Source organism: Zingiber officinale, chromosome 5A (assembly GCF_018446385.1).
Source record: "Zingiber officinale cultivar Zhangliang chromosome 5A, Zo_v1.1, whole genome shotgun sequence".
NCBI lineage: Eukaryota > Viridiplantae > Streptophyta > Magnoliopsida > Zingiberales > Zingiberaceae > Zingiber > Zingiber officinale.
In genome coordinates, this window is record NC_055994.1 from 75,925,715 (window position 1) to 75,997,803 (window position 72,089).

The following is a 72,089-nucleotide window of genomic DNA, read 5'->3' on the forward strand; positions in this document are numbered from 1 at the left end:
TTCTTCCACTGACAAGTCACCTTGTTTGAACTCTATAAACTCCTCGTAGTGCTTGTTGGTAATCTGCAGGTGGAAGAACTCTTCATAGAACTCTGACTGGAAATCTGCCCAGGTCATCTGATCGGCTGCTCTCTTGGTCTTTATCCTCTCCCACTACATACGAGCATCTGCAGACAGGCAGAAAGAAGCGCACTTGACCTTCTCGACTTCTGGCCAGTCAAGAAGCTCCATAGTGCTCTCTAGTGTTTAAACCAAGCCTAGGCATCCCAGGGCTCAGTCGTGCCTGAGAAGCTCTCTGGTTTCAGCTTCAGCCATTGTATAAGGTATGCTTCTGGTCTTCTAGGTGTTGTGGCGACTGCCAGGGCAACCGATAAGACTTCAGTCACCACTGGGGTTTCCACATTAATGGTTGGGGGAGTGGGAGGAATGGTTGCTGATTGACCATTAGATTGGCAATCACTTGCTCTTGTTCTGCTACTTGTCTCTGGAGTTAGGCAACAACTTCAGAGAGATTGGGCTCAGTTGATCTAAGCTCTTCGTTCTCCTGATCTTGGTTCTCAGTACCAGCGGTACGAGGACATCCTCTTCTTGACATCAAGTCAGGCAGAGGAAAAGAAAACTTACAATTATCACTATACTTTCTAGATATATCTTACTTATACATGATTCTTGACTTTCAACACCTATGAGTAGGTACTTCTAAACATTTCTCTATCCTTTCTAAACATACATAAATATGAATAAAGAAAAGGGAAACTAAATCTTCTATCTTACTTTAGTATTCAAAAAAAAGTACTCTATACTGCAGTTAATAATAAGGAAAGCAGAATAAAGAAAGGATTTAAATACTTTCTTACTAGGAGACGGCGAGGATGATGTTGATGTGTGTGAGATGCTGGAGAATGGAACACTGCTCTGATACCAACTGTAACGACCACCCTTCTTACTACTACTCTCTAAGGGCGACCGTTACCTAACTCCTACTCTACTTACTAGTGTCACTTATGCTATTATTAGCGACACTTAGATTTATCACGGTTCAGAGAAATTCCTACCGAAAAATTTCGGCAGAGTCTCCCCTGTACCGGTGACCAAATCTATAATACACAAGATATATACACAGCCACATGCGGCTAGATCACAATTTATTCACAACCACGCAGTAATAAATCATATCATAATCAAAAACTAATCTAGCAACATGAACTAAACTCAAGCTCCCAGAATGAAGCATAATAAGCTACAATGCACATCAAACTCAATCATAAACTCATAATTTCATAACAGAAATAAGGAAAATAAATTAGACATAAACTCTAAATAAATGAGTCTTGCTAGTCCCCTCTGGACCTCTCCATAGTTCAGTCACCACACACATCCATCATCACCACCACCCTGTCGCCTCCCTTCATATCTTAGCTTTTCCTTTATCTGCAGTAGGAGGAAAGAAAACAAGATCTATAAGCGAAAACGCTTACTAAGTACTAATCTATCTCACAAAACTCGAAATGCATAAATGAAATGCATAAGTGCTGAAACTGAAATAATAAAGCTATCTGCATGTGCTCATGGTATACAGAAAATGAACGGAATACAAATCATACTCAGTATCAAGCAGGATAACAAGAAACTAACAATGTAAACTTAGAATCAAAGAAACTAACCATTCTTATTTATTCTAAGCTTGGAACTTATTTCATTTCTTGTATCCTTGCGTTAGAAATTAATCTTTTAATTTCTATCTTTTACTTTCTTCTTCTTTCTTTCTTAGGTTTTCTTTTCTTGGGCCCAGGCCTAGTACCAACTCATGCGCGTTCCCTAATAGGTTGGGGTTGCGAGCCACCAATCCTAAAAGAGAAGACCTCGGTCTACCAGGGCCAAGACCTCGGAAATGGTCACCTGGATTTGTTTAACGACAAGCTCTTGGATGTCGGGTACTAGCCTCTTACTTTAATTTACTTGTTATCTCTTTTTAATTAGACCTTGGTCTTTTTCTTTACTCATACTTCTCATAATCCTTTATTAGTGCTTATTAGAATCTTTTAGATATATATCTAACAAGTATAGGATTACAACTAACCAAGCATGCTATATAAAGAAAATAACACAAAGGAAAATAAATCTGAACTCCCTAAGCCTGTTATAAAATAGAGCAAAGGAAAGCAAATCTGGACTTTCTAAACATGCTGTAAAATAGGGCAAAAATGCTACTTTAGGGATTCTAATCATGTTTAAAACATAGACAAAGAATACTACTTTAGGGCTTCTTAAGCATGCTGTAAAATAGACAAAGGATGCTACCTTTAGTGATTCTAATCATGCTGTAAAAACAAACAGACATAGAATGCTACTCAACTTCTTAAGCATGCTGTAAAAACAATCTCTAATCAACTTTAACTATGTACAACATGACCTTAAAGCAAGGAAATTCATGTACAACATACAACTCAAAGCATTCAACAGCAAGCCAAAAGAATGTATCCTTAGATGAACTCACGGCAGCAACATGCGGTAACCATAGCAATCTGTACGGTATGATCCAAAACAGGGCAGCAAAGAACCAATCAGAAACTCAACTGTGCATGGCAAAATCCCTAGCAAAAATTAAGGATAGAATGCATAACACAACAACCCTAGCATACAATTCTACCTGGCACCAAAATTAAGGTATCAGAACCATGCCTCATGCTCAATTAGCCTAAACGAATTTTTTTTTTTATTCCTTTGTGAAGCTCACGGCAGAACCTCAAAAGAAAACCAAAGTCCCCCAATTCTTTCCACATAGAACTCACGGCAGATTCAAACACAAGGAGAACCAAGACCTCAAACAAGGGATGTTCGGTCTGCTACAATTGGAGCATGTCCATTCCAAAACTCAAAACTCTAATGCAATTAGGTATAACCGTTCGGCTTGACAAACAGAGCAAGGAAGGAAAACCCTAGCATAAAGTTCTACTCGGCACTATGAAAACCGGAAGCAAAGAAATCAAATCAAAGCCCGGAGCAACTCCTACCGCAGGTGAGTAGTACTTACTGCCGGTTCTTGGACTTACAACCGAGGAGGAGGAGGTCTAGGGTTCGAGCGAAACTCCAAATCTCGGCCTCTTCTCTTGCCCGAGCGTTTGCCTTGCCGAGGGAAGCTTGGTTTGTGAAGAACCCTTGAAGAAGAACGCTCACCAGCCGCCGGAATGCAGCCCTAATTTCGGCTTCGTCTTCGCCCAAGCAACGGCGCCGCTGTCGCACGCGAGAACGAGAGGAAGAAAGGATTTCGGGAGAAAAAGAAGAATAAAAATAATCCCCTTTCCCTTAACCTTTTTATAGCTAGGTCTAATTTTGGGTTCCCATTATACTATACCTTAAACTTATTTCTCCTCATATTTGGTTAGCAAAGCGTGCGCAGCCCAGTTGGTTGGCTGTATCCGGTTAGGTCAAGTTCGGCCGGAGGTCTTGGGTTCGAGTCTCACCTTCAACGGTTTTTGTCAAAACTTCTTTCTTTTTGTAAACTTACTAAACGACCTCCAAAAATTACGTAAAAATACTCTAAAAATTCCTAAAAATCTCTAGAATATTTTAAAAGCATTTCCGAATATTTTTATGGACTTTTAGGATTTAAAATAGGGAAAATTGGGTCGTTACAATCAGAATGTTCATCAACATTTTCGTTGTTCACATTAGGTATATCATCTATTATTGAACCCCTCACATCAGTTCTAATTAAATCAACATCAACTCTATTTACATCACCTAACAGTGATTGCATATTAGAAAAGTTGTTAGGAGTAAATTGCATTGTATCAAAATCATCTTCTTCACCCATGTTGTATGTGTCTCTTGGTGTGCGACGAATGACACAATACCACTCATCTTCTTTGGAATCACGAACATAATAAACCATTTGAGCTTGTGAAGCCAAAACAAAAGGTTCATGTTCTTCACGTTCTCCTGTATGTATCAAACATGAAAAGTTCACCATTGTAAATCCTAATGGATCAACTTTCATTCCAGTAGTAATATTAACCCAATCACAGTGAAAAAGAAAAATTCTTCCAAGACCTCCATATTCAAGTGAGATAACATCAGTTAATCATCCATAATAATTTGACTCATGATCAACATTATCATGTATTGACTACACCATGACACCACTGATTTTCACTTTTTTATTGCTTTCAGATTCCACTGTACGAAATGCAAAACCATTTATATTGAACCCATGGTAACTAAATGCTACAGGATTTGGGTCGCAAGAAAGCACCCTTAGATCTAGGTCATCAATTCGATCATTTGTTCGATCAACCTGTAATGTATTAAAGTTGCAACTTGGTTAAGATATAAACATTTTAAAGGATAACATATCTAACATCTATCATCATGCCATTTAATAATTATTTACAATGTGAAACGTACCCGTCTGACAAACCATTCTGCAAATTGCATTCTAACCATATCATCCAACTCATTATTATTTGGATGACGGCTATATCGAAGTCTTCTCTTCAATTCAGTTTTTAGTTCTCTGTTTAGTGATAACATTAATAATTAATAAATGTCATTATTCAAGAAATAATAAAATGAAATTAAAATTCTAAAAAGAATACTTACTCACGATATGGTTGTAGTGCTGCACAATTAGAAAGGATATATCTATGAGCTTGATTCAGAGTTTTATGGTCCAATGTAATTACTTGGCACCCTTTCGTAGGTCGTCCCATATGTGGAAACATTGGCAATGAAGGAAATTCAACACTTGGTGCCTCTTTATGTCATGTTCCATGATTGCATAGCGAGTTCATACCCTCTAAATAACGAGAACAAAATACAATACATTCATCTGCCAAATATGCTTCTGCAATGTTAGCTTCTGGACGAGCTTTATTTCTGACAAAATTTTTAAGCTTCCCTAAATATCTTTCTATTGGATACATCCACCGATAGTGTACATGCCCAGCTACTCTTGCCTCATATGCTAAATGTACCACTAAGTGCACCATAACTGTAAAAAAAGATGGTGGAAAAATTATTTCCAACTGACACAACGCCAACACAACCCCTTTTTCAGCCTTTTGTAATTCATCTTCTCGTAAGGGCTTTGCACACACTATCTTAAAATATTCACACAAAATAATTAGTGGTGCAATTACCTTTCTAGACAACACACGACGAAGAGCAATTGGAAGAAATTGTTCCATTATGACATGACAATCATGACTTTTTAGACCTATAATCTTACTATGTCCAACATCTACACATTTTGAAATGTCAGATGACATACCATCAGGGACACAAATATCTTTCAAGATTGAACAAAATACTTTTTTTTTCAGCTTTGTTCATACAATAACATGCTGCTGGCAAATATTCTATACCATCTTCTTGAGTCTGTGGCCATAATTGCTTCATAATGCCTAAAATTTTCAAGTATCTACATGCGGCTGCATTATCTTTGCTCTTGTTGGAATCATCCAAAAGTGTCCCAAGAACATTATCGCAAACATTTTTCTCAATGTACATAGGATCGAGATTATGTCTGATCAAATTAAATTCTCAGTACTGTAAACTAAAAAATATGCTTTTTTCTCCACATTTGTTCGATTGACCCTATTTTTACTCGTGTAGATGGTTTTGATGCATTACTCTTACCATAAACCATATTTATGTTTTGGGTCATTTGTAGAACTTCAGTTCCAAACAATGGCTTCAAATATAATTCACGTCACTCTGGCCTGCCATAACTTGCCATTGTTCGAATTTTTGCTTCTAGGGGAAAGAACCAATGATGCCCTCTATATGACCATTTCTTGCCATGCTTTAAGTATAATGCATCTGTCTTATCAGCACATGTTGGACATGCGTTTTTGGCATATGTGTTCCATCCAGACAAACATCCTAAACCAGGAAAGTCACTAATGGTCCAGAGTAAAGCTGCCTACATTTGAAACATTTCTTTCTTGCATACATCATAAGTTGCAATCCCATATTCCCACAAGTCTTTCAATTCAGTCAATAAGGGACACAAGTGAACATCAATGTCATTTCCTGGTGCTTTTGGACCGGGGAATTAAGGTGGATAGAATAATAGAATGAGATTTCATGGATTCCCAAGGCGATAAATTATACGGCATTAGATCAATAGGCCAAGTACTATGCGAAGTACTTTGATTTTTAAATGGATTAAACCCATCTATAGCGAGCCCCAAACGTACATTTCTAGGATCATATGCAAATTCATGATGTCGTTCATCAAATGCCTTCCATGCTGGTGAATTGGTTGGATGTCTTAGATTCTGATCCTCAACTCGCCCCTTAAAATGTCATTGCATACTTTCAAACATCTTAGATGACATGAATAGTCGCTACAATCTTGGTTTTAATAGAAAATACCAAAACACCTTGGCCGAAGTTTTCACTAAAAGATGTTTTTTTCCATCGGTACGTGCCCTCTTGGGTTGTTTCTGTAGGTTTTTCCATCTTGAAAGGTTACACACTTTGCAAGTCTATTCCTTCTCATTTTGCCCCCAATAACTTATGCAAACATTTGGACATGCATGTATTTTTTCATAATGAAGTCCTAATTTAGAAATCATTTTCTTTGCCTCATAAAAAGAATTAGGCACTTGTGCTTCAGGTGGTAGCACTTGTCGAAGAAAATCCAATAATACTATGAAGGATTTATCACTCCATTTTCTACTCACTTTTAACTGAAATGACTCAACAAGAAATGTCAATTTAGAAAACTCAGAGCATCCGGCATATAGCGGTTGTTTCCCTTCATCTATTAATCAATAAAAATGTTTCTACATTTGACTCCATTGGCAAATGACTTGTCGATGCACCAGAGAATTTTCATTACTTGTAAATAAATCTTCAGGCATCCCAAATGCTTCAACTAATGTTTCTTGTGCCATGGGTATATGGTTAGTCATCCTAGGAACATGTTCCAATGAAGTCTGAAGCCCACTGTCCATGCTTTCATGAGATGTCATAACAGGTGGTTTTTCTCCATGATAATCCCAAATACGATAATCTCGTAGTATGCCATTTATAATAAGATGTTCATGTATTGTTTCGCGATCATGATTCAATGAGTTTATGAATTTGTAACAAGGATATGGTTGCATGCCTCCATGAGTTGTATCAGCAAATGCGAAATGTAAAAAGTGTAATACTCCATCCGGTACTCAAGACTATAACTGTGGCATTCCATCCATGCTTTCAGCATTATGCAATCCTCTACAAATATTTTAAAATTAAAAGAATTAAAAATTAACAAATAATTTCAACAACAACTAAATAATCTAAACTATTACTCAAAAAACTATATATATCATGTTAGATTACAAGAACAACTACCATGGATCTCATGTTAGTGTCTTCGTTTCTTAAACCAAAACATGCAAGGTAACAAAATTTTCTTCCTATAAAACCATCTCTAAAATCAAATATTTGTTAGAAATAGGAGAATTTATTTCCATTTTTTTTCCAAATAAGATAATACAATTTCACCTACAATCACTAATAACTGAAAAGCATGAGATAAAAATAAAAATACAAAATTTGGTGCATGTATCTAGGTACAAAAGATTAATTCATGGTAACTAGTAAAACAATAAATCTTATAATCTTTACTCTTCAAATCATCAAAATGCATTAATTCAAGATTCAACTACGGTTGTTATTCTTGGTCAAGATATACAATAAATAGATAAATAAAAAATTTACTTGCTAGTCCTAATTAAAAGAAGCCATAACAAAATGTTCATAGATTACTTTCGTTTCGTATATATATTAATTGGCAAGTGTTATTTGAGTTCATAAGGATTAAATTTATTCTTACTTACATTAATTGACATTCTTATTTTAAATATTAACTAGATAAGTATTCAATTTGAGCTTTATCTAGTATCAATTAAGATCCATTAAGGCTGAATACATCATCTTATAATTTTACTATTGTTTCTATTACATTTATCTTGTCTATGAAAAAAAACGCACATGAAATCAGATACAACAAAAGTAATATACTAATATATAATATAAACGAAATGATCCCTGCGCTTACAATTTTCTTCAATGTAAAGAGGAAGAAGAAACTCTGGATTCTTGGGGTCTCTCGACGTCACTACTTCTTGTAGTGATTTCAACTCACAACTATGAAGAGAGGAGTTGCATATTAAAAAATATATATAGATAAGTACGCTAAGCCTTCCAGAACCCTAACCTGCGGATTCCAACCAAGGACCTTCTTGTTGTTCAGTCAAATAAGTGCACATAAGGCACAAAGACAAAAGAATATTCATCAAATTAAAAGGAACATTCAAAAACTAAAGAATGGAGCGAGTGATAATTGCAAGGAATGACTATACCTTGTTCGTATAAGGATTAACGGAGATTTAGGAAGAAGAAGGGTTTTTCGGCGGGAATAGAGGAGAGGAAAGATCGCATGAGATGGGTTGTGCGTTGACGAGGTTTGGGAAAAGAAACCTAAGGAGAATAAAAAAATGATATAAAGAAAATTAAAAAAAACATTAAGTACGGTTGGATTAAAATAAAACAAACAGATTATAAATTAATTTTAATTATTGATTAACAATTAAATAATTAAGATTGGTCATGCGTTGATTAAAACTTTAATTATATTATAATAATTATTAACTAAATTTTTACTAGTAAAAAAATTAAATATTATCATATAAATTTAACTATTACCGATAAAAAATTACATATTATTGGTGAAATATATTTGACTAGTAAAAAATTAAATATTACTAACCAAATCAAATTTTGGTTAGTAAACAAATTAACTATTACCTACGAAATCTAATTTTGACAGTTAAAAAAATTACACATTACGAATTAAAATTGTCTGTCAAATAAATTTTTGTCGGTAATTAAAATTATTTACTAGCCAAAGTACAATGTGGCTGGTAATCTTTTATTTACCAGCCAAATTCAATTTAGACGGAATATTTTCCTAGTAAACACAACTTTTCCTATTGGATAGACAGGGATGCAATCGACACACAAAATAAATATTTAAGGATTTTTCTGACATAATTTTTGTCACGGTTACATACCGTTACTAAATGTTTTCATTACAGCTGTAGGAATGGTTATATAAACCAATCATAAAATATGTCTTTTGCAGCAGTCACAAACCGCTTCTAATATTGATATCATGTAGCGACCACATTTGGCAGCTGTAAATTATATAATTTAGAGTCGGTTATGTGAACCGTTGCAAATCAAGATATATAGCAACGATTTCTATAAAATCGATTCAAGCTATAAGAGCGGACCAAGCGATCATTTGACCGGTTCTAAAAATTGGTACTGAAACCTTCATTTTTTTGTAGTGACAAATTCGAAACTAAATACGCATTGAGGTTGAAAAAAAGATGGAAACTCATCACAACCCTTCATGAGGTTTGAGCTTCAAGTTGATGGATAAGTTCACAACTAAATAATTAAATGTCTATTAAGGCCATCGAAGAAGATGAAGCAATAGTAGAGGTCTTACTCAATCCTTTCCAAGTTAGGTATACCTTGGACTCACAAATGACACATGGTTTAGACCCATGATAATAGTCAGGTTAAGTACAATCTAAGTTGGCTAGGGTTTGTGCGTAGCACAAGCCCGAGTTTGACGGAAGTCAAAAATGATATATCAAAAAGGACTTAAACCTATTTAGTTTTAAAAAATATTTTAATAAAATACTAAAACTTAGTAAAAGAACTTTTTTAAAAATATATAATTATTGTTTTTATAAATAATATTAAAAATATTTTTAATATAAATCTTTTTTCTTTCTTATCTATTTACAATATGAATTCATTAAATTTAAAGTTGTCAAGGTGGTAGTTAAGTAGCCAACCAACACTGACCAAAAATCCCAAACGGTTTGTTAAAGTCATGAGCTCCATCTACATATTCACAAAACCTAAGTAGAAGTAGATTGTTAGATGAGCAAATTTGAATTTATTTGATACCTAATAATTTCTATAATTATAATAATTATATATTTTTTAAAAAATATTTTGAAAATAAATGATTTTAATAACTGAACCAATTTTTAAATGTAAACCTAAGTCATGTCAAAGTGATGACTTAGCAAACCCATAATATCATCAATTTTTTTCATAAAAAATAATAATTTGCTTAGAATACCATTAAACTTGCTCGTGATCTTGTAAATTTCTTATTCTCTAAATTTTTCATTGTAAATTTGAAGTTGCACCAATAGGATAAGATTGTCACCTAGGCATATCAATCCTTTGGATTTCTTTTCCGATTTACCCAGGATAAAAATTTGAAGAAAAATATTAAATTTAACTAAAATTATTTTCTATCGTATTGCAAAAGTGGAAAAAAAAAAACAGAAGAGGAAAATTCCAAAATTGATGTGAAAAATTTCTATCTTAAATTTGTTGGTGGGCGGTTGTCCTAATTACGTCCTCTGTTTATATAAATCTCGAGTTTACTTGGGATAAAATTCATTGAATCGATTGAAAGAGGTGTGAAAATCGCGAATTTGATCATGATTGTTCTACTGATTTTTACAATTTTGATCGATTTCTGTTCTCGATCAGGTACAATTTTCTTGTTTTTTCTTCATAATTCGATCGTTGCATACGAAAAAACAGAGCTCGTGATTATTGCAGAAGCTCAGGGGGCCGTCGTCGGAGTAAACTACGGTATGCTCGGCGACAACCTCCCATCGCCGGCGCAGGTGGTGTCTCTCTTCGAGTCCCGCGGCATCGGCAGGCTCCGTCTCTTCCACCCCGACGCCGCCGCCCTCGCCGCCCTCCGCGGTTCCGGTATCGAGGTCGTCCTCGGCACGCTCAATGAGGAGCTCCCCGGCCTCGCCGCGGACCCCTCCGCCGCCGAGAAATGGGTCGCGGCCAACGTCGCCCCCTTCGCCGGCTCCGTCCGCTTCCGCTACATCAACGCAGGGAACGAGGTAGTCCCCGGGGACATGGCAGGGAACGTGCTCCCGGCCATGCGCAATCTCGCCGCCGCGGTGAGAGCGGCCGGGCTCCGAATCCCCGTCACCACGTCGGTGGCCACGACGGCGCTCGGCGTGTCGTACCCGCCGTCGCAGGGGGCGTTCTCGGAGGCCGCCGCCGGCGTTATGACCCCAATCGCGGCGTTTCTGCGGTCGACGTCGGCGCCGCTGCTGGTGAACGTGTACCCTTACTTCTCCTATGCCGGAAACCCGGGGGAGGTGGCGCTGGACTACGCCCTATTCAGGGCCGCCGGCGTGGTGGTGCGCGACGGCGCGCTGGGGTACGACAACCTGTTCGACGCCATGGTGGACTCAGTGCACGCGGCGCTGGAGAAGGCCGGGGCGGCGGAGGTGGAGGTGGTGGTATCGGAGACAGGCTGGCCGTCGGGCGGCGGGGGACTGGGAGCGACGGTGGAGAACGCGGCGGCATACGTCAACAACTTGGTGGCGCACGTGCGCAAGGGCGGGGGCACGCCGAGGAAGCCAGGAAACGCGACGGAGACGTACCTGTTCGCCATGTTCAACGAGAACCAGAAGCCGGCCGGAACAGAGCGCCACTTTGGGCTGTTCCACCCGAACATGACCGAAATTTACCACGTCAATTTTCAACCCTAAAACAAAATAAATTATAAATTAATTATAGATTTTATCACGACTCATAAATACTCATTTATAAGTAATCACAGTATTATGTAATTCATTAATTCTGGATTATATCATTTGTCCCTCGTGCTGTGATGATTTATAGATACCATTGAATTCTAATGTTATTTTTGAAAGTATGTTAATAGTATTTGGAGCTAATTTAAAAATAAAAGTTTTTGGGTAGGGAAATGTAAATATCCATTGAACGAACTGCACAAGGACAGTTGAACAAGTTTCGGATTATCGGGCAGTAGCGATATTATTGAAAAAGCATTGGTGATGGTTAGGGAGACAAGCGACCTGGAGATCGACCATGGCATCCTTCGCCCTGCTCCACTCCTCCCTGCCTCCTTTTTCTTCTCTGCGCCACTCCACGGCGGTGGCGGCAGCAACGACGGACTCTGTCATGGATCTCTCAACCCTGGAACCACCCGTTCCGAAGAAATAGGTTTGTCGCTTGCCGATCCTTCTTTGCTTCGCTTTTGAATTCGGAATCGCAGAGGTTGCTCGAAGAAGAAGATGCAAGACATGGTGAAGATGATGGCGAGCAAAGGGAGCTTTATAAACTTCATGGTCGATCGCTCACAACTATCCGATCAAGGGTTACGCAAAACTAGGAGAAGATCCAGTCATAGAATTTTAAAAGACACTTGTCAGATCACCAGCGGATATCCACCTATCACGTCTAGCGTGCGACGGCAAAAAGTGGGGCACGTGTCAGCATGTTATAGTGGAGCATTAATGAGGCTTAATTAAAAGGTATGAGCGGCATGCTCAGGTATAATGATTAGAGATTTGCATGGTCTTCCAGAAATTTAGAGGACGTTAGCCACTATCACAATGCGCTTATCTGAAAGAGCGCAGGGAGAGGAGAAAATTCGCTAAGTGTAGTCGTTAACCATTCCGAGCGACATAGATATCTAAATATCACACCGCCGAACGGTCGATCCACCACCAAGCTTATGAGATATTATATGAGAATTAGTCACACACCTAGGTCAACAAATGAAGCAGAACGGCGAAGTTTATGTGAGCTGATCCGGAACTCCAGAACAAAGAAGTGAAATGTCGGTCGGCGAGTTAGCTCTCTGAATCAGCGACCAAACTTTTGTCATTCATTATGCCCAAACGGCGATTAGTAGCTATCGGCCGACCAACATCCAGAGCACAGAGAGTGTCCGATCGACGAAGGTCACACGAGGCACTACTTGTCCAGGCAGTCGGACTTGTAGCCTCCTTTGACTAAACTTAAAGGAGAAGGCCTGTGATGCGATGATAAAGGAGACCCACTAAGTGTGGGTCAAAGGAGGAAGATAGCAATCCATGTGGAGGTCAAAGTCAAGGAGATCAACATCAGAGGACCGACGAGCCCACCAAAGGGTGGCCGAACGGAGCCCTATATTAGGGGCCAACCGGCATATATTCCTTAACTGGCAAGGAGGTGGGCCAAGCGAAGTGCTCGTGCAACCAAGATAATTAGAAGTTTGTCACGGAGCAAAGGAGCCTGGAGATGACCAAATGTTATTTCGGTCGGGGAAGAATGTACTATCGAAACTCGTCATCATATGGAAGAGCAACCAAGTCCTTCCGGGCGGAGGAGTACTTGGACGATCAGAGGAGTACTTAGCCGAGCGGCTATCCCTCTTGGTGGATCAGCGAGAACGATAACGTGTCTTTGGATATACTTTTGTGAGATGGTGCCGCCGATACGAGGCATGGTCAATAGACGGATCGTACGATGGATAAATCGGAGGGTGCGCCCATGACCAATTAGAGAACGTGTCCATGACCACGTGTCCAGGACCAATTGAGGAACGTGTCCGCAACCAATAGGAGAACGTGCCCATACCTCAAAAAGAACGTACGTCGCCCACCAGGGCATTATATAAAAGGGGTTCGTACATCGGCACAGGTACACATTATTCACTGTTTACGCCTGTGTTACTATTATTCCGTCTTCTTCTTCGTACTGGTGACGACTTGAGCATCAGATGATCAATGTCGAGACCTCTTCTCTGGTTCGGTATTGATGTTTCTTATGCTTGTAGATCAGAGCATGATCTATATCCAGTCAACGTAATAACCGTATCCCAAACTTTTCGTCTCCATAATTTTTGAACAGGATCAATAAGCATGAGAGGCATCGAGATGATCTTCAAGGTTCAATGGAACAAAAGGCTAATGACCTTTCCAAAAACTTAAAAGTTTTATGAGCAGAGTTGGCTCAAGACATAGGCCATTAAGGCCTATGCCTAGGGCCCCTATTATATTGGGGCCCACAAATTTTACATATATATATATATATACTTATATAAATTAAATATGAATATTAATTTAAAAACATATGAGCTTGGATATTAAATATTTAAAATTATGGTTAAAATAAATTAGAGTTTGAAAATAGTGAAGTGATTTTGATATCAAAAAATCACTCACCTAAATATATTGTGTGAAAAAAATATTTGAGGTCATCGTTGCAATCAGGAGATCGATACGAACTCATAGGAACTTGTTTCATGTGATTCGGAGCTCTGTAGGTCCATCTCCCGTATTTTGGACGCATTTAATCTGATTTTTTTTTTAAAAATGAATTTTGCGACAAACTAGGGAATTCATCCCAAATTAGGGACGAATTCTAGAGTTCGTCGCATAATTTTTGTTTTTTAAGTGATAATTTAAATTTTGGGAAGATGACCCTAGAGAGCTCGGAATGACACAAAATAAGTTTCTATGGGTTTATATTGTTCTAGCCCAAACAAAATTTTTGACCAATATTCAGACGTTTATAAATTTTCTAACTCGAATAAGTAATAAATATTAAAATCTTGTTTCAAAAAATTATAAAGATCAGAATATTAGTTAAAAATTTTGTTTGGGCCCACTAGTAAGATGGGGAGAACGATACGAACCCATAAAAACTTGTTTTGTGTCATTCCAAGCTCTCTAGGGTCATCTTTCAATTTTTTAAAGTACCACTTGAAAAAAAATTAAATAAAATTTTGGGACGAAATTTGGAATTCGTCCCTAATTTGGGACGAACTCGGGAATTCGTTGCAAAATTTTAATTTTTCAAAAATCAAAATAAATACGTCTAAAATACGAAAGATTGACCTACAGAGCTCCGAATCACATGAAACAAGTTCCTATGGATTTGTATCGATCTCATGATCACAATGATGACCTCAAATATTTTTTTTAAAATAAAATTTTGTTTGGGCCTAATTTGGGACGAATTCCCGTGTTCGTTGCAAAATTTTAATTTTTCAAAAATCAAAATAAATACGTCCAAAATACGAAAGATGGACCTACAGAGCTCCGAATCACATGAAACAAGTTCCTATGGATTCGTATCGATCTCATGATCACAATGATGGCCTCAAATATTTTTTAAAAATTTTTTAATCATAATAATAAGTAGATGGAGTTAATAAAACGTAAGAGTTTGTGAAAAAGAGTTAGAGTTTGAAAATAGTGAAGTGATTTTGATGTCAAAAAATCACTCACCTAAATATATTGTGTGAAAAAAATATTTGAGGTCATCGTTACGATTAGGATATCAATACGAACCCATAGGAACTTGTTTCATGTGATTCGGAACTCTGTAGGTCCATCTCCCGCATTTTGGACGCATTTAATCTGATTTTTAAAAAAATTAAATTTTGCGACGAACTAGGGAATTCGTCCCAAATTAGGGACGAATTCTAGAGTTCGTTGCAAATTTTCTGTTTTTTAAGTGATAATTTAAAATTTTGGAAGATGACCCTAGAGAGCTCGGAATGACACAAAACAAGTTTCTATGAGTTCATATCGTTCTGGCCCAAACAAAATTTTTGACCAATATTAAGACGTTTATAAATTTTCTAACCCGAACAAGTAATAAATATTAAAATCTTGTTTCAAAAAATTATAAAGGTCAGAATATTAGTTAGAAATTTTGTTTTGGCCTACTATTAAGATGGGGAGAACAATACGAACCCATAGAAACTTATTTCGTGTCATTCCGAGCTCTCTAGGGCCATCTTTCAATTATTTTAAAGTACCACTTGAAAAAAAAAATTAAATAAAATTTTGGGACGAAATTTGTAATTCATCCCTAATTTGGGACGAACTCGGGAATTCGTCCCAAATTAGGGACGAATTCTCGAGTTCGTTGCAAAATTTTAATTTTTCAAAAATCAAAATAAATACGTCCAAAATACGGAAGATGGATCTACAGAGCTCCGAATCATATGAAACAAGTTCCTATGAGTTCGTATCGATTTCATGATCCCAATGATTACCTCAAATATTTTTTTAATTTTTTAATCATAATAATAAGTAGATGGAGTTAATAAAGCGTAAGAGTTAGTGAAAAAGAGTTAGAGTTTGAAAATAGTGAAGTGATTTTGATATCAAAAAATCACTCGCCTAAATATATTGTGTGAAAAAAATATTTGAGGTCATCGTTGCGATCAGGAGATCGATACAAACCCATAGAAACTTGTTTCATATGATTCGGAACTCTGTAGGTCCATCTCTCATATTTTGGACACATTTAATCTGATTTTTTTAAAAAAATAAATTTTGCAACGAACTAGGGAATTCGTCCCAAATTAAGGACGAATTTCAGAGTTCGTCGCAAAATTTCTGTTTTTTAAGTAATACTTTAAAATTTTGGAAGATGAACCTAGAGAGATAGGAATGACACGAAACAAGTTTCTATGGGTTCATATCATTTTCCTCATCTTACTAGTGGGCCCAAACAAAATATTTGACCAATATTCAGATGTTTATAAATTTTATAACCCGAACGAGTAATAAATATTAAAATCCTGTTTCAAAAAATTATAAAGGTCAGAATATTAGTTAAAAATTTTGTTCGGGCTCACTAGTAAGATAGGGAGAATGATACGAACCCATAGAAGCTTGTTTTGTGTCATTCCGAGCTCTCTAGGGTCATCTTTCAATTTTTTAAAGTATCACTTGAAAAAAAAATTTAAATAAAATTTTGGGACGAAATTTGGAATTCGTCCCTAATTTGGGATGAACTCGGGAATTCGTCCCAAATTTGGGACGAATTCCCAATTTCATCCCAGATTTTTATTTTTATTTTTATTTTTTTTACATGATACTTTAAAAAATTGAAAGATGACCCTAGAGAGCTCGGAATGAGACGAAACAAGTTTCTATGGGTTCATATCATTCTCCTTATTTTACTAGTGGGCCAAAACAAAATTTTTAACTAATACTCTGACGTTTATAAATTTTTGAAACAAGATTTTAATATTTATTACTCGTTCGGGTTAGAAAATTTATAAACATCTGAATATTGGTTTAAAATTTTATTTGATCCCACTATTAAGATGAGGAGAATGATACGAACTCATAGAACTTTGTTTCGTGTCATTCCGAACTCTCTAGGGTCATCTTCCAAAATTTTAAAATATCACTTAAAAAATAGGAAATTTGCAATGAAATTTTAACTTCGTCCCTAATTTGGGACGAACTTGGTAACGAATTGTTTTTCGTCGCAAAAATCGTAATAATCTCGATCCCTCCCGTGCCCTAATTCTTTTTCTTCTCTTCTCCATCAGCTCGTGCGACGGCAGCGAACCTTTTGCCCTATTCTGGCCACGATCTCCAACAGGTAAAGTCCACTTCTCCCCCTCTCTTTTTTCGCAAGCATACTAGAGCATAAGGCGACGACCGCTGCTTGGTCGCGCTGCCTGTTCTTGCTCGGCACACACGGATCTCCGGAGTAATTTCTTGCTGGCCCTCTACCGACTAGGGTGGCCATCTTCCGACCCCCTATATGCTACTGTCGGGCCTCGGTGGCCGCTGGTGGCCTTGGCGGCCACTGCCGGCCCAAGGGTCACTACAGACTACCTGGCGACGCTGGCTTTCCGGTCGCCACCCTCTCCTGTGATGCCTAGGGGGTTGCTGCCGGTCTCCTTCTGCCGTCAACAGTCGCTGTCGGGCCCGACAGCCGCTGGTGGCCTTGGTGGCCACTGTCGGCCGCTTGGAGACATTGCCTTGCTGGTTGTGGGCCTCCTGTGACGCCTTGGGGGGTTGCTGTCGGTCTCGTACTGCCGTTGGCAGCCGCTGCTAGCTCCTAGCTGCCGCTGCCGATCCCGATGATCGTTGCCAACTCTTGTCGGCTGCTGCTCTCCGTGGGTGTCGGAGGATATAATTGTTTTTGAATCCTATATACAATTGTAAACATTTATTGTTGCTTGTGTAGGTTTGTACACCGACGCGGTTTGGAGAGACGCTCATTGTTGTTCTCCTTTGTCAGGTATATGTATTCAGACTTGTTTATTAATAATGATAGTAATAAGGATACTGTGTTTATCTATTGTACACTCTCTTGTTTTTATTTTGAGAGAAATGCGCTAACAACAAGACTTTATTATGCGGCATCTTCAATTAAGTTTTGTTCCAAGTCAAATTCCTCCCGGTGACGGTGATGATGATAATAGTGGCGGTGGTGTTTCTTCATAAATTTATGGTAAATTTTATGTTTGGATTTTTTTTCATGTCATGTTATAGTTGATTCTATATTTTTATTTTACCTTGATACATTGCATCTTATGTCATGTTTGGTATATTTTTACAAGTACATTATTTGTCATAATTGTAAAAAAAAACATTCAAAACAATATTATGAGTTTGACATTGGTAGGTTAATAGTCAACTTTTTAGTTCTTCCATCTTTTTATTCAAATAACAATGAGATATTCTGATGGTGTTGATTTATCTCTATTTGCTTATTGGATCATTCCCAATGGTATGGATAATGTGTCAAGGTGTCCTATGCAAAAACTATTAATGTTCTCAAGGATTCAATATGCAAACAATAAATGGCTGTCTTGTTTAGAATGCTCAAGAAATTTACTAGTATCCAAAATGCAAGAAAAAATCTTTGATGTATGTTTTATAGTGTAGATCAATGTGTTAGAGAAGTGTGATTGAGGCTACCTACATTTTATAAACAAAATTCAAGAGGCCATTAAGATAACTTTATAAATTTCAGCATCACTTGATCAACTTTGACATTAACTTCTCATATTCCGCATCTAAGCCATGCATTGCCATTTGTTCTGCAGAGCAGACAACCCATGGTACATCTCCAAGGCTCTGTGCAGGATCAAAATTGTGAGGTGGCATCATTTAGAATGCTCAACAATCTACAAAAAATATGAAACAAAAGATTAACTAGAAACATGAGTCTTGAACAAAGGATATGAATTGCAAACAATTTTAATTTCACGTTGATACTTTGCATTTTATGTCATGATGATACTTTGCATGTTATGATAAACAATCTTAGTAACAAATTCCATTCATATATGTAAATATTAGATACAGATATCATTAATATGTTTGATACATTTTTTTTAGTTATAAATGTTACTTATTGTTTGTTTGTAATTTGACGTAGGAAAAGAAGCACGAAAGACAACCAAAGCTCCCTGAGACATGACGATATGTATTTTATTTTCCTTTGGATGTCTTGTTACATTTGTTGTTTGGATTATGATAGAACTTTCATGTTTGGATATTATGAGTTATTGAACTTGTTGTTTGGATTTTGGTTAGTTGTATATATGAATATGATGTGTTTAGTTTTGGGATGATTAGTTGAACTTGTTGTTTGGATTTTGGTTATTTGTATATATGAATATGATGTGTTTAGTTATGATGATTTGTTTGGATATAAGATATATGGATGTGTTGGATATGATGTGTTTAGTTTTGGGATGATTTATTTGGATGTTGGATATGGATGTATTGGATGTAATTTGTTGAAGATGTTGTAAGTGTAATATGTCAACATGATAACAGGAAAATCAAAAACAAATTCTGGTTTTTTTTTTTTTTTGCTTTTGGGACAAATTTTGTGACAAATCTATTTTTGTCGTAAATTTATTGTAAATTTGTGACAAATGATTCATTGCAAATTTACGACAAATATTAATTCATCCCAAATTTTGTTGCAGATTTGGGACAAAAATTAGTTTTTTGTCGTAAATTAAAGAAAACAACTTTTGCAATAAACAAGATTCGTCCCAGAATTCGTCGTAGATTTGGGACAATTAAATTTTTTGTTGCAAATTAGGAACAACTTTTGGGGCGAATCCATATTCGTCCCAAAATTCGTCGCAAATAGTTTATTTCTATATGCCGTTATTAAAGTGATATTTTTGGGACGAATATGGATTTGTCGCAAATTTGCAACGAATCTGGATTCGTTGCAATACAGATTCGTTGCAAATTTGCAACGAATCCAGATTCATTGCAGATTTGCGACGAATCTGGATTCGTTGCAGATTTGCAACGAAAATATGTTTTTGTCGCAAATTTCCGACAAAAATAGAATTTTTTTTCCTCTAGTTATGTGTAATTATGCAACGTTTTTTTCCACGAAAAACTTTCATTGCAAATTTGGGACAAAAATATATGTATGTCGCAGATATGAAATTATGAAATTTGCAACGAATAAATGTTCGTTGCATATTTGCAACGAATTCTGTGACGAAAATTTAAATTTGTCGCAAAAATTTGCAACGAAAGTTATGTATTCGTTGCCAACATTTTGCAACGCCATTTTTGGGACGAATATAATTTCATCCCAAAATTCGTCGCAAAATATTTTGCGACGAATTTTTTTATCAAATTCGTCCCAAATTTCGTCCCTAAATAGCTTTGTTTTTGTAATGTATAAGAATGTACTATCGAAACTCGTCATCATACGGAAAAGCAACCGAGTCCTTCCGAGCGGAGGAGTACTTGGACGATCAGAGGACTGCTTAGCCGAGCGACTATCCCTCTTGGCCGATGAGTGGGAACGTTGACGTGTCTTTGGATATACTTTTGTCAGATGGTGCTGCCGATACGAGGCATTGGTCAACAGACAGATCGTACGACAGATAAATCGGAGGATGTGCCCATGACCAATTAGAGAACGTGTCTATGACCACGTGTCCAGGACCAATTGAGGAACGTGTCTGCGACCAATGGGAGAACGTGCCCATGCCTCAAAAAGTGCATACGTCGTTCATCAGGGCATTATATAAAGGGGGTTCGTACATCGGCGCAGGTACACATTATTCACTATTTACGCCTGTGCTACTATTATTCTGTCTTCTTCTTCGTACTGGTGACTGACTTGAGCATCGGATGGTCAATGCCGAGACCCCTTCTCTGGTTCGGTACTGACGTTTCTTATGCTTGTAGATCAGAGCATGGTCTATATCCAGTCAACGTAATAACCGTATCCCAAACTTTTCGTCTCCATAATTTTCGAACAGGATCAATAAGCATGAGAGGCATCGAGATGATTGGTGTCGGCCATTTTGCATGTCACGATTCATTGCAAATTTGCAACGAATCCAGATTCATTGCAGATTTGCGACGAATCTGGATTCGTTGCAGATTTGCAACGAAAATATGTTTTTGTCGCAAATTTCCGACGAAAATAGAATTTTTTTTGCCTCTAGTTATGTGTAATTATGCAACGTTTTTTGCCACGAAAAACTTTCATTGCAAATTTGGGACAAAAATATATGTATGTCGCAGATATGAAATTATGAAATTTGCAACGAATAAATGTTCATTGCAGATTTGCAACGACTTCTGCGACGAAAATTTAAATTTGTCGCAAAAATTTGCAACGAAAATTATGTATTCGTTGCCAACATTTTGCAACGCCATTTTTGGGACGAATATAATTTCATCCCAAAATTCGTCGCAAAATATTTTGCGACGAATTTTTTTATCAAATTCGTCCCAAATTTCGTCCCTAAATAGCATTTTTTTTGTAATGTATAAGAATGTACTATCGAAACTCGTCATCATACGGAAAAGCAACCGAGTCCTTCCGAGCGGAGGAGTACTTGGACGATCAGAGGAGTACTTAGCCGAGCGACTATCCCTCTTGGCCGATCAGCGGGAACGCTGACGTGTCTTTGGATATACTTTTGTGAGATGGTGCTGCCGATACGAGGCATTGGTCAACAGACAGATCGTACGACGGATAAATCGGAGGATGTGCCCATGACCAATTAGAGAACGTGTCCATGACCACGTGTCCAGGACCAATTGAGGAACGTGTCTGCGACCAATGGGAGAACGTGCCCATGCCTCAAAAAGTGCATACGTCGTTCATCAGGGCATTATATAAAGGGGGTTCGTACATCGGCGCAGGTACACATTATTCACTATTTACGCCTGTGCTACTATTATTCTGTCTTCTTCTTCGTACTGGTGACTGACTTGAACATCGGATGGTCAATGCCGAGACCCCTTCTCTGGTTCGGTACTGGCGTTTCTTATGCTTGTAGATCAGAGCATGGTCTATATCCAGTCAACGTAATAACCGTATCCCAAACTTTTTGTCTCCATAATTTTCGAACAGGATCAATAAGCATGTGAGGCATCGAGATGATTGGTGTCGGCCATTTTGCATGTCACGAGGCGCTCCAAATTAATTATTATTGAAACTCATTAAAATTAAAACAAGTGTTGTAGTAACGAGTCCCAAGTTGTATTTTTTTCCAAGGCCAACTAGTTAGTGTGTATACGTACTCTAGATTCGGTTCACATCAAATTCTAATGTCATCAAGGTCAACTAGGTACTTCTATTTGACTCACGTTTCAAATTATCTTATCTAATCAAATCAAGAACAGATTCAAGAAAGGTCAATCTCATTTAGACATGATTCTATTCCATCTCATCAAGCAACAACAACTAATTCTGATTTAAATGCACCATTGAGTAAAATGAATCAATTGCTATATTTCCAATCTACAACCACAGTAAGTCAGATATGATAACTAAAATAAGAGCTCAACAATTAAGGCTGAGTCTAAATTTAGTCTTGCATTAACCAAAATAACATGCTACATCCAGATCACACTCATAAATCAAACAATTCATTCACATCTTATTCTTGCACAATCGAAACTAATTCATCAACTATCAAAACTCCCATTTACAACTTCAATCAAGAATAATAAAGGAGGTCAACAATGAGAAGGTTAAGTGATTCATTCAACATTCAACCTAGTTCACATTCATTTAAAATATGAAATGTTAAGCAAGAACACACATTCAAAAATCTAAACTAAACACTAACTGGTATAAACTGAAATGAAGAATTCAAAAACAGAACTAGATTGCTAGACTAAGTTAGTATCTGAAGCAAGAATTAAATTGTAAAGGTGCAACAAAATCAGGGATTTCAAGTAGGAAAATAGGAACAGATTTGCAGGAATTAAACTCTAACAAAACGAAATAGCAAGAACAGAATCAGATCATCAGATCTGAGCTGGTTCTTCAACAAATCAAAGACAAAATAAGAAAACCTAATCTATAGCATTCCACAAACCCAATCCGGAACAAATCTTCTCCATTCTGCCGAAAAGCAGAGTAACCTCTGAGAAACACCCTTCGGGTGACCACCAGCGAAGAATAAAGCTTCCAGATAATGCATTTTCTCATTCACTGCCTCTAGGAACCGCCCTTCGGGCTCACGAGTCAGCTGCACACACATCGCACGAAGAACAGGAGCTCGATTCTAGAATTGCGGACTTAAATCGATTGATCAGATCAATTTGGATATCGCGGATGGAATGGTAGTCGGAAGACGATCGGAGCTTCTGGGAAACACTCTTCGAGCTCCGGTGATGATGGAAATGGCAGACTGGGACCGCCCTCGTCCGGATTGCGGAAAGAAATCAGAACTAGGCTCACGGACTGGGGAAACACCCTTCGCCGCTTCCTGACCTCGGACGATGAACGCCAGATGCTCAGTGATCGCCGGCGATGAAGAAGCTAAGCTCTGGATTTGAAATGGAGAATGGGAGCTGCGGCACTGCAAGGAAGAAGAAGGAGGAACAGTGCTTTTGTCGCGGAAATGTCGAGCCCAAGCTTGTACTGTAGCTTCTCAAAGCCTTTATACCCCTTTCAAATCTGATCGGACGGTCCAGATTAATTCGGGCTTGATCAACGGTGGAGATGTCTCAGATCAGAATAGAAAGCTCTAGATCTTCATCGACGGCTGAGATGTGTTTCTCATTAGGTTGGATTGACCAGATCTTCAACGGATAGCCCAGATCTGCTTGATCTTCAATGGATGGTCCAAAACACTCCAAGGCTTGATCGCTTCGTTTAGCCGTAGATTTGAGCCCAAGTGTGGTCCAATCTGATCGGGTCCATGACCCTTTTAATGCCTACAAAATCATAATCAAACATTAGCATCAAATACCATGAAAATAGGCTAATTTGTAATTAAGTCCAAAATCAAATGCAATTATGAAATATAATGCAAATATAAATTTAAGCTATGAATAGATCAATAAAAACATGTATTATGATTCAAAATAATATAGCAAAATCATGATTATCAATAATCTTCAAGGTTCAATAGAACGAAAGGCTAATGACCTTTCCAACAACTTAAAAGTTTTATTACTTGTGAGTTTAAATAGGCGTCGGTGTAGACGTGTGTAGAGATCCAAATTCGTGAGGTTAAGCGTTGGGTTGATGGTTTCGAAACTAAATACGCATTGAGGTTAAAAAAAAGATGGAAACCCATCACAACCCTTCATGAGGTTTGAGCTTCAAGTTGATGGATAAGTTCACAACTAAATAATTAAATGTCTATTAAGGCCATCGAAGAAGATGAAGCAATAGTAGGGGTCTTACTCAATCGTTTCCAAGTTAGGTATACCTTGGACTCACAATGACACATGGTTTAGACCCATGATAATATGCAAGAAGTCAGGTTAAGTACAATCTAAGTTGGCTAGGGTTAGTGCGTAAAACAAGCCCGAGTTTGACGGAAGTCAAAAATGATCAAAAAGAACTTAAACCTATTTAGCTTTAAAAAATATTTTAATAAAATACTAAAAATTAGTAAAAGAACTTTTTAAAATATATATATATAATTAATGTTTTATAAATAATATTAAAAATATTTTTAATATAAATCTTTTTTCTTTCTTATCTATTTACAATATGAATTCATTAAATTTAAAGTTCTCGAGGTGGTAGTTAAGTAGTCAACCAACACTGACCAAAAATCCCAAACGGTTTGTTAAAGTCATGAGCTCCATCTACATATTCACAAAACCTAAGTCGAAGTAGATTGTTAGATGAGCAAATTTGAATTTATTTGATACCTAATAATTTCTATAATTATAATAATTATATATTTTTTAAAACTATTTTGAAAATAAATGATTTTAATAACTGAACCAATTTTTAATTGTAAACCTAAGTCATGACAAAGTGATGACTTAGCAAACCCATAATATCATCAATTTTTTTCATAAAAAATAATAATTTGCTTAGAATACCATTAAACTTGCTCGTGATCTTGTAAATTTCTTATTCTCTAAATTTTTCATTGTAAATTTGAAGTTACACCAATAGGAAAAAATTGTCACCTAGGCATATCAATCAAAGGATGTTAGATTTCTTTTCCGATTTACCCAGGATAAAAATTTGAAGAAAAATATTAAATTTAACCAAAATTATTTTCTACCGTATTGCAAAAGTGGGGGAAAAAACAGAAGAGGAAAATTCCAAAATTAATGTGAAAAATTTCTATCATAAATTTGTTGGTGGGCCGTTGTCCTAACTACGTCCTCTGTTTATATAAACCTCAAGTTTTCTTGGGATAAAATTCATTGAATCGATTGAAAGAGGTGTGAAAATCACGAATTTGATCATGATTGTTCTACTGATTTTTACAACTTTGATCGATTTCTGTTCTCGATCAGGTACAATTTTCTTGTTTTTTCTTCGAAATTCGATCGTTGCATACGAAAAAACAGAGCTCGTGATTATTGCAGAAGCTCAGGGGACCGTCGTCGGAGTAAACTACGGTATGCTCAGCGACAACCTCTCATCGCCGGCACAAGTGGTGTCTCTCTTCGAGTCCCGCGGCATCGGCAGGCTCCGTCTCTTCCACCCCGACACCGCCGCCCTCGCCACCCTCCGCGGTTCCGATATCGAGGTCGTCCTCGGCATGCTCAATGAGGAGCTCTGCGGCTTCGCCGCGGACCCCTCCGCTGTCGAGAAATGGGTCGCGGCCAACGTCGCCCCCTTCGCCGGCTCCGTCCGCTTCCGCTACATCAACGCAGGGAACGAGGTAGTCCCCGGGGACACCGCGGGGAACGTGCTCCCAGCCATGCGCAACCTCGCCGCCGCCGTGAGAGCGGCCGGGCTCCGAATCCCCGTCACCACGTCGGTGGCCACAATGGCGCTCGGCGTGTCGTACCCGCCGTCACAGGGGGTGTTCTCGGAGGCCGCCGCCGACGTAATAACCCCTGATCCGGTGGTAAGAAAGAGGGGCCCGCTCGGAGGATGGTCAACGGCCTTGTGGCGGTCGTAGTCAAAGTTAACCTATCTGAGCGATCGACGCGGATAGCGCCCGAGCCGGCGCTTTGACTGCTCGGCCGTTATGCCGAGCTTCCGACGCTCACAAGCCAAGCAGGACTCCTTTTGTTCAGAAGACCGCGCCAGTCGCCTTCAGCCGAGCGGACAACCCGCTCGGCTCAGCAAGGATGTCCACCGAACTACCGGATGAGCGCCGGACCGAGCGTCTCTTCCTTTCAGTCCGGTACATGTCCCTTCCCAGACGACAATGAGTCCAAGAACCTCTCCTGTTCAAACTAGTAGCAGACAAAAGGTGTAGAAGAAGACGAAGGGGGCAGCTGGTGATATCCTTCTCGAGACATGTGTCGCCGACAAACAGTATGGTCGGCGTCCGGGCCGGACAGAGAATCGTACGATGGAAGTTTCCATTGTCAAGGCAGAGATATGCTCGGACGGTTGCGGTATGGCGCCAGACGTACTTTTCTAACACATCCATTTTGAGGTATGTCCTGGGAAGCACGCATGCCTCGAGAAACGTGCACGTGCCTCCCAGGGGTCCTATATAAAGACCCCAGGCTTCGACGGAGGTATGCATTCTCATCTACTGTAGCTAGTCTTCACGCTCGTTATTCTGCCTCGATTTTTTCTCGTAGGAGCTGACTTGAGCGTCAGAGGGTCGTCGCCGGGAACCCCTTCCCGGCTCGGTTTTGTGTTTGCAGGTTCTCACCGGAGGCTCACACCAGTTAGGGGTTCATACGCTGTCAACAAGAGCGCCACGTCCCCAGCGTCTATCGACTCAGCGCCCGGATAGGATCAAATTGACGCTGTCTGTAGGAACGCACCTGAATCCGGAGCCGAGGCGATGGAAGAATCTGGACGTCAACATACTGTGACGCTCTCCCAAGAAGAGCTTGAAGCGCTCATCCAGGCGCGAGCAGCGAAGATAGTGGAGCAGCAACAAAAGGCTCACGCCGAGCGGTTGGCACAGCAGGTCACCTGAGCATCAGGGGGTCGAGCGGCACAAGAAGATCGACAGGAGCAATTTTCTACGTGGGCGCAGAATAGAGGATGGACCGGCACGCCAGGAGAGGCACCCGCCGCCCCTATTCCCTTCCATCGGGCCTTGTTCCAGACTCCGTCCGAGTTGGCCCAAGCTAACCAGGGATCATCCGATGAAGCGCTCGTGCGGGATGCTAGGAAAGGAAAGGCGCCTCGAACCGAGTTATCCCCCGAGCGGATCAATCGCCAGTTCTCTGAGGCGATTCTACAAGACCCGCTCCCAAAGCATTACGCCCCGCTAGCGATCGGAGAGTATAATGGTATAATCGACCCGAACGATCACCTCGGTAAGTTCGACAACGCCGCCACTCTTCATCAATACACCGACGGAGTAAAATGCAGGGTCTTCCTCACCACCCTGTCCGGCTCCGCACAACATTGGTTCCGGAGGCTGCCGAACGGATCGATTCGGAGTTTTAAGAATTTCCGAACGATTTTCCTCCATCACTTTACAAGTAGCAGGCGCTACCAAAAGACCAGTGTCATTCTGTTCTCTATGAAGCAGGGGGCCAGAGAGACTCTCCGAGCGTACATCCAGCGATTCAACCAGGCCGCTCTAGACATTCCCACAATCTCATCCGAGACCATGATGCACGCCTTCACCCAGGGGTTGATGGATGGCGAATTCTTTCGCTCGCTCATCAGGAAGTCGCCGCGTGATTATGACCATATGTTGAAAAAGGCGAGTGAATACATCAACATGGAGGAGGCGCAAGCGGCCCGTAAAAAGGAAACACCGGCAGAGTTAGCAGTACCGACCGAGCGGCGGCCTCAAGCCATTCATCAGCCACCCAGAGGACCCCGGGTTGAGGGGATGAGGCCGCATCAGGAATCAAGACCGCACGCTGTCCAACACGTGGAGGTCGAACGGCCTAAGCCGAGAGGAAAGGTATGGACTCCCATGTTTTGTTCACTTCATCAGTCGGCAACCCACAACACCCGCAACTGTCGGAGTCTCGCCCCTGTCACTAAGCCAAGGAACTATCGCCGCTGATCACCTTCACTTGACCGACATTATAATCACCAAAACGCCGGACGACGAACAGCCCGACAGTCACCCGAGCAGCGACATCCGCACCAACCAAGAAGCAACCCCCATCCGCACCAACCAAGAAGCAAACCCCGAGCCTCCCAAGAGCAAGCCAGACCGTCTGCTCGGGAGGAAGAAAATAGGAGCAACACCGCTTGGGGGGAAATCAACATCATCGTTGGAGGGCCAACCACCGGAGACTCCAACCGAGCCCGCAAGTCGTACGCCCGACGGTTGTAGATCCATACCGTAGGATGTAGTCGAGAGAAGGCGAATGGGCCCGAGATCATATTCGGCCCTCGCGACCTCGACGGAGTTGAAATGCCTCACGATGACGCCCTCATTATCCGAGCGGTAATAGCAACCTATACTATTCATTGCATCTTTATTGACATAGGGAGCTCGGTCAATATCATCTTCAAGAGGACGTTCGACCAGCTTCAGATCGACAGGGCTGAGTTGCTGCCTATGACAACGCCCCTGTTCGGATTCACTGGTAACGAGGTTCAGCCAGTCGGCCAAATGAAATTGGCCATTTCGCTCGGTGAAGAGCCGCTCAGAAGGACGCGGACCACTAACTTCATCGTAGTGGATGCGCCTTCGGCATATAACGTCATTTTGGGTGACCAGCCCTCAGTGAATTCCGGGTTGTCGTCTCAAGATTCTATCAGAAGATCAAGTTCCCTGTCGAGGATCAAGTGGGAGAAGTCAGAGGCGATTAGTTGGCAGCGCGGCACTGCTATGTGGAAATGGTCCGAGCCGAGTTGAGGTCCGCTCGGAAGGCCCCCCAGATCGAGGTAAATGCTATAACTGAAAGGCCTCCCACCTTAGTTTATGAAGAACAATAAGAAGTGCAGATCCGGGATGGCCGACCGGAGGCCACCACCTTCGTTGCATCCGACCTGGAAGTCGGCCCAAAGGAGGAGCTGATCAGATGCCTACAGCGCAACAATGACGTCTTCGCGTGGTCAACACGTGAGCTACCAGGCATCTCGCCGAGCGTCGCACAGCACGAGCTTCATGTCCGACCGGACGCTCGACCCATAAAGCAGAGAAAGAGGGACTTCAACGCGGAACATAATGTCATCATCCGAGCGGAGGTCGAGAAGCTTCTGGAAGTCGGTCATATACGGGAAGTGTAATTCCCGAGCTGGCTCGCGAATGTGGTGCTGGTCTCCAAGCCAGGTAACAAGTGGAGAGTCTGCATCGACTTCCAGGATCTGAACAAGGCATGCCCGAAGGATTTTTACCCTTTGCCCCGGATTGATCAAATGGTGGATTCGACGGCTGGGTGCGAGCTGATATGCATGCTGGATGCATATCAGGGGTACCATCAAGTGCCGCTCGCCCGTGACGATCAGGAGAAAGTAAGCTTCATAACTGCAAACGACACTTACTGCTACAACGTGATGTCGTTCGGATTGAAGAACGCAGGTGCTACATACCAGCGGCTCATGAACAAAGTGTTCCGGAAGCAGATTGGGCGAAACCTGGAGGTATACGTTGATGACATACTTATTAAATCAATCCGAGCGGTCAACCTTTGTGCAGATATAGAGGAAACCTTCGGGACGCTGAGGATATACGGGGTCAAGCTAAATCCCAGAAGTGTCTGTTCGGAGTAAAAAGTGGGTGTTTCCTGGGGTACATCGTGACCAAGCAGGACATAGAGGTAAATCCTAGTAAAGTGAAAGCGCTGCAAGACATTCCGCCTCCCAGAAATCTGAAGGAAGCTCAACGCCTTACGGGACGAATAACCGCGCTGTCCAGATTCATCTCGAAGATCGTTGACCGAAGCTTGCCATTTTTAAGATTCTGCGCCGAGCCACTAAGTTCCAATGGGACGCAGAGTGTGACAAAGCCTTCGAAGAGCTCAAAGTATACCTCAATTCCTTACCTGTGTTAGCCAAGCCAGTTGCCGGGGAAGTGCTTAGAGTTTACTTGTCCTCGACTGAATATGCCGTCGGGTCGGCTCTTGTGAGGTCAAACGGTGAAGAACAACTTGTGTACTTCTTAAGCCACATATTAAAGGATGCTGAGTCCCGCTACACTGGTCTCGAGAAATTAGCCTTTGCGCTAGTACTCGCCGCTCGAAGGCTCTGCCCTTATTTTCTGGCGCACTCGATCGTTGTAATGACGAACAACCCCCTGGGGAGGGTCCTTCTCAATCCAGAGGCGTCCGGTCGGCTAATCAAATGGACCACAGAACTTAGCGAATTTGACATACGGTATCATCCCCGGACGGCCATCAAAGTGCAGTCGTTAGTAGATTTTGTCACTGAGGTACCAGATCCCTAGCCCGAAGCCACCTGGAGGGTGTACGTGGACGGATCGTCCACTCGGCAAGGAAGTGGGATCGGTGTATTGTTAATCTCCCCCCACGGGGAACGGATGCATTTGTTCGTACGGCTGGATTATCGAACGACCAATAATGAAGCAGAGTATGAGGCGTTGATAGCGGGCCTACAGGCCGCTCGGCATGTGGGAGCCAGTAAAGTCTTGATTCATTCAGATTCACAGTTGGCGGCTCAGCAACTCTCAGGAGCATTCGAGATAAGCAACGCCAGGCTCAAGCTTTATGCGGGAGCCTTCGAAAAACTAAAGGCCAGTTTTCAAGAGGTGCTCATCCAGAAGATCCCCCGAGCGGAGAATCAGGTTGCAGATGAGCTAGCTAAGCTAGCTAGCTCGATATCACCAATTGTCATCCAACAGTCAATCGAGCAGGTATCTCTGGTCACCGGCCACATCGACCGGATGGAGGGGTTCACATTCCCAAATGACTGGCGGACGGCTATAGCAGAATTTCTGAGGTCAGGGGCAACACCTTTCGATCGAGAGGAAGCACATCTGCTCAGGAAGAGAGCTGGTCGGTTCGTCCTCATTGGCAACCAGCTCTACAAAAAAGCATTCTCCAGGCCTCTGCTCAAATGTGTTGGTTCGGAGGACGTGGACTATATTCTACAAGAGGTACACCAAGGCTTATGCGGTAGGCATCCAGGCGGTCACTCGTTAACAAGAAAGATTCTTTTGGCAGGCTACTTTTGGCCAACTTTACAGGAGGGCGCCGCTTGGACAGTCGCCACGTGCTTATCTTGCCAAAAATATCATAATTTCTCACATCATCCCACGGAGGAGTTAAAGACATCTACAGTGTCCTGCCATTTTGATCAATGGGGCATGGACATTGTAGGACCATTTCCAATGGCGACCGGACAGCGAACATTTTTACTGGTAGCAGTAGACTATTTCTCAAAGTGGGTGGAAGCCGAACCGCTCGCGAGAATAACCGAGCAGATGGTCAAGAAGTTCATCTGGCAGCACATAATATGTCGGTTCGGCATTCCATGACGGCTCGTGTTCGACAATGAGCGACAATTCATCGGACAGCAACTCAGAGAATGGTGCAAGGGGTATGACATTTAGCAACACTTCACCTCCGTGGCTTATCCGCAGAGCAACGGGTAGGCTGAGGTCGCTAATCGGGAGATCTTTCGGATTCTTCGAGTTCAGCTCGACCATATCGGTGGCAGCTGGGTAGATGAGCTCCCGGGCGTGTTATGGGCGATTCGCACTACCCCTAAGGAGGGAACGGGTATCACGCCTTTCCACTTGGTGTACGGAGGGGAGGCTGTCGTTCCCGTGGAGGTCGGAGTAGAATCCGATCGGGTGCAACAGTACGACGTGAGTAACGCCGAGCGGAGGTAACTGGAGTTGGACATAGTAGACGAGGCACGAGCCAAGGAATCCGTCCTGCTAATGGCGTACCGGCAAAGAATGAAGCAGAATTACAACAGGCGAGTGATTCCCAGGGCATTCCAAGTCGGCGACTTTGTATGGAAAAAGGTGAAGCTGGTCGGAGATGTAAGCAAGATGGAGGCACCCTGGGCTGGGCCCTTCAAGGTCATCGAGAAGCTCCGATCGGGCGCCTATTACCTCGAGGATGAAGATGGACGGTAGCTAGAACGACCATGGAGCGCTAAGTATCTCCAGCCGTATCGAGTTGATAAAAGGTGTGCCCATGTAATTCGTTATATATACTTTCCTTTCCTTGGTTCCCTTTGAATGCAGGAATGATAGCAAAAAGAAAAGAATACGCCGAACGGCTAGGCCCCATGAAAACCGTCGAGCGGCGACATTAAACTCTAGGGTCGAAGCGGCGACCATAAATATCCCGCTCAGAAGACCGTCGAGCGACGACGTTAAACTCTAAGGTCGAAGCGGCGACCATAAATATCCCGCTCGGAAGACCGTCGAGCGGTGACGTTAAACTCTAGGGTCGAAGCGACGACCATAAATATCCCACTCGGAAGACCGTCGATAGGCGACGTTAAACTCTAGGGTCAAAGCGGCGACCATAAATATCCCGCTCGGAAGACCGTCGAGCAATGGCGTTAAACTCTGGAGTCAAAATCGACGACTATAAACCCCCCGGCCAAAAGCCCGTCGGGTGGCGACAATAAAACCCTAGAGTCGAATGACAACCTAAGGGTCAGTTCGGCAAGCATGAATATCCGATCGAAAGAATATCTAAATCGCCGGTTAGTGGTCGAACGACGATTTCATATCCAGGAGCCGCTGTCCTGGGACTTATCAGAAGTTAAGGTCAAGTATTCCGCTCGGACCTAAGCAATCAACCAATGACAGGAGTAAACACGGAAAAACTAATTTCATTAAAAAAGTTCCAGCCGGACGACCAACACACATCCACGACTTATAAAAATGACTTACAAAAGGATTAACCCTCCTCACTCCAGATAATCAAAGATTGGCTCAGGGATGGCATCGAGCAGCCCGGCCAAATCCTTAAGCGGGATAGTCGTCGCTTCAGAAAGGTGACCCTTACCCTTCAGATAAGCAGTCGTCGAATTAATGGCCTCCTCAAGGCGACAACGAGCCGGTCACAGACCTTCTAGGAAAAATCATCCGAGCGAACATGAGCTTGCCTCATCACAGTAAAGCGGCCTGATTCGTCGTCCTGGTACTCCTTAAGGGCGGCTCGAGAAGCTTCAAGGGCGTCTAGGAGATTCTTTAGTTCTCCTTGGAATTCAGTCTTTTCCATCGATCGACTTTTCCGTTCGGCGGATAGCATGTCGGCTAATTCCTGGACACGTTGCTCCAACGCCCGGGCCTCAACATTTTTTGCGTCCAGATCAGTAATGGCCTTGTTCTTCTCCGCAGTCGCCAGCTTGATCTCCTGGTCATGTGCCTTGACCTTGGCTTCGAGCTGAGCCACCGTGGTTTCCAGTCCAGAGGATTTATGCCGCTCATCCTCCAGGAGCCTCTTTGTATCGACTAGCTCGGCCTTCAGCTCAGCAGGTGAAGGCCCCTGGACCGAGGCTCCCCCGGAAATATTAGGTTTCTTTAACTCTTCCTCTAGCAGCGCCAAGCGGTTGCTGACTGCGATGCTCTCCACCCAACTCTGCACTCAAAGAAAATAACATTAAAAGCCAAGCAAAAATAATAATGTGAAGGAAGGAGGGGGAGGTATACATCGGTGGCTTGTTGCAGATGGTTGTCGCCGAGCTGACCAGGGGTCATCATGGCAACACAGGCCCTTGCATCCTCCCATATTCTGGCAAGCAACCCACGAATGGTGATCTGGTGCTCTGGAAATGTCGGTCGGTCAACTGCTAGAAGGAACTCTTCTGTTGGTAGGTGCAGGATGGCCTTAACTATTCAGCGGCCGCTCGGAGCAGACTGAGCTGAACCTGAAGGACCGGAGGACTGGTCGATCGGAGCGAAAATGTTGCCGGAGGGCCATATACGTAAACGGGCCGGTGGCAAAGAACTGACTGGTTGCGCTTCAATTGCATCCATCGGCCGATCGAGCTGGGAAAGAGTGCGATCTGAGGAAATTGCTTCGACAGAAGCCGGAGCTAAGTCAACCCCTGTGGAAGGAGCGCCAACCTGCTCAAACACCTGCTCCGTAGGTGTCGCCGAACGGGCAAGTATCTCCGTCCGGCGACATTTACGGATCACTAAAGGAACATCCTCGGTCGATTGCTCCACGTCCTCGTCTTGAGTAGAGGGGTGTCTGGCGGACGAAGTAGCGTCACCCACCGCTTCTGTGGCAGAGACCCGAACGGCTAATCCCCCGATAGTGTTGGTGCAGTTAGCACTAACGGTCTAACTCAGGTTTTGATGAATGACAAATCAGGTTAAGTTAGGTTTGTTGTGATCTAACACTCTGACCGAGTGTGCAGACGAAGTCCAAGCGGGTCGACGGCTGACTGGCGACGCTTGGCGAAGCAGTCTGGGTTGACCGAGAAGTCCACAGGTGGCCAACGGGCCGGGCGATGATAGCGGCGAAGTCCAGGGTCGACGGGCTGACCGGACGCTTGGCAAGAAGTCCAGACGGGTCGAAGGACTGACCGGACGTCTGGCAGGTAAGTAAGGTAAGTCACTAGAGGGGAGTGACTGTGAGGACGCGTTCCCGGGAAGGGAACATTAGGCGTCGATCCGGCTTAGATCCATTTCGGATATCTAAGTCGAGATCGTGACTAGATTCCGGTCACGGAAAGACGGAATCTAAGTCATACTCTTTTTTGCTTATCTATATAACTATGCTAACAAACTATTTTGCAGGGCATACTTATTATTTCACTACAAGAAAAACGTCATTCAACAACACTCAAACGATAACGATTTTATACCAAACCGTTGTCTTTTTGCCTTTTAACAACGGTTTTAACAAAAACTGTTGTCTTTTAGTAATTTTTTTTGCCTATGACAACGGTTTTTAAAAACCGTTGTCTATTTATGTTTTTTTGGGGATACGACAACGGTTTTTAAAGGGTACGACAACAGTTTTTTAAAACTGTTGTCTATGTGCGCTTTTTTGGGATTACGACAATGGTTTTTAAAAACCGTTGTCTATTAAGTGTTGTTGAATGCGATTATTTTTTCTTTCGCCACTTTTTCTCCTTCGTCATTTTTCTGTCTATTAAGTGTTGTTTACGCCTTGTTTTTTTCTGTCTCTTTCCCAAAACCCTACTCTTCACCGCCTCCTCCTCACCGCCCTCTTCGTCGCCTCCCTCCTCACCCTCCTCACCACCCTCTTCACCGCCTTCTTCGCCGCCTCCCTCCTCACCGCCCTCTTCGCCGCCTCCCTCCTCACCACCCTCTTCGCTGCCTCCTTCCTCGCCGCCCTCTTCGTCGCCTCAACTTTCGGCCTCGCCACCTCCTCCTCGCGGCCTCTACTTTCAGCCATCTTCACCGCCTCCTCCTCGTCGCCTCGACTTTTAGCCATCTTTGTTGCCTCCTTCTCACCAGCGCCTCCTCCTCGCCACCTCGACTTTCATCCATCTTCGCTGCCTCCTCACTAGTGTCGCCTCAACTTTCTCTGCTAGTGTTTCTTTAATGCCTCCTCCTCACCATTTACTAAAGAAGACGCCTTCACTGATGTGGTAATTCTTTCTTTTTCTTTGTCAGTAGGTCTGAGTTTAGGTATGAAATGAATGTCTAATGGGTAGCTTAGACAACTATTAGTGCAAAACTTCTTAATGATTTGTTGACTCAAGTGTGCGGATTTTTTTTTCTTCCGTGATTAAACATAAGATTGTTTCCATCTCACATGTTAATAACTTAATTTCTATTCTGATCTTTTTTTCTTTGGTTTTGACCCTTTTTGTAGGGTTTTAGTGATGTTCAAATTTCCACACTGAAGTAAAATGAAGCATTGACAAGAGAGAGGGAAAGGGAGATTATACATGTAACATATTTTGAAACATTTGGATTGCCTGGGTCAGTAAATCCATCTTATTCATTTATGGGTTGGTGTTATGAGGTTCAATGGCTTTGCGTATTAGTATCATCTAAATGTTTCAGGACTTTATGGATAATTTTTGTTAAAGGTTGTAGAATCAGTGAAGGAACTTGTTCAAATCATGATAGATCTCTCAGTCCTTGTCATAGATCAATTAAGTTTTTCTTTTGATACTTAGTGACCTGAAGTTTATGTGGATACCATGCATCATGTTATGATACATGTGATATTAATAGGGAACCATGTTTGATGGATTGATTACAATGTACATAATGTTACAAGTTCAGTGGAAGATGACTTTAAACAGTTAGAGAAGGTTCTCTCTCTTATTGCTTTTTTTTTTGTCTTATGCTTTGTCCTTTGTCATTCTTTAATTGCCTAGATATCTAAAAGATGTGAGTTGGTTATGTTAGTCATAGAAAATATTTAAAAATGACCTCTTTTTTGCTGGTTATTTGCGATTATGAAGTAAATTTTGGTTGATGCCATAAAAGGAATTTGTTTGATGCCCATGAGCCAAATGGAGATGAATAGATAGTGACCCTTTCACTTAAAATGGTTATGGAACATATACCTTGGTTGGTTCATGCTCTATGATTTTTATCATGAGCAAATATTTGCTCGTGCATCTCTTTTTATTGTTCTACTCATTTTCACATTCTTGAATCTTGACTTTATATTACACGTTTATAAGTTTTATCAATTGCCTAACTCTTATGAATTGCCATTTTATTAGTGTTCTTTTTCTCCAAACAATGATGTCTTTTTGGAAGTAATGGTATTATTATGCATCAGTATTATCTTAGACTAGAGAAAACAATTTTTTGATGTCACCAGTCAGAACAAAAACAAAGATTTCAGTGTATTGTTTGCTTTACTCACTAGCCTATTAGAAAATCGAGTGCTCTATTAACTGTTGCTATATCATCTAGTAATCTTGTAGCTGGCTCAAACCAGATCCCTAGTAAGGTAATTCCAATATATCCCCCATGATTTGGCTTTTGCACAAGAACAACACTCTATTTTAGATAACACCCTGAATAACATTTAGATCATTCAATTAAAAGAGAAACTGATGCTGAAACCTGATATTTCTTTCTGTATAGGGAGACTGCTGATGCATGGGAAAGCAAAAGGTTATGACCAGCTACATATGGTTCAACAGATGAATTCCCATTGCTGCAATTGAGGCCAAGGGAAGAGGCCAAGGAGGAAGAGCAGTGATTTGGTGGAAATATTCCCAGATCATGGCCAAGGATGGGTTCAATGTTTGGCTCATTAACAGTGATCCAGTATTTCACTCTATCCCCAAACTCTCTAAAGCACACATCAGCATAAGCAGTGAAGTCCTCTCTGCATCACAATGGACACTATCTTAGACATTATTCGAGGAGATGCAAATGAAAGGGCTGTAGTAGAAATGTACACAATCTTTGGACTCAAGAATCCAGAATATTCATCTTCCAAAGATTGGGGGAGGTCAAAGTGAAGAAGAGTGACATGAGGTTCAATTCCTGCCGGCCAAACACAGTTTGGTAAAATTGTGACTGAAAATTGTTAAGGTATGACCACTATTCTAATTGTACCATATTTCTTGAGTTCATTGATCAAGTTATTATAATATTGCACCCCTTCTGGATTAACTGGCCCTCTACCATCTGCAACATGGCACCAATTAGAATCATGTAATGCTTAAACTATTTGGTCAAGAAAATAAATTATTGCAAGGTGAATGCCGACTAGGAATGACTCTGCTCCAGGAGATAGAGAATCTGTAGGCATCCAGGCCCATGTCATGCATCAACTTCACATCTTCCTGCCAACAAGAAAAACCAAAATTTTATATGCCTACAGTTCACAGGATTGCATAATTGCCTAAAAAACTCACGATCGACCTTGTACTTGTGATACTGATCAGCTGCTGTCTCCAGTTCTTTTGTCCTCTGTTCTCCCTGAGATTCTGAAGACATTTTAGAGTTTGCAGTCACTAAATTAGTGCTTTTTTCTTGTTAAACGAAATTTAACCTTCGTGTGCAAAGGTGTCCTAGATGCAAGGAGTTCTTCCTCCCTCTGCAGCAGCCCCTTCCACCTTCATGAGATTGAGACCCAAAAGATTACACCATGCAAACTCAAGAAATTAGTTAAACTCTCAAGTTGAGGCAAATTAAGAACTAATGAGACTGCACCATGTAAACCTGTTCCTTTGGCATTATGTTTTATATTACCTCTTCAAATGTACTCTTCAAGCTAATGTTTTGGGACACTAGAGAAGATATTAATGTTTGAACCCTCTAATACATGCTTAGTGAAGCATACATGCAGTTCGAATTTTGCTTCTACATCTTTGTTTTAAACTGCATTCCCTACATCTTTGTTTTAAACTACATTCCCTATATATCTTCTAGAGCCTTGAAACATCTTTATTTCTTACGTCTTTTTTGCATGCTTGCATGTCTATAATTATGATATAGGCCTTTCCTTAGTGTATGTGTATTTTCTACTGTTTGTTGCTGCAGGATGGAGTAACTTCTCTAGGAGTCCTTTTGAGGATGTGTGTTCCACAAATATACAGAGGTTCAGATCTAGCATAATCATAAACCAAAGCTCTCTTGCTCAACTTTTGCTGTCCTTTTTCGACAAGGTGCGATCTTTTAGATTCATGGCTAGTTACCTAATTGTACAACATTTAGCGTTTTAGACTGAGTAAGTCTCAATTTTCATGAATAGGTTGGGTGGAGCTAATTAGAGTTTTCTAATTAGATTAAGATTAGGTTTTGTTAGGTCTCTAAATCATTTTATGCATTTTTTAACTTACTTTTGGACAGCGAGTTAGTTCTTTTGATGGAATTATACATCTATGATGCTTAATTTGGGATTGTAGCATACTTTTTGACCAAAGAAGTCTAGATCAATGATAGATTGTTCTTCAATCTACTGCTCTTTTTAACATCTTTATCCTGCTATAATGTTATTCTTTAAGATTATGTTGCATTGATTTTTGTTACTCTTTCTGGATTCATTTTTATTTAAGGCATTCTTTCCTTTAATGGTCCCTTTTAGAATTTAATGTATGACTTACTCCTTAGCATCATATGGAGTGTGTGGGAACGTTTGCATTAGATTGTACCTTTTAGAATTAATGCTGCTTGATTACTGGGAAAAATAATGTTTGCATGATTTATAATAGAAGCTTTGTATGCAGTGACATAGAATGAAAATTCTGCTTAATAAGAAATTTAAGAGTCACCATATAGTTTCAAGAGGTTACCATTTATGTTACGTAGATAACGCTTTTTGCACTTCTATTAGATGACTATATCAAATGATTTTTATGATTATGTAACATTTATGCAGTGCAATTAGAATCACACGTACAGTTTAGTTGCTAATTTGTAATATATATCTTTATTCGAATAGGTGTCCTCAAGAGTATTGGGAAGAATGCCGATAAGCTAAAAAAATGAAGAGACTTTAACAAATTAAGGAGCACTAGGAGCTGCAATCCCTCCTCTTCACCGACATCTAAGTAGACAATCTTGTGTTATATTGTTCTACCTTTATTTTAATAGTGTTATCATTTTGTTGATTGCTTATGAAATTTTGTTGGTTGCTTATGAAATTTCTTCAGAATGTTTAGATATTATTTTTGAATGTTAAAAAATTGTATATTAAATTTTATTTTGAAATTTATTATTTTGAATGATTTATAATATTGGAAAATTGTGTATTAATTATTTTAATTTTTTTTCTAAAAAAGACAACAGTTTTTCACCATTGTCGTAGATAGTTTAAAACTGTTATTGAAGACCCTGTTATTAAAGGTAGACGCTCAAAGACAACAGTGAAAAACTGTTGTCTTTGAAGGAAAAGACAACAGTTTTTCACTGTTGTAAAAATGTTGTCTTTGCCTTCAAAGACAACGGTTAAAAACTGTTGTCTTTGCCTTCAAAGACAACGGTTAAAAACTGTTGTCTTTGGGCACCCCTTTTAACAACACGGCCTTTAACAACAGTTCAAAATGGGCTACGACAACAGTGAAAAACCGTTGTTGTTAGGCTTTTTTCTTGTAGTGTTTGCCTCCGGACTAACGTTTGTCTTACAGGACGGATTCTGCGGGAAAACAGGGTCCGGGCGCCCGGGAGGTAAATTTCATCCAAACTCGCGCGTCGCCACGTGGAGCTTGCTGGTTGGACCTGCCACGTCCCACCAGGGCGCCCGGAAGGGATCCAGGGCGCCCCGAGCCTCATATAAAAGGAGGGTCAGAGGGGAGCTTCAAAACAACAACTGAAAGAAAGTCTTCTACTGCTTGCTCTGCTGCTCTGTGCTCCTACGACGCTAACAAAGCTCCGACAACACGCTCTTTTCCTTGTAGCTTTCCTTCTATCGGTATAGCTTTGTTTTACTGTTTATTAGCATTTCTTGTACTGCCTTTGTAATTATCATTTCGAACTGCTAGTGAATTGCCCAACGAAAGTACTCACGAAGTACGGGCCTTCGAGTAGGAGTCGTCACAGGCTCCGAACAAAGTAAATCCACTGTGTTCAATTTTCTTATTCCGCTGCGTTTATACTCATTGTTTTTCGAATCGATATTCACACCCCCCCTCTATCGACGTTTCACGATCCAACAGTATTTTAAAAATCTTTTAAAAATTATTTTAAAAACTCATTTAAAAATTATTTTAAAAATTCATTTAAAAAATTATTTAAAAACACTTTTAAAAATTATTTTAACATAAAAATTATTTTAACTTAAAAATTATTTTTTTTATTTTAACTTAAAAAATATTTTAAAAATAATTTTAACTTAAAAATTATTTAAAAATTATTTTAACATAAAAATTATTTTAACTTAAAAAAAAAGTTTAATTATTTTAAAAATTATTTTAACATTAAAATTATTTTAACTTAAAAATTATTTTAACTTAAAATTATTTTAATATAAAAATTATTTTAATTAACTTAAAAAATATTTTTAAAATTATTTTAACTTAACAATTACTTCAAAAATTATTTTAAAAACTTTTAAAAATCATTTTAAAAAAAAACTATTTTAAAAATCGTTTTAAAACTATTTTAAAAATTATGTATCATTTTGAGAAATTCTTCTTATTTTTTCAATATAATAAAATTCTGTTAACTTAAAAAAAAATAGCAATAACAATAAATTATTTCTATAGATTATTTTCACTTTAAAAATTATTATTTTGACTTTAAACTCATTTTTAATCTTAAACATCATTTTAACCTTAAAATTATTTTTTAATTTAACTTAACTGAAAATTAAATCTTAAATTAAAACTTAATATTGAAATTATAATTAAAATTAAAAATTTTAACTTAAACTTAAAATTAAACTTAAACTTAAATTAACCACTAATATTAATTTAAATCTAAAATCAAAACTGAATCAAACGTATGTTAATTGACATAAAACATATTATAAAAATCATTTTAAATTCCTTTTAAATAATGTTTTAGAAATCCCATTAGAAATCCCTTTAAAAAAATTAAATAAATAAATAAAAATAATAATAATAATAATAATAACTAACACTTTCATTGACCAACTCAATCAAGTAATATGAAATTTAAATTATTTCACTAAGTATTAAATTATTAAATTAAGTAAAAACTAATCAATAAATTATTGATAATACTTAACTGTTATTGAATTAATAAAATCTTATCTTATTTAACCTTAAATTAAAGTTAAGCACCTAAATCTAAAATTAATTAATAATTGATTAATCAAATTCAAATAAACAGTTATACCAAGGATACAGAGATAATAATATAAGTGCTACTAAATTAGACAAATGTGTTAGGGCTTTGAAATTTAACACAACCGAACCTTAGTATTAACTTAAGGGGGAGATATTAAATTAAGGGAGTAACCAATTCAGGGGGAGGTTCAATTTTTTTCTTTTTAAATCCCCTAGAAAAATTAATAAATTAAAGGAGAGTAATAAATTAAAGGAGTATCAAATTTAGGGGGAGGTTTTTTTAATCTCCTTAAGTGTTATTTTTTCTCTTTAAAATCTCTTTAGAAAATTCTACCCCAATTACTTTGAAAATCTTATATTAAAAATTCTTAGCAAATATTTTCAAAAGCTTTATTTTAGATATCAGGTTTAAGGGGAGAATTAAATCAACACTTAGCACCTAAATTATTTTCTCCACCTTAAACATAAAGTTTTTACAAACTTAGTCAGTATTGAAAAGTAGATTTTTCTTCAAACTTAGTTTTGAAATCCTTAATCTTGAAAACTTATCCTTATAAACCTATTCTTGAAAACTAGTTTCTATAAAACTAAATTCTTCAATTTGATTTTATAAACTGAGGTTTTGAAAATTGAATCCTTTGCAAACTCAGTCTTGAAAAGTAAATTTATTCAAACTCAGTCTTGAAACTTTGATTTTGAAAACTCATGGTTGAAAAGTGTTCCAAAGTTGAAACGCATTTTGAAAATCTAAACCTTGAAATTTTGGTTTTAAAAACACATGTTTGAAAAGTGTTTTTAAAGTTGAAACTTACTTTGAAAATTTGATCTTAAAATTCTCTTTCTTAAGTTTTGCAAAGTCAATTTATTTTGCAAAAATTATCTTTCAAAATTACTCAAAATGTACTAAATACTAAGTTGTGCTACTAAATTAGCTATTTTCAAAACTTAGTTATTTTACATAAGTTAAGAAACGAAAGCTAAATTACTCCCCCAAGTTAACCTAAATTTCCTACAGTTTTTTATGCATTCTGTATTGTTGAATGGTTAATTTGTCTTCCTTATTTGATGAATGCCAAAGGGGGAGGGATAGATGGTTAAGTTAGAAAAATAAAATAAAATTAAAAACTAACTTAAACCTCATACTAGAACAAAATGTTTAAACTCTTTTTCGCATATTTTTTACTAACTTAATCAGGTTGTCATTCCATCAAAAAGGGGGAGATTGTTGGTGCGGTTAGCACTAACGGTCTAACTCAGGTTTTGATGAATGACAAATCAGGTTAAGTTAGGTTTGTTGTGATCTAACCCTGACTCGGGAGTAGGTCAGAATCCACGGGTCGAAGTGCAGGTTGACGGGACGCTTGGCGAGAAGTCGCGGGCGGGTTGGGGCGCTTGCCGAGAAGTCCGGTCGGACGGATGACCGGATGGTGGCGAAAGTCAAGCGGGTGGCAGGTGACCACCGATTGGCAGAAGTCGAGGGGTCGAAGGGGCTGGGGACGTCCGGCGGTAAGTAAGGTAAGTCGGGAGGGTGTGATTGTGAGGACGCGCGTTCCGTAAGGGAGCATTAGGCATCGATCCGACTTAGATCCATTTCGGATATCTAAGTCGAGATCGTGACTAGATTCCGATCTCGGAAAGACGGAATCTAAGTCATACTCTTTTGCTTATCTATATACTGCTAACAAACTATTTTGCGGGGCATACTTATTTGCCTCCGGACTAACGTTTGTCTTGCAACGGATTAGCGAGGAAGCGAGTGCCGGCCAGATCCGGCGAGCGTCCAGCGCGCCCAGAGGCAAATTTCATCCAAACTGCGCGTCACCCGTGGAGCTTCTTGGTTGGACTGCCCACCCACCAGGCGCCGGAAGGGATCCCCGAGCCTCATATAAAAGGAGGGTAGGGGAGCTTCAAAAACAACTGAAGAAGTCTTCTACCTTTTGCTCTTTTCTGCCTCCTGGCTGCTAACAAAGCTCCGACAACATGCTCTTTTCCTTGTAGCTTTCCTTCTATCGAGTATAACTTTGTTTCTTGTTTAGCATTTTTTGCTCGCTTTGTAATTATCATTTTGAGTTCTAGTGAATTGCCCGAAAGTACCTGAAAGGACGCCGAGTAGGAGAGCTCGCCGTCGAAGAAGTAAATCCACATGTTCAATTTTCTTATTCCACTGCGTTTATACTCGTTGTTTTTCGAATCGATATTCCCCCCCTCTATCGGCGTTTCACGATCCAACAGATAGCAGGGGTGCTGCTCGCTCTCCCTTCGTGTAGGCCGACCGCGCAATGCCAAGGTCGGCCATCTCCTTATGACCCGACAATCTCGCGGCCCTCAACCTCATCCGCGGTATGGCAGTGCATCATGATGTCGGTGCAAAGGGAAAACAAATCAGTTAGATCAAAAGAAAGAGGATCGAAAGCTCTTACCCTGCCATGTTTGCTCGGAAGTTATGCGGACTCGGCGAATAATGTATAGCACACCCTACGGGCACTGGATGTTGAACTACGGCGTAGGTGGTTGCGTCAAAATGGTGGTAGGGTAGCTCTTGTATTTATCGAGCTCTGGTGGAGTGGGTACGGTGATCTGTCATTTGGTTCGAAAGGGCGGCGATTCGGGCAAACGCAGAAAGAAGAAGTATTCTTTCCAGTGTTTATTGGAGGTGGACATTTTGTCGAAGTAGACAAGTCCGATCCGAGATTGGAAAAGGAAAGTACCCCACTCAGACTGTTTGGGATAGTAGAAGTAATGAAAAATCTTGGGAACTAAAGGGATGTCGTGCAGCCTAAATAAGACAACCACGTCGCACAACAACCTAAACGAGTTTGGAACGAGTTGGCCGAGTGGGAGGCGAAAATAATTGCATACTTTAATGACGAACGGATGTATGGGGAAATGCAGACCAGCTACAAACTGGTCTCGGAAGAAACAAGTAGTGTCAGTCGGCGGATCATGAGGTCGATCGGACGAAGTAGCTAATACTAATTTATGGTGAGGAGGAAGTTCGAAGGTGCGGACGAGGCTCACCACATCACCTGCATCAAACCGGCTCTCCATGGTGGTATACCAGAGGTCGGGAGCAGGGTCAGACGGTTGTGACGAACTCGCCATCGACGGAACAGTGGAGAAAGTGAGAATAGAGGGAGGTCAACGAAAAAGACGACAGGGAAACACCAAAAGCTCAAAAAGGCGAGAAAAACAGAGGCAAAGAAAAGAAAAAGCAATGGCCTTACTTGGAGGAGGGAAGGAAAGCGTGAATTAACGGAACCCTGAGCGCAAATCGTCGACGGAGCGATGAGCACCAAGTAGTCGGAGCACAAAACGCGAAAACTGCGAAATGAAGCAGGAACAATGCTACGACTTTATAAAAGAGAGGTTCGGCCGAGCGGAGTTGTTCGATCTAGGTCGCAGGCCCCAAGGGCAAATCGCACCGTTGAATTCAAACCGCAAGAGGTCACATCGAGCATGTCGCCTCGTGCGTGCGATGACAACGGCGGTGCCACGTGGCTGTCAATCATAGGAGGGCATTTAATGAAGGCCATTACGAAGGCGTGGCCGCATGCTTTGCCCTGATAGACGGGATTTGCGAGCATTCCGAGGAGAACTGAGGCAGGTTATCGCTGATCATCTTCAGATAGGCAGACCAATCAGTAAAAATTCTACCAAGTGATAGCGAACACGGCTCCGTTCGGCGGTATAAGGTAATGTTATGTCCGCTCGGCATGCCTGACTGGTTGGCCCTGTGTTGGCATACTAGTCCAGTCAGTCGGACCTACAGCCTCCTTCGACTAGACTTAAGGGGGAGGCACGTGATCCGGTGGTAAGAAAGAGGGGCCTGCCCAGAGGATGGTCAACGGCCCTGTGGCGATCGTAGTCAAAGTTAACCTATCTGAGCGATCGGCGTGGATAGCGCCCGAGCCGGCGCTTTGATAGCTCGGTCGTTATGCCGAGCTTCCGACGCTCACAAGCCAAGCAAGACTCCTTTTGTTCAGAAGACCGCGCTAGTCGCCCTCAGCTGAGCGGACAACCCGCTCGGCTCGGCCATGATGTCCACCGAACTACCGGGTGAGCGACGGGCCGAGCGTCTCTTCCTTTCAGTCCGGTACATGTCCCTTCCCGGACGGCAGTGAATCCAAGCACCTCTCCCGTTCAGACTAGTAGCAAACAAAAGGTGTAGAAGAAGACGAAAGGGACAGCTGGTGATATCCTTCTCGAGACATGTGTCGCCGACAAACAGCATGGTCGGCGGTCGGGTCGGACAGAGAATCGTACGGTGGAAGTTTCCACTGTCAAGGCAGAGATATGCTCGGGTGGTGGCGGTATGGCGCCAGACGTACTTTTTTGACACATCCATTTTGAGGTATGTCTTGGGAAGCGTGCACGCCTCGAGAAGCATGCACATGTCTCCCAGGGGTCCTATATAAAGACCCTAGGCTTCGACGGAGGTATGCATTCTCATCTACTGTAGCTAGTCTTCACGTTCGTTATTCTGCCTCGATTTCTTCTCGCCGGAGCTGACTTGAGCGTCGGAGGACCGTCGTCGGGAACCCCTTCCCGGCTCGATTTTGTGTCTGCAGATTCTCACCGGAAGCTCACACCAGTTAGGGGTTCATACGCCGTCAACAAGAGCGCCACGTCCCCAGCGCCTGTCGACTCAGCGCCCGGACAGGATCAACATTAGCGCCGTCTGTGGCGCTGGACTACGCCCTATTCAGGACCGCAGGCGTGGTGGTGCGCGACGACGCGCTGGGGTACGACAACCTGTTCGACGCCATGGTGGACTTAGTGCACGCGGCGCTGGAGAAGGCCGGGGCGGCGGAGGTGGAGATGGTGGTATCGGAGATAGGTTGACCGTTGGGCGGCGGGGGATTGGGAGCGACGGTGGAGAACGCCGCAGCATACGTCAACAACTTGGTGGCGCACGTGCGCAAGGGTGGGGGCACGCCGAGGAAGCCCGGAAACGCGACGGAGACGTACCTATTCGCCATGTTCAACGAGAACCAGAAGCCGGCCGGAACAGAGCGCCACTTTGGGCTGTTCCACCCGAACATGACCGAAATTTACCACGTCAATTTTCAACCCTAAAACAAAATAAATTATAAATTAATTATAGATTTTATCACAACTCATAAATACTCATTTATAAGTAATCACAGTATTATGTAATTCATTAATTCTGGATTATATCATTTGTCCCTCGTGCTTTGATGATTTATAGATGCCATTGAATTCTAATGTTATTTTTGAAAGTATGTTAATATATTAGCAATAGACTTCGGATATTATCCGAAGTAATAAGTAGTTAATTACCGAAGTAGACGCACGTGAAGTAAAAGGATAAATTTTTTACTTCACCTCACGTTACCGAAGTCTATCACCGGTTCAAAACCGGTTCAAAATCGAACCGTTTTCGAAGTAAAAAAACTTTATTACTTCATCAAGACCAGTAAATTACCGAAGTAATTGATGATATATTACTTCATAGGTTACATTGTTTGACGAAGTAAAATATGTATACGACTTCACATTTAATTTTACTTCCATATAATTTGACTTAGTCGAAGTATATATTATTGTATTACTTTATCGTAGTATAGAAGTAATAGAGCATATTTTACTACAACAAATAAATTCATTTGTAGCGAAGTAATTTATACGAACTACTTCCCAAATTTGATCAGTAGTAAAATAAATAATTTCTTTAACTACGCCACTATTTAAATGTATTGTAGTCTTTTGTGTTGTATTACTCCATCATTTATTTATACCGTCGAAGTAATTGACAATATTTTACTACAATACAATTTTAATTGACCAAAAAAGTATATGATAATATGTTACTCCAACACAATATTTTTCGCAATCAAAATTGAACAATTATATCATAAATATGTATCAAATACAATTCAAAAGTATATTCATAAAAGACATGTTTAACCATAACCCAAAAGTTTTTGTATCCATAAATCTCTAAATACAATCCAAAATTTATATCACAACCTACACTTAAGCACCTATATAGAAGTAGACGAATTCGCTTCATTCACTTCTGACTTCATCATACCGAGATTGATTGTAATACTGTTTGTTTTTTTATGTTGCAAACTGAAACATAAACAAAAGTTTGAGAGTCAATGTAAAATGATTCAATATTTCATAAAGAAGATATTTTATAAAGAAGAAATTCACCTTCATCTCCAATTGGGGATATTCATCCAAGACTATCTCTTTCATGTACCGTATTACACAATATCCACATTCAACACCACCTTTTTATTTTAGATTATCCTAATCAAATTGAAAATGTCATCAATAAGTCATAATCCGAATAATAAGAATTATTAATTGATGTCTAAATACATAGTCACAATACATACCGTCAATTGTTTAAAACCAAGTCATTTTGAAATACCCCTTGATGCATTGTATAACTTGACCCCACTACATTGTAAAAAATAGAAAGTTATTTTATCAACCTCTAATGAATTTAATGTATATATTCACAATCAACATAATCTACTACCTACTTGGTCGCAATAGTTTGCCAAGCATGATCTCGGTTCCTATTACTCAAAGAGTCTAATAAATATATCATATTCTTATCTTCATTAATTATAGTCAAGATCCAATGGTACCTGCACAAATGAAAATATAACATTGATTAGTATGTAGTAGAAATTGATAAATAATTAAAATCTTACCCAGTGTTGTATGGAATGATGCAGATACTATCTCTGTTTGATGCTCTCAACTACTCAGCAATATGTTGTGACAATATACTGCCTTCTTCGCCCACACCACATGTTGGTATGTGACCAGGATCCACAAATGAGACATACTCAGCTCTATTTTCTTTCTTCAAGTATTTGTAAAGGTAACTACAAGATAATTGCAAGGTAATGATAAAATAATGACAAATCTAAATATACTCCATGTAAATCAAACCAAAAGCATGTGAATAAATATTGCAAACAAAGCATAGCATTTGAACAAATATTGTATTTAAGACAAACATACCCCATGTAAACCAAAATTTGCCTAGCACCTATCTCTTCAAGTATTTAAGGTGTTGTAAACAACCTCCTCGATACCATTTTATTGTTTAACAGAAAACCTGTCCATCAAGATTCTGCCCAAGAAGCACCATGTGATATAGTGAACAGTTTTAGGTAAATTATAACATCAATCTAGAACTAGATACCATGATGAATGTAAATGCAGGAGAGACTGCATATGTGCCTTGATGATACTAATCTAGAAAAGATTGCACCTCAGTGTAACTAAAATGACAAGAAACTAGTAGCTAAACCTCTGGAGTTGAACCATTAGACCACGCGTTTAGGCAGATCCTCTTGTTTCATAGACTAATTTTTATCATATGATTTTCACATAATGACTAACATGAGCAATATGTTTACAGCATCAGTTTGACTTCTATGACAAATATGATTAAGGTGAATTTAGCTGGCATGTTTTCCTGGATTTGAATAGTGTATGCCTATAAGTTATTAGCTTTGTCCTGTTAGTAAAGGCGTTATCAAATCATTTCCCATGGTAACCAAATTCAAGTATTTGGGCAAACAATGCATGGATTTCAATAAACAAGCAGGCCGCATGCACCTCAATTACAACACAGATAATGGAAAATAACTAGTTAACGAAGATTACCAATTTTCTCCTATTTCTTTGCCAATGCTCTAATTGTTCCTGTTGTGTACCTTTCGGTATGGAAGGCCATTCATTATTCTGTGAAGACCTAGTGATGTCTCTTTCACTAGAAATATCCTTTTCTTGCAAATCTAGAAAATTACTGCAATGCAATGGTTTGCATAATCCAAAATTTGACAGCTTTAGGTGCCCATATCTATCAAGCAATAGATTGTTAGGCTTGAGATCCCTGGTAAGAGAATTTTACAGCTTTTAACTGTTATGAAAAATTAGGTCAGCAAAACATTTTTTTGAGTTATTCCACAAACCTGTGAATGTAATCATGTTTATGGATAGATTCGATCAAAATCTAAAGATATTAAAATAAATAAATAAAAATTAAAAAATACTACATGCAACTCAAAATGTAAAATGCATGGAACTTCAATTTGTCTATCAAGAAAATTAGAAATGTTGTATCAAGAAAATTAGTAAGATTAAACAATTGATTTTCTGATAAATTTATAGAGGTGTCAAGGTTGAGTTAATCTGTAATTCAAATAAGCGATGAAGAATATGTCCTCCTCTTGTTATGTTGGCTAGGACTCAAGTTGCATCAGCGAAGAATTGGGTACATCGGCTGAGTTTTCCTAAATCAACCTTATTTGAGAAAATTACATTTATTTCAAATTTTCCTCTAAATTTGATCAAGTTTCAATTAATTCCATCTATTTCACAGTACAAGCTAACTCATTTCCAAGTGATTTCTTGAAATCCTATTTTTTGAAATTCTGCCAAAAATCTTTATGTATCTATTTCTCTAGACAAATCACTTCACCCTTTACCAATAGCAATCTAAGCCAAATTACTATATTGATATTGGTTGATGACAATCATGGTGGCAATACAAGAATAGAAATGTGTAAATGACAATATATTAGGTAGGAGATATAATAATATCAAAAAAATGAGGCAGTTCCAAGCAATAGATGAAAACATGAAGGCAGTTCCAATTTTGCAAAATAAAAATGTTGCAATTCCAGATAGGCAAAAAATGTACAAGAATAGAAATGTGTAAACAACAAATACAAAACGTAAAACAAGGATAATAAACAACATGAATCCAATATCACATATCCAACATATCTATCAACTAATCCAGTATAGAAGGAAACACAATAAATACCTCTATCTTTATTAACACATATACACATGGCAAAAGATAAAGGCATCCAGTTCTAAAGTAAAGCAACTAACAGAAGAAGCATGTGATAGGTATCAACTAAACCAAGACCAGGGAAGAGATAATCTACCATCTACTACTAGTAATTATATATAAACTACACATATCATAAGACATTATCAAAAAGATAAGTCAAAGGGTACAGTCAATCCAAATCCGAAATCGAGATACCCGTCTCGAATCAGAGTCCTGTGTAAACAAATACATTTACTTTTATTTAGCTAGAATACAAACAAATAGCTAAATAAATCCTAAATAGAAATTTAGGGATAAACCCTAAACCATATCCCTCAACCTTCCTAATGGTTAATTGGGGTTAATTACCTTAACCCCAAACAACCCTTTAGATAGAAGTCCAAAACCTAAATCCATATAACCTAATTAATCTACACAACCCAATGATGATTAATTATCAGATCATACCTAATCATCTAACACATATCCAAATTTGAAACATGATCTACAACTAATCATGTATCGAAACATACCTAATCCTTACCTAATTTACAGCCACTGCCGGAACAACGTGAGCTGCTGGAAACCAACTGAGCTGGCTGGAAAGACAAGATGATATGCTGGACAAAGAATACCACAGAGCACCACTTCACCTCCAACCATGATTGTTGATCCACAGCAGGGATTGTTGCTGCCAGCAACAAGATGAATTGCTGGATCAAAGAAACCACAGAATAAACCTGGATTCCTCCCTACTGATCGGATGAAGAACAGGTCAAGCTATAAAATCACTGATCAGAACGAGAATAGAGATCAAGATTGGATATCCCAAATCCAAACAACCACCTAAATGATAACCTAACCTTGTCTCAGATGTGCCAATTTGTTGACAGGGATGTGGTCGCCGGAATCAATCAAATACTCCACCAAAACAGCACCTCACCTCACTGCCCTAATACAGCTGCTGTCCACCAACCGGATACCTCTGGTGAACAAGGGAAAGGAAGAATCGATTACACGATCATCTCAATATCCCACACAGAACACGAAACCTTACCTCGATCGGTTGCCTCCAGGAGGTGTTGGTTGCTACTCGGAAAACCTATAGGTTCCATTGTACAAAAATTTTGTACAAAGGTCTGAACCTTTTTCCTAGCTACCATGTGTTATTTTAAATTAAATTTTGGATCGCCTGCGGAACTTAACACGTTTGATCCAAAACTTAATCTATTTGTTCTTTTAGGTTTTGACTTGGATCTCCTGCGGAACTTAACACGTTCGACCCAAGTCACCTTAAGTTATTAATTCCATTAAATATTAATTTCCATAATCGGTTCCCAGTACTGACGTGGCGAGGCACATGGCCTTCTTGGATATGGGAGCAACCATCACCGACTAGACAAAACCTTTTATAGAAAGCTAATATTTAATTTCCTAAAATAACTTTAGGTTAACCAAAGAGAACAATCAAATCACAAGGAAAAGAAAAAAAATAAAAGAACACAATATCGAAAAACATATTCAAAATTCTAGAACGTAAGCCTCTTGTATTTGGTATTATTTCCATAAATAACTAGCATGATGCGGAAAGAAAAATTACTAGTTATACCTTGTAGAAAAACCTCTTGATCTTCTACCGTATTCCTCTTCTAACCTCGGACGTTGTGTGGGCAACGATCTACCGAGATGAGAAACCACCAACCACCTTCTTCTCCTCCAAGCAAGGTTCGGCCACAAAGGAAGAACTTCACCAAAGAAGAAAACCAAATACTAACCAAGCTCCAAGAGATGCTAGCTTCTTCTTCTTCTTCTTCTAAGTAGTATCCCACCACAAGAACTCCAAGAGGGATGAAGTATTCGGCCACCACAAGAGGAAGAGGAGGGATGATGGCCAACCACAACACCAAGGAAAGAGGAGAGAAAACAATAGAGGTCGTATCTCATGAAGGCACCCTCACCCCTTCTTTAATATTCCTTGGCCTAGGCAAATTAGACAATTTAATTACAATAAAATTTTCTCAATTTCCTTGACATGATTTAATTGAGGAAAATAAAATAAAATTTCCCAAATAAACCTATATTGGCCGGCCACATCATTGGAGAACAAATTGGACAAGTTTCAATCAACAATTAAAACTTCCTAATTTGTTTCGGAAATTTAAAAATAAAATTTCTCTTTAAAATCTCTTCATGGTTGATAAAAGGAAATTTCTATAATTTTAATTTTATCAACATGTGAATAATTTTAAAGAAAATAAAATATCTCACCAATCTACAAATAAGGAAAGAGATCTAATCTCTTTCTTTAATCTTTGTAGATCTTTTATAAGAGAGATATTTTAATTTAAATTCTCTTTAATAAATTATTTCTTCCACATAAAAATTAAAATTAAAATTTCTTTTTAATTTAATTTGCCCCCACTAGCTTGGGTTCAAGCTAGGGGCCACCAATTCATACCTAGGCGGCCGCTTTCCCTAGCTTAGCTAGCTTACACGACCCTATTGGTGGGTATAAAGGTGGGTATAGGTGGGTATAGAACTCAATAACTAAGAGGCTATGATAGGGACGAGAGGAGGAATTGGTTTTGGTCTCCCGATAAAATTAACCATTTTGCCCGAACACACAACTTAATTTTATCAATGATAATTCATTCCACTAGAGAACTATCATTGAACTACCGCACCAATCCCAAATTACATTTTGGTCTCTTATTATGAGTGTGTTAGTCTCCCTGTGTTTAAGATATCGAATGTCCACTAATTAAGTGAGTTCACGACAACTCATTTAATTAATATCTTAGTCCAAGAGTAGTACCACTCAACCTTATCGTCATGTCGGACTAAGTCCACCTGCAGGGTTTAACATGACAATCCTTATGAGCTCCTCTTGAGGACATTATCAACCTAGTATCTCTAGGACACAGTTTCCTTCTATAATCAACAACACACATAAGTGATATCATTTCCCAATTTATCGGGCTTATTGATTTATCGAACTAAATCTCACCCATTGATAAATTAAAGAAATAAATATCAAATATATGTGCTTGTTATTATATTAGGATTACACTTCCATAACTCAGGTCTTTGTTTCTTTATAAAGTCGGTATAAAAGAAACGACCTCCAATACACTCTATGTGTACTAGTGTAATTATACAGATCAAGATAAACTAATACCTAATTACACTCGACCTTCTAATGGTTTGTTCCTTTCCATTTTGGTCGAGCACTGTTTATAATTTATAAGGTACTGATAATATCATCTTCTAGATGTGACACCACATACTATATTATCTACAATATAAATTAATTGAACAACTACAACTAAATGTAGAAAATTTGACCAAATGTGATTCTTTATTCATAATGAATGTTTACAAAGCTTAGACTTTCAGTATACCAATAATCTCCCACTTATACTAATGACTAAGCGCCATATCTTCTACCATACATCTGATTCCCATTCCTCCACATGCCGATCGAAGCTTTGTAGGAAGGGCCTTAGTGAAAGGATCTGCCAGGTTATCCGCTGATGCAATCTTGGCGATGACAACTTCTCCTCGCTTCACGATATCTCGTATATAGGTGGTACTTGCGCTCTATATGTTTACTTGCCTTATGAGCTCGTGGTTCCTTCGAGTTTGCACCACTATTATCACAATAAATTGTGATGATTTTGGGCAAACCAGAATCACATCTAAGTCCATTAGAAAGTTCCTGAGCCATACCGCTTCTTTAGCGCCTCAGAGGCTGCTACATACTAACTTCCATGGTTGAGTCCGAAACGCATTTCTTAACACTCCTCCATGAAATGGCTCCACCTCCTAAAGTAAACACACTGGATGTAGACTTTCGTTATCCCTATCGATTGGAAACTATCAAGTAACCCAGGAGAGGCGCGATCGTCCGCGTAAACTAGCATATAATCTCTAGTCCTTCTCGGTACTTTTATATGCTTTACCGCAATCCAATGTCCTTGTCGTTACTTTGATATCTCTGACCATGCACGGGAAAATGATATCTCATGTTAACATTGCATACATTAGGCTTCCTACAGTGGAAGCATAAGGAGCTGCTTTCATGTCCTCTATCTCTTTCGACGTCTTTGGAGACATCTCTTTAGATAGAGCTACTCCATGTCTAAAGGTAAGAAACCTTTCTTGGAATCCTGCATGCTAAAACGAGCAAGGATTGTATCTATATATGAAGTGGGATAGACACAACATTCTTTTCTTACGATCCTTATAACTTTGATCCCAAGAATGTGCACAATCTCCTAAATCCTTCATATCAAATTGTTTGGACAACCATACCCCTATACGATAATACCTTGACATTGTTGCCAATTAGCAAAATATCATCTACGTATAGTACAAGAAATACCACCACGGTTACACTTCTTATATACACAAGACTCATCGGACTTTGAATAAATCCATTATTGGATTACTTCATTAAACCCGATGTTCCAAGATCTTGAAGCTTGCTCAGTCCATAAATGGACCGATTGAGCTTACACACTAGATGCTCTTTGCCTTTTCAATGAACCCTTCGGTTGCTTCATATGGATGTTTTCTTCAAGACTTCCATTAAGGAAGTTGTCTTGACATCCATTTGCCAAATCTCATAATCCATATGAGCAGAATGGATAAGAGTATCCGGATAGACTTAAGCATAGCTACCGGTGAAAAGGTTTCCTCATAATCGATCTTTCTGAGTATACCCTTTTACAACAAGCCTAGCTTTGAAAGTTTCTACCTTCCTCCGTCTGTCCCTCTTTTCCTTTGTAGATCCACTTATAGCTTTTACACCATCGCTCCTAGACCTTATTAGAGTACATAGACTCTATTTCTGAATTCATCGCCAAGATGCTGCATCTATATCTTGGAGTGCTTCATCATATATGGATCAGGTTCATGTTTACCGGGATCAAATCGAAGACTCTCCCAAAAACATGAATCTCTCGGTGCCTCCACACCCTCCCACTACGAGATACAGCGTGGTTGTGTATCATGTGTGACACGTGTTGTCTCTTGTGGTACTTCATCTTGTACTGTTGGTACTAAAGTAGGCGTGTCCTCTCTTAGTTCTTCTAAAACAACTTTACTCTGGGCTTGTGATCCATTATATAGTCTTCTTCTAAAAATGGGCATTGGTGCTAACAATGACCTTACGTCTTTAGGACTATAAAATAAACCACCTTCGCCTTTGGGATATCCTACAAACACGAACTTACATCGGGATTCTAACTTATCGTATCGTTTCACACATGTGTTGGACTACCCCAAATCCGAATATGTCTTACCGGTTTCGCCCATTCCACAATTCTATGGGAGTAGAAGAACTGATTTAGAAGGTACTAAGTTCAAAACATACACTGCTGTTTCCAGAGCATATCCCAAAGCAATTTGGTAATAACTCATCATTGATCTAACCATCTCCATAAGTCATATTCCTTCATTCTCTATACCATTCCGTTGGGGTGTTCCAGTGCGCACAATTGGGATTGAATCCTCGATAAGTAATTTCTAAACTCTCCTAAGAGGTATTCGCCACCACGATCGACCGTAGTGTCTTGATACTTTTACCTAGTCGTTTCTCCACATCAGCCTTGTATTCTTTGAACTTATCAAAGCACTTTGACGGCGCATTAGGTAAATATATCCATATCTTGAATAATCGTCCTATGAAAGAGACAAAATATTCAAAACCCCCTCTTGCCCGGACAGGACCACACAAATCGAGTGAACCAACTCTAACACTTATTTGGCTCTATACCCCGAGCCTCTTGGTCATTTTACCTTCCAAGCAAGATTCACAAGTTGGAAAATTTTCCAACTCAAATGAACTCAAAAGTCCATCGGCTATAAGCCTCTGAATCCTACTTAAGTTAATATGACCAAGCCTTAGATGCCAAAGATATGCTTGGTTCATTTCCGAAGGTTCTTTTCTCTTATTAGAGTTAGAAGATGAGTTATAAATTTCCATGTTTTGCTTTGTGGAAGAAAATTGGATTTAAAGTATACAAATTGCCAACTAATGCACCAGAACAGATAATCACTTTATTTCTTTTAATAACTATATTGTTACTGAAAGAAACTGAATATCCATCTAAAAACAGTTTAGAAACTGAAATTAAATTCTTTCTAAAACTGGGTACATAAAGACAATTTCTTAAAATCAAATTTCTATTTCTACTAAAAGATAAGTAGACGTGCAGCCACCTTAGTAGCATTGCCCATGTGATAATTTCTCCTTCGATAGTCCTTCGGTTTCTGGAACCCTGAGGTGGAGACATGATCAGGCTCGTGTATCACACACCGTGTGGTAGATAACACGCTAAACATGTTTCAACAACTAGAGTATGAGATATACCTTTGTTTTGGTTCCTCACGATCTCGTCCAATGTCCTCTGCTTACGTGATGAAGCACTTGCCCTACTTCTTCATTCCTTTAAATCCCGTACTACTGATTTATTCACTTTCTTTTTGAACCAAATTGTTTCTTCTTCTTCTTTCCTTGGTTTAGAACCATTTTCACATAGTGATTTGGCTTTGTGACGAAATAATCCTTCCTGAAGTTACAAGTCGATAGTTCGCTAATGAATAAACCCTCTTATTCATATTATAGTTCAGGCCAAAACTTCTAGGTAGCGTTTGGAGGATCATATCGATCTGGGTTTCCCCATCATTTCTCCTCCAAGGATCTGTATCTCTTTTAGATATGCCCTCATCTTTAAGTTATGATCCCTCATAAGAGTACCCTCTTGCATGGTGGCTGTCATTATCTTTCTCATGGCTTCTTGCCTAGAAGCCCTATCCTAATGACCAAAGAGTTCCTTGAGATTGTTCATAATATCATAGGCTGTTGGTAAATCTTGATGCTGATGTTGCAATACATTTGACATTGAAGCCAAAATGTAGCACCGCGCCATCTCATCAGCTTTCACCCATTTCCTATGATATTCAATCTCCTCTTGGGTAGATTCACCAGTAGGTACATCAGGGCATTGCTCAGTCAGTACAAATTTATAGCTTTCAGCAGTAAGAACAATGTCCAGGTTTCTTTTCCAATCTATGTAGTTTGGTCCAGTAAGTCTATTCTGTTGAAGTATGATGGACAGTGGGTTGAAAGACATCCTAAGAATCACAAATAACTTTTGGTCAGAACTCTAAATTTAGAATAATATTGATTCCTCAAACAATACTATTTTAAATTAACCAACACCTCAAAACACCGTGAATTTTGTATGCCACGTTAGTGTGGACGTATACAAATTCAACATTTGTAAAAGGAGGGTTTTATCCCATTAATTTTATTATCTTGTCAACCTAAAATTTTGACAAATAAAATTAATAGTTGATGTCTTTTGGTCACACAAATAATAGCAGTGACTCCGATGGGGAGGATACTTATTAGATGTGTCTAAGTGTATACCATTACTTGACACTAAGTTCATTAATAAGATTATGCCCCTTCCGTTGGGGAAGATCACACGCTCTTAATTAACTTACTATAGTCATCCAAAAATGGAAGTATGTTCTAGTGATCCACAAACAAGCTCATCCGTTATGGAGGAAGGCACTCAGAGCCAATGTTTGCATCACTTACAAACCAGTAATGGAGACCATGGGATTTATTTAAAATCCCTCTCCCACTTAGTTATTTATAAATGAGGAATTTTAACTATGCTAGCCTACTAAACTTGTAAACTAACATGCAAACACAAAAAGCAATAAATAGAAAACTAATTTTCAACTATTATGGCTTTTATATCTAGTTATTCTCATGTGTTGTCATCCCAAAGCTTTGCCATATTTGCCGCCATGGATCTAGTTCGCATCCATCTTGCTCCTTGTACTGCTAGGGTCCTTAGAAGGTTCCACGGTTTGCAAGATTCGATCCAGTGACATAAATAGAATTTTACATTTTTTGATCCTATATTCCATAAAAGGAATGTACATGTATCTAGATCAAAATAAAATTCTAATAAAACTAAATACAGCTCCCCGTATTTTAATACAATCATGCACACATAAATGCCCTTGACATGTCCAAGGGTCCAATCACACACATAAAGCCATAATAGTTGGATCCTACATCCACAAAGTTAGCACATCCTACTATTAACCCGCCTAAATTATGTATGCATAATTAAACTAAATACCAAATACACAGAGGCAAAACCCTAGCTCGATACCAATTGTTTGCTACTCGGAAAACCTATAGGTTCCATTGTACAAAAATTTTGTACAAAGGTCTGAACCTTTTCTAGCTACCATGTGTTCTTTAAATTAAATTTTGGATCTTGAGGAACTTAACACGTTTGATCAAAACTTAATCTATTTGTTCTTTAGGTTTTGACTTGGATCTCTGCGGAACTTAACACGTTCGACCCAAGTCACCTTAAGTTATTAATTCCATTAAATATTAATTTCCATAATCGGTTCCAGATCTTGATGCGGCAGGCACATGGCCTTCTTGGATATGGGAGCAACCACCAAACTAGACAAAACCTTTTATGAAAGCTAATATTTAATTTCCTAAAATAACTTTAGGTTAACCAAAAACAATCAAATCAAAAGAAAAAAAAAACAAAAGAACACAATATCGAAAACATATTCAAAATTCTAGAACCGTAAGCCTCTTGTATTTGGTATTATTTCCATAAATAACTAGCATGACGGAAAGAAAAATTACTAGTTATACCTTGTAGAAAAACCTCTTGATCTTCTACCGTATTCCTCTTCTAACCTCGGACGTGTGGGCAGCCGAGATGAGAAACCACCAACCACCTTCTTCTCCTCCAAGCAAGGTTCGGCCACAAAGGAAGAACTTCACCAAAGAAGAAAACCAAATACTAACCAAAGATGCTAGCTTTCTCTCCTTCTTCTTCTTCTTCTAAGTAGTATCCGCCACCACAAGAACTCCAAGAGGGAGAAGTATTCGGCCACCACAAAGAAACACCAAGGAAAAAGGGAGAGAAAACAATAGAGGTTGTATCTCATGAAGGCACCCTTCTTTTATATTCCTTGGCCTAGGCAAATTAGAAAATTTAATTACAATAAAATTTTCTCAATTTCTTGACATGTAATTAGAGAGAAAATAAAATAAAATTTCCCAAATAAACCTACATTGGCCGGCCACATCATTGGAGAACAAATTGGAAAAGGTTTAATCAACAATTAAAACTTCCTAATTTTTCGAAATTAAAAATAAAATTTCTCTTTAAAATCTCTTCATGGTTGATAAAAGGAAATTTCTATAATTTTAATTTTATCAACATGTGAATAATTTTAAGAGAAAATAAAATATCTCACCAATCTACAAATAAGGAAAGAGATCTAATCTCTTTCTTTAATCTTTGTAGATCTTTTTAAGAGAGATATTTTAATTTAAATTCTCTTTAATAAATTATTTCTTCCACATAATAAAAATTAAAATTAAAATTCCTTTTTATTTAATGGCGGCCCACTAGCTTGGTTAAGCGAGACAAATTCATAGGTACCTAGCTTGTTTCCCACTAGCTAAACCCACATTTGGGTAAGGTGTAAAATATGGGTGGTATAGAACTCTATAACTAAGAGGCTACGATAGGGACCGAGAGGAGGAATTGGTTTTGGTCTCCGATAAAATTAAGCATCCGTGTTACAGAACAACTTAATTTTATCAATGATAATTCATTCCACTAGAGAACTATCATTGAACCACACCAATCCCAAATTACATTTTGGGCTCCTTCTTATTATGAGTGTGTTAGTCTCCCCGTGTTTAAGATATCGAATGTCCACTAATTAAGTGAGTTACGACAACTCATTTAATTAATATCTTAGTCCAAGAGTAGTACCACTCAACTTATCGCCATGCGTCGACTAAGTCCACCTGCGGTTTAACATGACAATCCTTATGAGCTCCTCTTGAGGACATTATCAACCTAGTTTCTCTAGGACATAGTTTCCTTCTATAATCAACAACACACACTATAAGTGATATCATTTCCCAATTTATCGCTTATTGATTTATCGAACTAAATCTCACCCATTGATAAATTAAAATAAATATCAAATATATGTGCTTGTTATTATATTAGGATTAAGAGCACACACTTCCATAATAACTGAGGTCTTTGTTTCTTTATAAAGTTCAGTAATAAACGACCTCAAATGATTCCCCCACTCACTTGAGTACTAATTCTAATCCAAGATAAAGCGATACCTAATTACACACGACCTTCTAATAGTTTGTTCCTTTCCATTTGGTTGGTGAGATCTCGCTTATAATTTATAAGGTCTGATAATATCATCTCTCATATGACACCCATACTATATTATCTACAATATAAATTAATTGAACTACAACTAAATGTAGAAAATTTGACCAAATGTGATTCTTTATTCATAATGAATGTTTACAAAGCTTAGACTTTCAAGACTCCAACGGAGGTGTCGCCCAATCCGATCCAACGAGGACACGGGAATCAATCGCACACCTTAATACGAGATGTTAGGGCTCGAGAAATGATTGGCAACAGTGAGGAGAGGAAAGAACACCAGCCAGATCTGAGATTAATAGGCGTCGATGCCAGCGAAGAAGGATCGCCGGAGCTGGAGCCTTGCTCCCGTCGCCGTCGCTTGCCCGCGAGAGAGAACAGAGAGAGATCGGGAAGAAGAGAGGATTTGGCGTCGGGGAAGAAAGGAAGAAGGGTTCGGGTCGGGTGGATCGGCGTTTTGTTGGGAAAAGAAAAAGGAAAAAGGAATTTATAATTAGAAACATTTCCTCATTTAAACGGGTATCCCAAACAGGCTTTATCTGTGGCCACCAATTGATCCTAAAAACCCTCCGTATGAACTCCGAAAATTTCCCAGAAAATTTCTAAAAATTCCAGAAAAATTCTATAAGGCTATTTCTCAAATAACCCTATTATTTAAATTTTCGAGATCTCACACCCTTCTCAAAATTAAGAGAGGATGGCGATCTCAAAATTAAGGATAATATGGGATGCTAACTATAGGGAAGGAGATGGCCTAGGGTATGAGATGCCAGAAACCTAGGTAGAAAACCAACCTGGTTGACGAGTTGATGGCGCTGCAGGATCGAATTGGTTAGAGACGGTGATCTCAAACTCGAAATGCTAGAAAGTAGTTGCCTCTTCTTCCCGTGGCCAGGAAACCTCAAAAACAAAGACACGATGCTGCAGGGAAAGGAAAGGAGGGGGTGGGAGAGGGAAGACGCGCGCGATCGAAGGGAAAGGTCGAGGCGGTGAAGAAATCACTTGTCGCCTCTTCTTCGACAAAGGCGATGATGAGTGCTCGGTGGAGTTGGGGCGGTGAAGACAGAGTTATGCGGGAGAAATAATCCTAAGTTAATAGGGTTTTATTAAATGAATAGTTTAAAAACAATAAATTTATTAATTTATTAATAAATAGAAAAATATTTTAATAAGTTCAGACTTATTACTTCGGTATGTAAATATATGAATTTTATTTTAAGATTTATTACTTCATCAAATATATAATATGAAGTAAAATATCAATAAAATTAGTAGTGAACTCACTATTTTTAATCTATGAAGTCTAAAATAAAATTGACTTCATTAAATTTATTATCGAAGTTTATTATCATATATTACTTCGTATTTATAAATTACCGAAGTAATCTATGGCGAAGTCTATACTCGATTTTCACATAGTGATAGTATTTGAATCTAATTTAAAACCTTAAAGTTTTTGGGTAGGGAAATTTAAATATCCATTGAAAGAACTGCACAAAGTGAGTTGAACAAGTTCAGGATTATCGGGCAGTAGCGATATTATTGAAAAAGCATTGGAGGGTCATCTAGATCCACAAATTTTACATATATATATATATATATATATATATATATATATAAATTAAATATGAATATTAATTTAAAAATATATGAATTTGGATATTAAATATTTAAAATTATAGTTAAAATAAATCGTAGTCAGAAATTTATTTTCATTGGTAATTTAAATTTTTACTAGCTAAATTATATTTGGTTAAAAATTTTAAATCTTTTATACATTAAATTTGGAACATTTTTATTTTTTTATTCGTGCTAGATTTAATTGATAATTTTAATTTTTTGCTATTAAAATTAGATTTGATTGATAATTTATTTTTATTTTTTTATTAAAATTTAATTAGTAATTTTAAATTTTTTATTGATAAAAATTTAATTTATTAATCAAAATTAAATTTTATTAATAAATTAAAAATATTTATTAATTATACTTAATTGATATTTTTTTATAAAAATACTTTTGAAAGTCAAAAGTATATTTAGTCGTGTAGTATTATTTCTTTCTTAAATCTTATTTTTCTTTCACTTTTTTTAATAATTCATCATCGATATTTTCTAGCTAAATAATTTTAACTAAATAAAATTTATTAATAATTTATCAAAATTAAAATTGATAAAAAAGATAATTTTATTTACGAAGCTCCTAGGATCCCGAGGAAGAGTCTATTATACATAGTGACTATATTTAGTACTCGAACATATTTCTTTTAGGTCACATAATAATTTTAATGTTGTGTCGAGACTTTTCTTCCTCGAAGTTAAAAATGATTGATATTTTTTTAAAAAAAACTAATTAAAATGTATATTAATAGTATTACGATAATTTATTACTTGTTTCTAAATTAGTTAACATAAAATATTTTTTATTTTTTAAATTTTACTAATAATAAAAACGTGAGGTTTGACGTAGATAAAGTTATTACTACGTGACCTAGTTAGTCACCGCTTCCAATTGTATAAATAATCATTAGCAATATATGAAATTGCCCTTTTAAAGTTTACTAATAAAATTAAATGTCGCCCCCGAGACATGATTGAATTGGTTAAGACGGGGTAGATATTATTACAATGGGCAAGATGTCGAATCTCGACAAAGCCAAGAAATATGCCCTCCCTACAGTGGCCAACTGCAACTTCCCGATTTACCTCCTCATAGATAGTCGTAGGGTCGATTATGTTGGATTGCTAGGGTGGCAAATTCCACCTTATTTTGCTATAACTAATAAAATTAAATGTTTCTAATAATATTTATTTAAAAAAATATTAAATTCTTTTTTCCGCCTAGGGCCTCAAGAATGGTTGAGACAGCCCTATTTATGAGTTTAAATAGGCGTCGGTGTATGCGTAGAGGTCCAGATTCGTGAGGTTAAGCGTTGGGTTGATGGACAAATTCTAAACTAAATACGCATTGAGGTTGAAGAAAAGGATGGAAACCCATCACAACCCTTCATGAGGTTTGAGCTTCAAGTTGATGGATAAGTTCACAACTAAATGCATGTCTATTAAGGCCATCGAAGAAGATGAAGCAATAGTAGAGGTCTTACTCAATCGTTTCCAAGTTAGATATACCTTGGACTCACAATGATGTTGAATAAGTGTGAATGGAGAAGAGGAGGAAGAGAAGAAGCTCTATTGTGCATGATACTTTAGTCCCACATTGGGAGTTACTTGGCATCTTTGTTGGTTTATATTGATTCACATACATTGAAGATATGAACAAATGTACGGGGAGAGGCTCTCTCAGGAGTGCAAGGGTGTAAATCAGGGTCGGATTTGAACCAAGTTGACTACTCGCTGCACGAGGCCTATGACTGCAATGCCGGTAAGGCAAAATTTGCCCAGCGGAACAACCAACATTTGATGTCATTGCTTGTGTAAGGGATACATTAAAGAAAGATTAATGCGATTGAAGCGACCAAGTGAAACAACTTGGCGTTGAGTAGCGATCATTAATGTTGTCCTTTGGTCTTGAGCTCCTATATAGGAGGTTGCGACCCACGGGATTGTGTAATAACACAGAAAGCGGCTCCTCTCTCCCTCCCTCGTGCGACTCTTGCTCTACCCGGGTGCCACTCGGTTCGCCGTGACCACGGTGCTTGGTAGTTCACGGTCGATCGTTATCTTGGAAGCGGATGACGGGTAAACCGAACAACGGTACGGAGAGGTGGGCGAGCATTTCAAGGAAGCTACTACTGCGGCCTCGGTCGGCTTGTCGGTTAGAATTTCGCCCGCTTGGAATTTTAGACTCTCATGCATCTGAGACTGGTCTTCCGTCGGAGCCGCTGATCTCTGAGACTGTATTGCACAGTCCCTCTGACCTGCCACATCCGCTTTGCTTATGGTCGCTGGTACCTCTCTACCTTCCTTGGCGCTTTGTGCTTGCTGGCCACGTAGGCCTGCTGCTGCTTGGCACCTTTCGCTCCTGGACTCTTCTCTCTCTGCATCTCTACAGTCGTGCTGTTCTGGCCTTGACACCGCCTGTCGGCTGGCGTGTTAACGACTCTGGAAACCGCCTGGTTACTGAGATGCTCGGGTCATTTCAATAAATTGAATTTAAATTCCGTGTAAGTTTTAAATTCAACAAAGTCCCTAAAATCTCCAATAAATTGTTTGTATTGTCCATGATCTTGAAACGACTCGTTTCTGAGAGGAACAAAATGTTGAGGTGCAACCAACTCACATGCAAGCAGCGACTGATCAACTGAGGAAAAAGCGGAGAAGTTTCCACGCTCAAAGGTGGCGGCGAAGATGCTCTTCTACGCCGGACCGCTCGGTTCTTGATCGAAGACCCTCCCAAGTGGTGTGATCTTGAGGATGCGATCATCACACAGCAGTGGAGGCATGAACTCATTGAGTTCCTTTGCAAAACTTCATCCTCAGCGTGGTCGGTTGTACATGCATGAAGGAGAGCTGGGGGGAGTCCGGATAAGAAATACAAGGCGGAGGATCAGGGGCAAGAAGTTCATCGTGGGCCGATTGCTAGACTACAAGATGGTTGACTCAAGCGGTGATCGACCAAGTCCAGAGCTTGGGTGATCTTGCGAGATCCACTCGAGGGATGGTTACGAGTGAAACCTTCCGGTGCTGCTATCATTGAAGCCTCCTCGGGGAAGAACTTCAACCTGACACAAGCGAAGGAGATGAATGTGGAGGAACTCATTGTTCACCTTGATCGAAGAGGCAACAAGTTCGAGAGGAGCTGCTCTCAACTGAAAGCCAGCGTGGTAGAGCACGGTCAAAGTTTGAAACGGAAGAACCCCAAGTCTTCAAGATGGGACCCGGAGGCATCAGCAAAGAAGTTCTCTGGGAAGTGCTTCAAGCGTGACAAAGTGGGTCACAAATCTTGGTCTGAAAGGAAAAGAGAAAAGAGCACTGAGCGAGGACCATAAATGCGACCTTCTGTGGTTGTGGTCTACGAGTTGAACCTAATCGGTTCAAACCGTGGTAATGGTGGATCGATACTATGCCACCAACAAGGCTGCTCCACAATTTCGAAATTGGAGACAAGCATTCATGGGAACTTAGCAACCTCGAACATCATGGGCCAAGGAAAAGTGGTGCTGAAGATGACCGGGCAAGGATCTCACTCTGAACAATGTGTTGTATGTTCGGATTTGAAAGAATCTAGTGTCAGGATCACTATTAAGCAAGCATGGCTTTCGCATTGTCTTTGAGTCGGACGAGTTGTATTGTCCAAAAATGGAGTGTTTGTAGGTAGGAAGGGCTATGTATCCGTTGCTCAATGTAATGCGATTAGCCTATAAATAAAACTGAAAGCTCTTCTACTTATATGCTTGAGTCTTCGTGTTTGTGGCATGGTAGACTAGGACATGTTAACTACGATGTATTGCATAGATTAATTAATATGCAAAGCATACCTACATTCCACCTTGACCCAAAACACAAGTGTAAGATTTGTGTTGAAGCGAAAATGGCATGGTCATCCTTTCAACATATTGAAAGAAGTAATGAACCACTTGACCTAATCCACACTGATGTGTGCGACCTAAAAGGTACACCAACACGTGGTGATAATAAATACTGCATCACTTTTACAGATGATAACACAAAATATTGTTATGTGTATCTTCTCAAAAGTAAGGATGAAACTATAGAGAAATTTGCTCTCTATAAGAATGAGGTTGAAAACCAATTTAATAGGAAAATTAAGGTGGTTCGAAGTGACCGAGGCGGTGAATATGTGTCACCGTTCGCTGAGTTGTGTGTTGAACATGGGATTAGACACGAAACAACAGCTCCTTATACTCCTTAGCAAAATGGAGTTGTTGAGTGAAAGAATCGAACTCTAAAGGAGATGATGAATGTTTTTCTATTGAGCTCTGGATTGCCAGAGTCCATGTGGGGGGAAGCTGTGTTAACAGCTAATTACCTTTTAAATAAGGTATCCCGAAAGAAAATAGATAAGAGCCCTTATGAGTTGTGGAATGGAAGACAATCATCCTACAAATACTTACGAATGTGGGGGTGTCTTGCCAAAGTGTTAGTGATCGAAATAAGATAAGACGGGTGATTGCATATTTATTGGATATGCAAATAACAACAATGTATCAATTTGTGTGTATGAGTCACACATATCGGAGATACACAAGAACTCGATAATTGAATCGAAATGCCTGTTCTTGAGCATGTGTTTCCGTATAAGACACAGTGAGGATGCTAGCTCCTCAAAATGGGCAATGAAACACAAGAAGAAGAAGATGATGAGGAACCAGTGGAGGTTGAGCCTAGGCAAAGTAAAAGAGCTCGGGTAGAAAAGTCCTATGGATTGGATTTTATCACTTTCATGTTGGAAAGTGAGCTCCATAGTTACTCAGAAGTAGTAAGCTCTTCTAATGGACCTCACTTAAGAGAGACAATTACATCTGGGATAGATTCTATCTTGTAAAATCACATTTAGGAACTTATGGATCTTCCTCTAGGAAGTAAACCACTAGGTTGCAAGTGGATCTTCAAGAAGAAAATAAAATCGGATGGCGCGATCGATAAATACAAGGCCAGTTGGTAATTAAAGGATACAGACAATGAGAATGCCTTGATTACTTTGATACGAATTCTCCGGTGTCGAGAATAACTTCTATTAGAATATTGTTAGCTATTGCCGCTCTATGGAATCTCAAAATACATTAAATGGATGTAAAGACAACCTTTCTAAACAAGGATTTAGAAAAGGAAATCTACATGGACCAACTTGAGGGGTTTTACGTGCCAGGATAAAAAAACAAGATCAGTAGATTGGTAAAGTCATTATATGGCTTGAAATAAGCACCAAAGCGTTGGCATAAGATGAAGGAATGTAGATTCAAGATCAATGAATGTGATAAATGTGTCTACAGAGCCAGATAGTGACTATGTCATCTTGTGTAGATGACATACTTATCATTAGGAGCAATGATAAGATAATCAAATCCACTAAAGATATGTTGAACTTAAGATTTGATATGAAAGACATGGGCTATGTGATTCTAGGAATCAAAATTTTAGAGCAGCAGAAGGACTTGTTCTTAGTCGGGTCCCATTACGTGGACAAGATTCTTGAGAAATTCACCAAGGGTGATCTTTCTGCGTTAGCCTGACAGCGAGAATAGATCGCAGTCAACATCTATCGAAAATCGGTGAAAGTATCTCTCGGATAGAGTACTCTCGTAATTGGAAGTCGATGTACTTGATGGGTTGTACCCGAACTTGGCCTCGTGGTAAGGTGAGTAGATAGTAATCCGGTGTTGAGCCTTTGGAAAGGGATAATAAAATGCAGGTACTTAAGGTATACTCGTGAATATGGTTATACTGAGATATCTCGTGATCGAAGGATACAACGATGCGAGTTAGATATCTGATATAAAGACTCTAAGTCTGGGTGGATATGTATTCACTCTTGCAGTCGACCATTTCATGGAAATCTTCTAAGCAAACCGTAATAACGGATCCATAGAATCTGAGTTTGTAGCTCTTGACAAATGTGGTGAAGAGGTTGAATGGCTTCTGATTCTTGAAGATATTCCACGATGGACGAAACCGATTGTCGGTTTACATACATTGCGATAGTCGATTAGCAATCGGTCGGGCACCAAGTCATCTATATAATGGTAAGTCTAGAACCGTCGTGGACATAATATCATTAGACAACTACTCTCGATGAGAGTTATCACATTGACTATGTGAATCAAATGATACGATAACCGGACGGTTAAATCGAGAGTTAGTTGCAAGCTCATCAAGAGAATGGGCTTGATGCGATGCGATGTCGATCGATCTGAGAGGACACCCAACCTATCTTTGTGGAGATCCCAGAACTAGGTTCAAGGGACAATTTAATCTGCCGACTAGACACACTATGGGGGATAGCCCAATGAAACAATGACTAGGCGAGGTAAGCGATGGATTTTAATGATCGAAAAGAGTGGATGGAACTCTTGAGTCACCTATGTGAGAAAGAAGTGGGGCGCTTGAAGAGATTGGCTGAAGATTCTTGAGCTTCTCCGGCGTGTTTGTGCAAACCAAACACACTCATGAGGCCCGAGTTGTATCGGGGAGTCTTGGGTGAGATTTGTCACTACTTACAGACGACAAGGGCCTTAGATCAAGGCCTATGCTACTATCGACGAGATCTTCACAAGGGAATGTTCAATTAAAACCTACCTATACTTAACTCATTGTGATATGTTATCGCATACCCTATCTCCATCATGTGGGTAGGATTGTTGAATATGAATGAATGGAGAAGAGGAGGAAGAGAAGCTCTATTGTGCATGGGACTGTCCCACATTGGGAGGTTCTTGGCATCTTTGTTGGTTTATATTGATTCACATACATTGAGGATGTGAACAAATGCATGGAGAGGCTCTCTCTCACATGTGGGTGCGGTGCAAATCCGAGGCCTAGTTGCACTAAACCAGAGTTGACTCGTGTGACAGCGACCCTGCGCCTGCAGATGTCGGACTGGTCGCAAAATTTGCCCAGCGGAACAACCAATATTTTGCCACATATCTATTTCTTTGCTTGTATAGCGGATGCATTAAAGAAAGATTAATGCTGCGAATCGAAGCGGCAAGTGAAACACTGGCGTTGGTAATGATCATTATACATCCTTTGGTGGGCAAGGCAAAATTTGCCCAAGCGGAACAACCAATATTTTGCCACATATATCTTTTTATGCTTGTGTAAATAATGCATTAAAAAAGATTAATCTGAGAATCGAAATGGCCAAGTGAAACGGTGTTGAGTAATGATCATTAATTCATTAATGTTGTCCTTTGGTCTTGAGCTCCTATATAAGCTCACACCCACTAAATAACAGAGCTAGGCAATGAAGTTAAAGGTGCTCCTCCACTCTCCATTCCCTCCCTCAACTGAACAACACACCTCTCTCTACATACTCCTCAGCAACTCAACCCGCGTCCAGCAGTCGTGAGTCACGGCATTGGTGAAGTTCACGTTCACTCAGTCAAGAGAAATGAAACCGCGAGTAAATCTCTCAGGCACCGAAACGCAAGGAATGCTACTCTAGCTCCCACTTATTGAAATTTTTTTTGCTGCGTCCCCTCGGTCCTCTCACACCTCTCGCATGGACGAGACCCAACCTGGTCCGGTTTCTCTGTGCATGCTCAAGACCTAGAGACCCATTCGCTCATGGATCCGGTCTACAGCCTACAGCATTTCGCTCCCACAGATCAGACTTCAGACTTTTGTAGACACAGCTCTACCTGACCATTCGCACTGGTCCTGCGGGACTACCGTGATGATAGATCGCTGGATCGTTGTCAGTGCGCGGCTCATCTACACTCTCTTCTCCACTTGTTGGGGTGGTCTCCCTTCGTTGCGCTCTGTCTACGCTTCACTGTCTCTACCTGGCTACTGGTCCCTTCAGCAACCATTACATGGATAGGCGGGTTCGCCTTCAGCTCTCGTCGTGTCTGCCGCCTTCCTTGGTCTTCCCTCTGCACTTCGGCTTGTCCACATACAAAAACTACTCCGTGTACCGATCGCTCTGCTAGCGACCGCCTCTCTTTCACCGCCGCCGCCTCCACCGCCTCCTCCCTCATTTCAACAGTTAAGTGAATTTAAATTCCGTGTAAGTTTTAAATTCAACTAAGTCCCCTAAAATCTCCGACAACAGATTGTTTGTATTGTCCAACAAATGACACATGGTTTAGACCCATGATAATATACAAGAAGTCAGGTTAAGTACACTCTAAGTTGGCTAGGGTTTGCGCGTAGCACAAGCCCGAGTTTAACGGAAGTCAAAAATGACTTAAACCTATTTAGTTTTAAAAAAATATTTTAATAAAATACTAAAAATTAGTAAAAGAACTTTTTTAAAATATATATAATTATTGTTTTTATAAATAATATTAAAAATATTTTTAATATAATTCTTTTTTCTTTCTTATCTATTTACAATATGAATTCATTAAATTTAAAGTTCTCAAGGTGGTAGTTAAGTAGCCAACCAACACGGACCAAAAATCCCAAACGGTTTGTTAAAGTCATGAGCTCCATCTACATATTCACAAAACCTAAGTAGAAGTAGATTGTTAGATGAGCAAATTTGTATTTATTTAATACCTAATAATTTCTATAATTATAATAATTATATATTTTTTAAAAATATTTTGAAAATAAATGATTTTAATAACTGAACCAATTTTTAATTGTAAACCTAAGTCATGACAAAGAGATGACTTAGCAAACCCATAATATCATCAATTTTTTTCATAAAAAATAATAATTTATTGATCCTGTCAGGAAGCTGAAAAAACGGACCTACTGGTATGATGTGTCTGGAAAGTTGACCGCATCCCCATGATCCGGTGGTGAGCTATATTCCGCGTTGACCAAGTCGTCCGAAGTCTTCTGGTCAACAACACCTGCAACCAGCGACCGGGTTGCCCCGATCCCTGGTACCTCGATGCTCGAGGTGGGTTCCGCGAACATATGAGCAACCAGATAATAATAGAGAAATAAATGCACGCATAAGAAGTACGAGAACGTACACTGGCCCCGGGGGGCGCCCTCGGATGGATAGACGAGCTGGTTGCGGCGCTGATCGGGTTGTCGTGGCCGTGAGGAGTAGATAGGTGTCCACTAGATGAGTAACTAGCTCCTGTGGCTCCAAGCCGGACACGATATGGATCCGCATGACGATATGCGGTCTGACAACAGTACCGACTCGCAGGCCAGAATAGGGGCACGAAGGCCGAAATACAATAACGGTGTCGGGGCCGAATACTCTATCGGCTCACAGGCCAAAGTAGACAAATAGTACAAAACCTGAGCACGCAGACGACGACTGCCCAGATGATGACGGTGGTTGTTGCCGGAGGCGACACCCGCTGGAGGCAATGCCGCCGGCTGCTGGAGATGTCGGCAGCGACATCTGTTGTCGCTGGAGGCCATGGTGACGATATATGCCGGAGGCGGCGAAGCTGGACGCCGGAGGCAGTCGTGCTTGACGCCGAAGGTAGTGGCGCTGGACGCCGAAGGCGGTGGCGCTGGACGCCGAAGGCCATGGCGCCGGACGCCGAAGGCCGTGGCGCCGGATGCCGAAGGCCGTGGCGCCGGACGCCGGAGGCAGTGGCGCCGGACGCCGGAGACAGTGGCGCTGGACGCTGGAGATAGTGGCAATGGTGACAACCGCCGAGGGCGACAGCGGTGATGGGAAGTGTCGGCAGCTGTTGGGTGAGATGCTGACGGCCGCTGGAAGCTAGCGCGCGGTATGGCCATGGAGGTTGCCAGCGCTGGGGAGGAGGCGATGGCGATGGAAATAGAGCACGAAGGTCCCCTTCCTCAACCTGGCGGCGGGCGCGACGTGACAC

General features: G+C 39.7%; 1 protein-coding gene and 1 pseudogene across 1 annotated transcript; both read left to right on the top strand.

Annotated features, from left to right (window-relative positions):
- Positions 1–10,493: 10,493 nt before the first annotated feature.
- On the top strand, positions 10,494–11,750 carry LOC121982911 (putative glucan endo-1,3-beta-glucosidase GVI). The gene is made up of 2 exons (XM_042535918.1): positions 10,494–10,587; positions 10,660–11,750. Exons 1-2 carry the CDS (start codon positions 10,536–10,538, stop codon positions 11,616–11,618), a joined length of 1,011 nt encoding a protein of 336 aa, XP_042391852.1. The 5' UTR covers positions 10,494–10,535; the 3' UTR covers positions 11,619–11,750.
- Positions 11,751–21,706: 9,956 nt separating this feature from the next.
- On the top strand, positions 21,707–46,772 carry LOC121979659 (annotated as a pseudogene).
- Positions 46,773–72,089: the final 25,317 nt, after the last annotated feature.

Excerpts from the sequence above, each read along its gene's own strand:
- LOC121982911 (XM_042535918.1), top strand. The coding sequence starts at position 10,536 with ATGATTGTTCTACTGATTTTTACAATTTTGATCGATTTCTGTTCTCGA. Across the intron at positions 10,588-10,659 it reads CGATTTCTGTTCTCGATCAG|AAGCTCAGGGGGCCGTCGTC; the intron begins GTACAATTTTCT and ends TGATTATTGCAG.